This window comes from Pecten maximus, chromosome 8 (assembly GCF_902652985.1).
Source record: "Pecten maximus chromosome 8, xPecMax1.1, whole genome shotgun sequence".
Classification (NCBI taxonomy): Eukaryota; Metazoa; Mollusca; class Bivalvia; order Pectinida; family Pectinidae; genus Pecten; species Pecten maximus.
The window spans coordinates 44580646-44652734 of NC_047022.1; the positions used below are offsets into that span (position 1 = coordinate 44580646).

The 72089-nt window shown below is 36.7% G+C and overlaps 1 protein-coding gene across 1 annotated transcript; it reads left to right on the forward strand.

Moving 5' to 3' along the window:
* Positions 1-11028: 11028 nt before the first annotated feature.
* Positions 11029-49728, forward strand: LOC117333637. The gene is made up of 2 exons (XM_033893037.1): positions 11029-11219; positions 46971-49728. The coding sequence occupies exon 2, from the start codon at positions 47067-47069 to the stop codon at positions 48615-48617; it is 1551 nt and encodes a 516-aa protein (XP_033748928.1). The 5' UTR covers positions 11029-11219; positions 46971-47066; the 3' UTR covers positions 48618-49728.
* Positions 49729-72089: the final 22361 nt, after the last annotated feature.

The following is a 72089-nucleotide window of genomic DNA, read 5'->3' on the forward strand; positions in this document are numbered from 1 at the left end:
ATGTACCATCAATGTGTGGTACCATCAATGTGTGGTACCATCAATGTGTGGCACCATCAATGTGTGTACCATCAATGTATGTACTATCAATGTGTACCATCAATGTGTGTACTATCAATGTGTACCATCAATGTGTGTACCATCAATGTATGTACCATCAATGTGTGTACCATCAATGTGTGTACCATCAATGTGTGTACCATCAATGTGTGTACCATCAATGTGTGTACCATCAATGTATGTACCATCAATATGTGTTCCATCAATGTGTGTACCATCAATGTGTGTACTATCAATGTGTACCATCAATGTGTGTACCATCAATGTGAGGTACCATCAATTTATGTACCATCAATGTGTGTACCATCAATGTGTGTACCATCAATGTGTGGTACCATCAATGTATGTACCATCAATGTGTGTACCATCAATGTGTGGTTCCATCAATGTGTACATCAATGTGTGAACCATCAATGTGTGGTACCATCAATGTGTGTACCATCAATGTGTGTACCATCAATGTGTGTACCATCAATGTGTGTATCATCTTTGTGTGTACCATCAATGTGAGGTACCATCAATATGTGTACCATCAATGTGTGGTACCATCAATGTGTGTACCATCAATATGTGTACCATCAATGTGTGTATCATCTTTGTGTGTACCATCAATGTGAGGTACCATCAATATGTGTACCATCAATGTGAGGTACCATCAATATGTGTACCATCAATGTGTGGTACCATCAATGTGTGTACCATCAATATGTGTACCATCAATGTGTGTACCATCAATATGTGTACCATCAATGTATGTACCATCAATGTATGTACCATCAATGTATGTACCATCAATGTGTGTACCATCAATGTGTGTACCATCAATGTATGTACCATCAATGTGTGTACCATCAATGTGTGTACCATCAATGTGTGTACCATCAATATGTGTACCATCAATGTGTGTACCATCAATGTGTGTACCATCAATGTGAGGTACCATCAATATGTGTACCATCAATGTGAGGTACCATCAATATGTGTACCATCAATGTGTGGTACCATCAATGTGTGTACCATCAATATGTGTACCATCAATGTGTGTACCATCAATATGTGTACCATCAATGTATGTACCATCAATGTATGTACCATCAATGTATGTACCATCAATGTGTGTACCATCAATGTGTGTACCATCAATGTATGTACCATCAATGTGTGTACCATCAATGTGTGTACCATCAATGTGTGTACCATCAATATGTGTACCATCAATGTGTGTACCATCAATGTGTGTACCATCAATGTGTGTACCATCAATGTGTGTATCATCTTTGTGTGTACCATCAATGTGAGGTACCATCAATATGTGTACCATCAATGTGAGGTACCATCAATATGTGTACCATCAATGTGTGGTACCATCAATGTGTGTACCATCAATATGTGTACCATCAATGTGTGTACCATCAATATGTGTACCATCAATATGTGTACCATCAATGTGTGTACCATCAATGTGAGGTACCATCAATATGTGTACCATCAATGTATGTACCATAAATGTGTGTACCATCAATGTGTGTACCATCAATGTGTGTACCATCAATGTGTGTACCATCAATGTGTGGTACCATCAATGTGTGTACCATCAATGTGTGTACCGTCAATGTGTGTACCATCAATGTGTGTACCATCAATGTGTGGTACCATCAATGTGTGTACCATCAATGTGTGTACCATCAATGTGTGGTACCATCAATATGTGTACCATCAATGTGTGTACCATCAATGTATGTACCATCAATGTGTGTACCATCAATGTGTGTACCATCAATGTGTGTACCATCAATGTGTGTAACATCAATGTGTGTACCATCAATGTGTGTACCATCAATGTGTTCACCATCAATGTGTGTACCATCAATGTGTGTACCATCAATGTGTGTACCATCAATGTGTGTACCATCAATGTGTGGTACCATCAATGTGTGTACCATCAATGTGTGTAACATCAATGTATGTACCATCAATGTATGTACCATCAATGTATGTACCATCAATGTGTGTACCATCAATGTGTGTACCATCAATGTATGTACCATCAATGTGTGTACCATCAATGTGTGTACCATCAATCTGTGTACCATCAATGTGTGGTACCATCAATGTGTGGTACCATCAATGTGTGTACCATCAATGTGTGTACCATCAATGTGTGGTACCATCAATATGTGTACCATCAATGTGTGTACCATCAATGTGTGTACCATCAATGTATGTACCATCAATGTGTGGTACCATCAATGTGTGTACCATCAATGTGTGTACCATCAATGTGTGTACCATCAATGTGTGTACCATCAATGTGTGTACCATCAATGTATGTACCATCAATGTGTGTACCATCAATGTGTGTACCATCAATGTGTGGTACCATCAATGTGTGTACCATCAATGTATGTACCATCAATGTATGTACCATCAATGTATGTACCATCAATGTGTGTACCATCAATATGTGTACCATCAATGTGTGTACCATCAATGTGAGATACCATCAATGTATGTACCATCAATGTGTGTACCATCAATGTGTGTACCATCAATGTATGTACCATCAATGTGTGTACCATCAGTGTGTGTAACATCAATGTATGTACCATCAATGTATGTAACAACAATATGTGTACCATCAGTGTATGTACCATCAATGTATGTACCATCAATGTATGTACCATCAATGTGTGTACCATCAATATGTGTACCATCAATGTGTGTACCATCAATGTGAGATACCATCAATGTATGTACCATCAATGTGTGTACCATCAATGTGTGTAACATCAATGTATGTACCATCAATGTATGTAACAACAATATGTGTACCATCAGTGTATGTACCATCAATGTATGTACCATCAATGTATGTACCATCAATGTGTGTACCATCAATGTGTGTACCATCAATGTGTGTACCATCAATGTGAGATACCATCAATGTATGTACCATCAATGTGTGTACCATCAATGTGTGTACCATCAATGTATGTACCATCAATGTGTGTACCATCAGTGTGTACCATCAATGTGTGTACCATCAATGTGTGTACCATCAATGTATGTACCATCAATGTGTGTACCATCAATGTGTGTACCATCAATGTGTGTACCATCAATGTGTGTAACATCAATGTGTGTACCATCAATGTGTGTACCATCAATGTGTTCACCATCAATGTGTGTACCATCAATGTGTGTACCATCAATGTGTGTACCATCAATGTGTGTACCATCAATGTGTGGTACCATCAATGTGTGTACCATCAATGTGTGTAACATCAATGTATGTACCATCAATGTGTGTACCATCAATGTGTGGTACCATCAATGTGTGGTACCATCAATGTATGTACCATCAATGTATGTACCATCAATATGTGTACCATCAATGTGTACCATCAATGTGTGTACCATCAATGTGTACCATCAATGTGTGTACCATCAATGTATGTACCATCAATGTGTGTACCATCAATGTGTGTACCATCAATGTGTGTACCATCAATGTATGTACCATCAATGTGTGGTACCATCAATGTATGTACCATCAATGTGTGGTACCATCAATGTGTGTACCATCAATGTGTACCATCAATGTGTGTACCATCAATGTGTACCATCAATGTGTGGTACCATCAATGTATGTACCATCAATGTATGTACCATCAATGTATGTACCATCAATGTGTACCATCAATGTGTGTACCATCAATGTGTGTACCATCAATGTGTGTACCATCAATGTGTACCATCAATGTGTGGTACCATCAATGTGTGTACCATCAATGTGTGTACCATCAATGTGTGTACCATCAATGTATGTAACATCAATGTATGGTACCATCAATGTGTGTACCATCAATGTGTGGTACCATCAATGTGTGTACCATCAATGTGTGTACCATCAATGTGTGTACCATCAATGTGTGTACTATCAATGTGTGTACCATCAATGTATGTACCATCAATGTGTGTACCATCAATGTGTGTACCATCAATGTGTGTACCATCAATGTGTGTACCATCAATGTGTGTACTATCAATGTGTGTACCATCAATGTATGTACCATCAATGTGTGTACCATCAATGTGTGTACCATCAATGTGTGTACCATCAATGTGTGTACCATCAATGTGAGGTACCATCAATGTGAGGTACCATCAATGTGTGTACCATCAATGTGTACCATCAATGTGTGTGTCATCAATGTGTGGTACCATCAATGTGTGTACCATCAATGTGTGTACCATCAATGTGTGTACCATCAATGTGTGTACCATCAATGTGTGTAACATCAATGTGTGTACCATCAATGTGTGTAACATCAATGTATGTACCATCAATGTGTGTACCATCAATGTGTGTACCATCAATGTGTGTACCATCAATGTGTGTACCATCAATGTGTGTAACATCAATGTGTGTACCATCAATGTGAGGTACCATCAATGTGAGGTACCATCAATGTGTGTACCATCAATGTGTACCATCAATGTGTGTGTCATCAATGTGTGGTACCATCAATGTGTGTACCATCAATGTGTGTACCATCAATGTGTGTACCATCAATGTGTGTACCATCAATGTGTGTACCATCAATGTGTGTAACATCAATGTGTGTACCATCAATGTGTGTAACATCAATGTATGTACCATCAATGTGTGTACCATCAATGTGTGTACCATCAATGTGTGTACCATCAATGTGTGTACCATCAATGTGTGTCATCAATGTGTGGTACCATCAATGTGTGTACCATCAATGTGTGTACCATCAATGTGTGTACCATCAATGTGTGTAACATCAATGTGTGTACCATCAATGTGTGTAACATCAATGTATGTACCATCAATGTGTGTACCATCAATGTGTGTACCATCAATGTGTGTACCATCAATGTGTGTACCATCAATGTGTGGTACCATCAATGTGTGTACCATCAATGTGTGTACCATCAATGTGTACCATCAATGTGTGTACCATCAATGTGTGGTACCATCAATGTGTGTACCATCAATGTGAGGTACCATCAATGTGTGTACCATCAATGTGTGTACCATCAATGTGTGGTACCATCAATGTTTGGTACCATCAATGTGTGTACCATCAATGTGTGTACCATCAATGTGTATACCATCAATGTGTGTACCATCAATGTGTGTACCATCAATGTGAGGTAACATCAATGTGTGGTACCATCAATGTGTATACCATCAATGTATGTACCATCAATGTGAGGTACCATCAATGTGTGTACCATCAATGTGTGTACCATCTTTGTGTGTACCATCAATGTGTGTACCATCAATGTGTGTACCATCAATTTGTGGTACCATCAATGTGTGTACTATCAATGTGTGGTACCATCAATGTGTGTACTATCAATGTGTGGTACCATCAATGTGTGTACCATCAATGTGTGTACCATCAATGTGAGGTACCATCAATGTGTGTACCATCAATGTGTGTACCATCAATGTGTGGCACCATCAATGTGTGTACCATCAATGTGTGTACCATTAATGTTTGTACCAACAATGTGTGTACCATCAATGTGTGGTACCATCAATGTGTGTACTATCAATGTGTGGTACCATCAATGTGTGTACCATCAATGTATGTACCATCAATGTGTGTACCATCAATGTGTGGTACCATCAATGTGTGTACCATCAATGTGAGGTACCATCAATGTGTGTACCATCAATGTATGTAACATCAATGTGTGTACCATCAATGTATGTACCATCAATGTATGTACCATCAATGTGTGTACCATCAATGTGTGTACCATCAATGTGTGTACCATCAATTTGTGGTACCATCAATGTGTGTACCATCAATGTATGTACCATCAATGTGTGTACCATCAATTTGTGGTACCATCAATGTATGTACCATCAATGTGTGTACCATCAATGTGTGTACCATCAATTTGTGGTACCATCAATGTGTGTACCATCAATGTGTGTACCATCAATGTGTGTACCATCAATTTGTGGTACCATCAATTTGTGGTACCATCAATGTGTGTACCATCAATGTATGTACCATCAATGTGTGTACCATCAATTTGTGGTACCATCAATGTGTGTACCATCAATGTATGTACCATCAATGTGTGTACCATCAATGTGTGTACCATCAATATGTGTACCATCAATGTGTGGTACCATCAATGTGAGATACCATCAATGTGTGTACCATCAATGTGTGGTACCATCAATGTGTGTACCATCAATGTGTGTACCATCAATGTGGTAACATCAATGTGTGTACCATCAATGTGTGTACCATCAATGTGTGTACCATCAATGTATGTACCATCAATGTGTGTACCATCAATGTGTGTACCATCAATGTGTGTACCATCAATGTGTGTACCATCAATGTATGTACCATCAATGTGTGTACCATCAATGTGTGTACCATCAATGTGTGTACCATCAATGTGTGTACCATCAATGTATGTACCATCAATGTGTGTACCATCAATGTGTGTACCATCAATGTGTGTACCATCAATGTATGTACCATCAATGTGTACCATCAATGTGTGTACCATCAATGTGTGTACCATCAATGTATGTACCATCAATGTGTGTACCATCAATGTATGTACCATCAATGTGTGTACCATCAATGTGTGTACCATCAATGTGTGTACCATCAATGTGTGTACCATCAATGTGTACCATCAATGTGTGGTACCATCAATGTGTGGTACCATCAATGTATGTACCATCAATGTGTGGCACCATCAATGTGTGTACCATCAATGTGTGTACCATCAATGTGTACCATCAATGTGAGGTACCATCAATGTGTGTACCATCAATGTGTGTACCACCAATGTGTGGTACCATCAATGTATGTACCATCAATGTGTGTACCATCAATGTGTGTACCATCAATGTGTGGTACCATCAATGTGTGTACCATCAATGTGTGGTACCATCAATGTGTGTACCATCAATGTGTGTACCATCAATGTGTACCATCAATGTGTGGTACCATCAATGTATGTACCATCAATGTGTGTACCATCAATGTGTGTACCATCAATGTGTGTACCATCAATGTGTGTACCATCAATGTATGTACCATCAATGTGTGTACCATCAATGTGTGTACCATCAATGTATGTACCATCAATGTGTGGTACCATCAATGTGTGTACCATCAATGTATGTACCATCAATGTGTGTACCATCAATGTGTGTACCATCAATGTGTGTAACATCAATGTGTGTACCATCAATGTGTGGTACCATCAATGTGTGTACCATCAATATGTGGTACCATCAATGTGTGTACCATCAATGTGTGTACCATCAATGTGTGTACCATTAATGTATGTACCATCAATGTGTGTACCATCAATGTGTGTACCATCAATGTGAGGTACCATCAATGTATGTACCATCAATGTGTGTACCATCAATGTGTGGTACCATCAATGTGTGTACCATCAATGTGTGTACCATCAATGTGTGTACCATCAATGTGTGTACCATCAATGTGTGGTACCATCAATGTGTGTACCATCAATGTGTGTACCATCAATGTGTGGTACCATCAATGTGTGGTACCATCTATGTGTGTACCATCAATGTGTGTACCATCAATGTGTGTACCATCAATGTATGTACCATCAATGTGTGTACCATCAATGTGTGGTACCATCAATATGTGTACCATCAATGTGTGGTAACATCAGTGTGTGTACCATCAATGTGTACCATCAATGTGTGTACCATCAATGTGTGGTACCATCAATGTGTATACCATCAATGTGTGGTACCATCAATGTGTGTACCATCAATGTGTGTACCATCAATGTGTGTACCATAAATGTGTGTACCATCAATGTGTGTACTATCAATGTGTGGTACCATCTATGTGTGTACCATCAATGTGTGTACTATCAATCTGTGTACCATCAATGTGTGTACCATCAATGTGTGGTACCATCAATGTGTATACCATCAATGTGTGGTACCATCAATGTGTGTACCATCAATGTGTGTAACATCAATGTGTGTACCATCAATGTGTGTACCATCAATGTGTGGTACCATCAATGTGTGTACCATCAATGTGTGTACCATCAATGTGTGTACCATCAATGTGTACCATCAATGTGTGGTACCATCAATGTATGTACCATCAATGTGTGTACAATCAATGTGTGGTACCATCAATGTGTGGTACCATCAATGTGAGGTACCATCAATGTGTGGTACCATCAATGTGTGTACCATCAATGTGTGGTACCATCAATGTGTGTACCATCAATATGTGTACCATCAATGTGTGTACCATCAATGTGTGGTACCATCAATGTGTGTACCATCAATATGTGTACCATCAATGTGTGTACCATCAATATGTGTACCATCAATATGTGTACCATCTATGTGTTTACCATCAATGTATGTACCATCAATGTGTGTACCATCAATGTGTGTACCATCAATGTATGTACCATCAATGTGTGTACTATCAATGTGTGGTACCATCAATGTGTGTACTATCAATGTGAGGTACCATCAATGTGTGTACCATCAATGTGTGTACCATCAATGTGTGTACCATCAATGTGTGTACCATCAATGTGTGTACCATCAATGTGTGGTTTCATCAATGTGTGGTACCATCAATGTGTGTACCATCAATGTGTGGTAACATCAATATGTGTACCATCAATGTGTGTACCATCAATGTGTGTACCATCAATGTGTGGTACCATCAATGTGTGTACCATCAATGTGTGTACCATCAATGTGTGTACCATCAATGTGTGTACCATCAATGTGTGTACCATCAATGTGTGTACCATCAATGTGTGTACCATCAATGTGTGGTACCATCAATGTGTGTACCATCAATGTATGTACCATCAATGTGTGTACCATCAATGTATGTACCATCAATGTATGTACCATCAATGAATGTGCAATTTTAGGCAAACATATATGTGATGATTTATTGATATATCTATGAATTCTATTTGAAAATGAGCAGATTGAGATTATCATTCCGCGTGTGACGTGTCCAGCTGGAGAGTGATTATCAATGTCACCTGATAAATATTACCATCATAATGACGTAAATGTGTTTAGCATATTAAATTGATGATATGTGAGGTTTGTACGTGAAGGTATGCGTGGTTCATATTAGGTATCGTAACAGGATATGATTAGGAAAATTATACAGATCCGCTCTCACGTTATTTATAGATCTCTAATACATCTACCTGTATCTATGTCTGGTGGTGACCTGTATCTATGTCTGGTGGTGACCTGTATCTATGTCTGGTGGTGACCTATATCTATGTCTGGTGGTGACCTGTATCTATGTCTGGTGGTGACCTGTATCTATGTCTGGTGGTGACCTGTATCTATGTCTGGTGGTGACCTGTGTCTGGTGGTGACCTGTATCTATGTCTGGTGGTGACCTGTTTCTGGTGGTGACCTATATCTATGTCTAGTGGTGACCTGTATCTATGTCTGGTGGTGACCTGTATCTATGTCTGGTGGTGACCTGTATCTATGTCTGGTTGTGACCTGTATCTATATCTGGTGGTGACCTGTGTCTGGTGGTGACCTGTATCTATATCTGGTGGTGACCTGTGTCTGGTGGTGACCTGTATCTATGTCTGGTGGTGACCTGTATCTATGTCTGGTGGTGACCTATATCTATGTCTGGTGGTGACCTGTATCTATGTCTGGTGGTGACCTGTGTCTGGTGGTGATCTATATCTAAATCTGGTGGTGACCTGTATCTATGTCTAGTGGTGACCTGTATCTATGTCTGGTGGTGACCTGTATCTATATCTGGTGGTGACCTGTGTCTGGTGGTGACCTGTATCTATGTCTGGTGGTGACCTGTGTCTGGTGGTGACCTGTATCTATGTCTGGTGGTGACCTATATCTATGTCTGGTGGTGACCTCTATCTATGTCTGGTGGTGACCTATATCTGGTGGTGACCTGTGTCTGGTGGTGACCTGTGTCTGGTGGTGACCTGTATCTATGTCTGGTGGTGACCTGTATCTATGTCTGGTGGTGACCTCTATCTATGTCTGATGGTGACCTCTATCTATGTCTGGTGGTGACCTATATCTGGTGGTGACCTGTGTCTGGTGGTGACCTGTATCTATGTCTGGTGGTGACCTGTTTCTGGTGGTGACCTATATCTATGTCTAGTGGTGACCTGTATCTATGTCTGGTGGTGACCTGTATCTATGTCTGGTGGTGACCTGTATCTATGTCTGGTTGTGACCTGTATCTATATCTGGTGGTGACCTGTGTCTGGTGGTGACCTGTATCTATATCTGGTGGTGACCTGTGTCTGGTGGTGACCTGTATCTATGTCTGTCTGGTGGTGACCTGTGTCTGGTGGTGACCTGTATCTACGTCTGGTGGTGACCTGTATCTATGTCTGGTGGTGACCTGTATCTATGTCTGGTGGTGACCTGTATCTATATCTGGTGGTGACCTGTGTCTGGTGGTGACCTGTATCTATGTCTGGTGGTGACCTGTATCTATGTCTGGTGGTGACCTGTATCTATGTCAGGTGGTGACCTGTATCTATTTCTGGTGGTGACCTATATCTATATCTGGTGGTGACCTGTGTCTGGTGGTGACCTGTATCTACGTCTGGTGGTGACCTGTATCTATGTCTGGTGGTGACCTTATCTGGCGTTGACCTGTATAGTCTATAAATAGTCTTTATCATTAAAAACATTGTTAATTTCCCCGTTTCAATATCAAACTGGTTTTAAGAGAGTTATGTAAATCTACGGTGAGTCAACAACTCAGTGTTTCCGTCCAAGTGTATCCAAGTGTATCCAAGTGTATCCAAGTGTATCCAGGTGTTTATCCTGTCTGTGATTAGGCCTGTATTTTTAGAGGTAGATGTTTACTGAAGCATATCGTTGTTTGTTAACTGTTACAGGTATCTCGTGTACCGGACGAGTTGTAGCTGACAGGTGTTCTCCAGGTACAGAATCACAGAGTTGTAGCTGACAGGTGTTCTACAGGTACAGAATCACAGAGTTGTAGCTGACAGGTGTTCTCCAGGTACAGAATCACAGAGTTGTAGCTGACAGGTGTTCTCCAGGTACAGAATCACAGTTACGGTTTCTAGTAAGTATCCAGCAGTTTGTATCCATATTGTTATAAGTTCATTTTTAATCGTCTGAAAAAAAATTGATTGAAGTGATGTTGTCCTGTTTTTTGCTACATCAACTGACTATTCACATGTAGTTTATTATTAGATTTATTAATGGTTTAAGGGACATCAACACGATTCTCCTGGGTGGGTAGAGCAGTCTAAGATTTTGATATGTATCGTGACACACAATTCTTACCGAAGATTTATTGCGCTCGTGCATGTTGGCATATAATAAACAATGATTTATTCTTGTACAACTTACGTTTATAGACCTTTTAACAGGTTTGTTTCTTCATCTGTACAATCAGTGACGTCATTTGTTTACGATCTTACACATAGATGTAGATATATGTCTGGTGGTTGAGGTCTTAAACATTTAAATTATGATCAAGTACATCTAAATGAATAAAAATGTTGTACTGTTTTTAAAAAAAGCGCCAATCAAAACTACAACAAACAATCCCGGTTTTTGTGAATTATTTATTTTTATTCCAAGGAAAAATCAATCGATAAACATTGAGAAAGAAATTTCCAAATGTTTTTATTTTCAATGAGTAAAAACTTACTATTACATGCCGGTGAGACATTATAGATATTAAAGACCTCGGAGGATAAGTCCATACACAACTAACAGCCTCAGTGTTATGATAGGCGTATGTATATTGTTGGTATCTTTTTGGAATATGGTTGGTATATTGTTGGTATATGGTTGGTATATTGTTGGTTATTGTTGGTATATTGTTGGTATATTGTTGGTATATTGTTGGTATATTGTTGGTATATGGTTGGTATAGTGTTGGTATATGGTTGGTATATTGTTGGTATATTGTTGGTATATGGTTGGTATATTGTTAGTATATGGTTGGTATATGGTTGGTATATTGGTATATGGTTGGTATATGGTTGGTATATGGTCGGTATATTGTTGGTATATGGTTGGTATATTGTTGGTATAGTGTTGGTATATTGTTGGTATATTGTTGGTATATGGTTGGTATATGGTTGGTATATGGTTGGTATATGGTTGGTATATGGTGGGTATATTGTTGGTATATGGTTGGTATATTGTTGGTATATGGTTGGTATATTGTTGGTATATTGTTGGTATATTGTTGGTATATGGTTGGTATATTGTTGGTATATTGTTGGTATATGGTTGGTATATGGTTGGTATATTGTTGGTATATTGTTGGTATATTGTTGGTATATTGTTGGTATTAATTGAAAATGGCTCGTGAGATATGTATATATTTGATAACAGGGGAATATTTCATGTAAATTAAATTTGATGTTTGTTGAGATGTAAAACAGTTGTATCTGTGTATGGTGTATCTATGTATGGTGTATCTATGTATTGTGTATTTATGTATGGTGTATCTATGTATGGTATATCTATGTATGGTGTATCATGGTGTATCTATGTATGGTGTATCTATGTATGGTGTATCTATGTATGATGTATCTATGTATGGTATATCTAAGTATGGTGTATCTATGTATTTTGTATTTATGTATGGTGTATCTATGTATGGTATATCTATGTATAGTGTATCATGGTGTATCTATGTATGGTGTATCTATGTATGGTGTATCTATGTATGGTGTATCATGGTGTATCTATGTATGGTGTATCTATGTATGATGTATCTATGTATGGTGTATCTATGTATCGTGTATCATGGTGTATCTATGTATGGTGTATCTATGTATGGTGTATCATGGTGTATCTATGTATGGTGTATCATGGTGTATCTATGTATGGTGTATCTATGTATGGTGTATCTATGTATGGTGTATCATGGTGTATCTATGTATGGTGTATCTATGTATGGTGTATCTATGTATGGTGTATCATGGTGTATCTATGTATGGTGTATCTATGTATGGTGTATCTATGTATGGTGTATCATGGTGTATCTATGTATGGTGTATCTATGTATGGTGCATCTAATTACCGTGTGTCATGGTGTATCTACAGTATGTATGGTGTATCTAGGTATCGTGTATCTATGTATTGTGTATCTATGTATGGTGTATCTATGTATGTTGTATCTATGTATGGTGTATCTATGTATGGTGTATCTATGTATGATGTATCTATGTATGGTGTATCTATGTATGGTGTATCTATGTATGGTGTATATATGTATGGTGTATATATGTATGGTGTATCATGGTGTATCTATGTATGGTGTATCTATGTATGGTGTATCTATGTATGATGTATCTATGTATGGTGTATCTATGTATGATGTATCATGGTGTATCTATGTATGGTATATCTAAGTATGGTGTATCTATGCATTTTGTATTTATGTATGGTGTATCTATGTATTGTGTATCTATGGGTGTATCTATGTATGGTGTATCTATGTATGGTGTATCTATGTATGGTGTATTTAAGTATGTTGTATCATGGTGTATCTATGTATGGTGTATCATGGTGTATCTATGTATGGTGTATCATGGTGTATCTATGTATGGTGTATCTAATTACCGTGTATCATGGCGTATCTACAGTATGTATGGTGTATCTAGGTATCGTGTATCTATGTATTGTGTATCTATGTATGGTGTATCTATGTATGGTGTATCTATGTATGGTGTATCTATGTATGGTGTATCATGGTGTATCTATGTATTGTGTATCTATGTATGGTGTATCTATGTATGGTGTATCTATGTATGGTGTATCATGGTGTATCTATGTATGGTGTATCATGGTGTATCTATGTATAGTGTATCATGGTGTATCTATGTATGGTGTATCTATGTATGGTGTATCTATGTATGGTGTATCTATGTATGGTGTATCATGGTGTATCTATGTATGGTGTATCATGGTGTATCTATGTATAGTGTATCATGGTGTATCTATGTATGGTGTATCATTGTGTATCTATGTATGGTGTATCTATGTATGATGTATCTATGTATGGTGTATCTATGTATGGTGTATCTATGTATGGTGTATCTATGTATGGTGTATCTATGTATGATGTATCTATGTATGGTGTATCTATGTATGATGTATCTATGTATGGTGTATCTATGTATGGTGTATCTAATTACCGTGTATCATGGTGTATCTATGTATGGTGTATCTATGTATGGTGTATCTATGTATGGTGTATCTATGTATGGTGTATCTATGTATGGTGTATCTATGTATGGTGTATCTAATTACCGTGTATCATGGTGTATCTATATATGGTGCATCATGGTGTTTCTATGTATGGTGTATCTATATATGGTGTATGTATGTATGGTGTATCTATGTATGGTGTATCTATGCATGGTGTATCGTGGTGTATCTATGTATGGTTTATCTATGTATGGTGTATCGTGGTGTATCTATGTATGGTGTATCTATGCATGGTGTATCATGGTGTATCTATGTATGGTGTATCTATGTATGGTGTATCATGGTGTATCTATATATGGTGTATCTATGTATGGTGTATCTATGTATGGTGTATCTATGTATGGTGTATCTATGTATGGTGTTTCTATGTATGGTGTATCATGGTGCATCTATGTATGGTGTATCTATGTATGGTGTATCTAATTACCGTGTATCATGGTGTATCTATGTATGGTGTATCATTGTGTATCTATGTATGGTGTATCTATGTATGGTGTATCTATGCATTTTGTATTTATGTATGGTGTATCTATGTATTGTGTATCTATGGGTGTATCTATGTATGGTGTATCTATGTATGGTGTATCTATGTATGGTGTATTTAAGTATGTTGTATCATGGTGTATCTATGTATGGTGTATCATGGTGTATCTATGTATGGTGTATCATGGTGTATATATGTATGGTGTATCTAATTACCGTGTATCATGGCGTATCTACAGTATGTATGGTGTATCTAGGTATCGTGTATCTATGTATTGTGTATCTATGTATGGTGTATCTATGTATGGTGTATCTATGTATGGTGTATCTATGTATGGTGTATCTATGTATGGTGTATCATGGTGTATCTATGTATAGTGTATCATGGTGTATCTATGTATGGTGTATCATTGTGTATCTATGTATGGTGTATCTATGTATGATGTATCTATGTATGGTGTATCTATGTATGGTGTATCTATGTATGGTGTATCTATGTATGGTGTATCTATGTATGATGTATCTATGTATGGTGTATCTATGTATGATGTATCTATGTATGGTGTATCTATGTATGGTGTATCTAATTACCGTGTATCATGGTGTATCTATGTATGGTGTATCTATGTATGGTGTATCTATGTATGGTGTATCTATGTATGGTGTATCTATGTATGGTGTATCTATGTATGGTGTATCTATGTATGGTGTATCTATGTATGGTGTATCTAATTACCGTGTATCATGGTGTATCTATATATGGTGCATCATGGTGTTTCTATGTATGGTGTATCTATATATGGTGTATGTATGTATGGTGTATCTATGTATGGTGTATCTATGCATGGTGTATCGTGGTGTATCTATGTATGGTTTATCTATGTATGGTGTATCGTGGTGTATCTATGTATGGTGTATCTATGCATGGTGTATCATGGTGTATCTATGTATGGTGTATCTATGTATGGTGTATCATGGTGTATCTATATATGGTGTATCTATGTATGGTGTATCTATGTATGGTGTATCTATGTATGGTGTATCTATGTATGGTGTATCTATGTATGGTGTATCTATGTATGGTGTATCTATGTATGGTGTATCTATGTATGGTGTATCTATGTATGGTGTATCTATGCATGGTGTATCATGGTGTATCTATGTATGGTGTATCTATGTATGGTGTATCATGGTGTATCTATATATGGTGTATCTATATATGGTGTATCTATGTATGGTGTATCTATGTATGGTGTATCTATGTATGGTGTTTCTATGTATGGTGTATCATGGTGCATCTATGTATGGTGTATCTATGTATGGTGTATCTAATTACCGTGTATCATGGTGTATCTATGTATGGTGTATCATTGTGTATCTATGTATGGTGTATCTATGTATGATGTATCTATGTATGGTGTATCTATGTATGGTGTATCTATGTATGGTGTATCTATGTATGGTGTATCTATGTATGGTGTATCATGGTGTATCTATGTATGGTGTATCATGGTGTATCTATGTATGGTGTATCATGGTGTATCTATGTATGGTGTATCTATGTATGATGTATCTATGTATGGTGTATCTATGTATGGTGTATCTAATTACCGTGTATCATGGTGTATCTATGTATGGTGTATCTATGTATGGTGTATCTATGTATGGTGTATCTATGCATGGTGTATCATGGTGTATCTATGTATGGTGTATCTATGTATGGTGTATCATGGTGTATCTATATATGGTGTATCTATGTATGGTGTATCTATGTATGGTGTATCTATGTATGGTGTATCTATGTATGGTGTTTCTATGTATGGTGTATCATGGTGCATCTATGTATGGTGTATCTATGTATGATGTATCTATGTATGGTGTATCTATGTATGGTGTATCATGGTGTATCTATGTATGGTGTATCTAATTACCGTGTATCATGGTGTATCTATGTATGGTGTATCATTGTGTATCTATGTATGGTGTATCTATGTATGGTGTATCTATGTATGGTGTATCTATGTATGGTGTATCTATGCATGGTGTATCATGGTGTATCTATGTATGGTGTATCTATGTATGGTGTATCATGGTGTATCTATATATGGTGTATCTATGTATGGTGTATCTATGTATGGTGTATCTATGTATGGTGTATCTATGTATGGTGTTTCTATGTATGGTGTATCATGGTGCATCTATGTATGGTGTATCTATGTATGGTGTATCTATGTATGGTGTATCATGGTGCATCTATGTATGGTGTATCTATGTATGGTGTATCTATGTATGGTGTTTCTATGTATGGTGTATCTATGTATGGTGTATCTATGTATGGTGTATCTATGTATGGTGTATCTATGTATGGTGTATCATGGTGCATCTATGTATGGTGTATCTATGTATGGTGTATCTAATTACCGTGTATCATGGTGTATCTATGTATGGTGTATCTATGTATGGTGTATCTATGTATGGTGTTTCTATGTATGGTGTATCATGGTGCATCTATGTATGGTGTATCTATGTATGGTGTATCTAATTACCGTGTATCATGGTGTATCTATGTATGGTGTATCATTGTGTATCTATGTATGGTGTATCTATGTATGATGTATCTATGTATGGTGTATCTATGTATGGTGTATCTATGTATGGTGTATCTATGTATGGTGTATCTAATTACCGTGTATCATGGTGTATCTATGTATGGTGTATCATTGTGTATCTATGTATGGTGTATCTATGTATGGTGTATCTATGTATGGTGTATCTATGTATGGTGTATCTATGTATGGTGTATCCATGTATGGTGCATCTATGTATGGTGTATCTATGTATGGTGTATCTAATTACCGTGTATCATGGTGTATCTACAGTATGTATGGTGTATCTATGTATGGTGTATCTATGTATGGTGTATCTATGTATGGTGTATCTATGTATGGTGTATCTATGTATGGTGTATCTAATTACCGTGTATCATGGTGTATCTACAGTATGTATGGTGTATCTATGTATGGTGTATCATGGTGTATCTATGTATGATGTATCTATGTATGGTGTATCTATGTATCATGGTGTATCTATGTATGGTGTATCATGGTGTATCTATGTATGGTGTATCATGGTGTATCTATGTATGGTGTATCTATGTATGATGTATCTATGTATGGTGTTTCTATGTATGGTGTATCTATGTATGATGTATCTATGTATGGTGTATCTATGTATGGTGTATCATGGTGTATCTATGTATGGTGTATCTAATTACCGTGTATCATGGTGTATCTACAGTATGTATGGTGTATCTATGTATGATGTATCTATGTATGGTGTATCTATGTATGGTGTATCATGGTGTATCTATGTATGGTGTATCTAATTACCGTGTATCATGGTGTATCTACAGTATGTATGGTGTATCATGGTATATCTATGTATGTTGTATCTATGTACGGTGTATATATGTATGGTGTATCTATGTATGATGTACCATGGTGTATCTACAGTATGCATGGTGTATCTATGTATGGTGTATCTATGTTTGGTGTATCTAAGTATGGTGTATCATGGTGTATCTACAGTATGTATGGTGTATCTAATTACCGTGTATCATGGTGTATCTACAGTATGTATGGTGTATCTAGGTATCGTGTATATTTGTACCGTGTATCTGTACATCCAGCCAGTGTGTGACATCACGAACATCGTGTCACTGATACTGTTTAGGATGGTTTGAGCTGGTTCTTTGGACCGTATACTAGGTTTGAGTAGTAATTATATTTTTTTGAGGAGAATTGGCCGGGTTTACTTACGTGATAGCAAACAATATTTCAGAAGGAAACTTTTTTTTGTAAAGAAATGTTTAAAAACAAACACAGATGGCCTACATAGATAGATCTGCCTGTAGGAGTAAAGTACATCCGACGAGGCAGTGAACCCAACTTACCTCACAAAGCTTACCTTCATTTTTAGGAGAAAAAAAGTCATTAGTCAAACAAATATATATATTTTTGCATATTTTGATAACATTTTAGTCTAGGTCTAAAAACATTTTTATTTGAAACATTCATTAGTTTATATGAATTTCAGTACATCAGTGTTAAACTGCCAATGACTTGATTGGAGCCCACTGAAAACTAGTACCTGATGTGTATATCGTCTCGTTAGGTGTCCCTTTAACGACGTCCTGTATCCATCCAACTTAGGTTGAGGAGAAAACTTGGCGCAAACTCTATTTATGTCGAATTCCTAGTCATTGCTGTCAACTTTTCATGATAAAAAACTGAGAAGTCACAAAAGAATTAAAGTTAAATTATCTTTTTGTAAGACACAAAAAGGCGCTCGTTGCTGATTTCGTTGAGCAGCTTAAAGAAAAAAAAATCAAATATATATATATAATAAAATGAAATAAGAAAAATTATTATATCAGGTATAAGGCGGCAAATAGGTCTACATGCAGAATTTAACGTTTTCTTATCCATTATTATCAGCGAAAACACAATGAAAACATATTCATTAGCACTTTATATCAATTATTCAATGTAAGGGAACTTTTTGGTTGGCCTACGTTTTCTCTTAGAAGGCCTATATATTGCCTTGGTAGGCCTATATATTGCCTTGGTAGGCCTATGTATTGTCTTGGTAGGCCTATATATTGTCTTGGTAGACCTATGTCTTGTCTTGGTAGGCCTATTTATTGCCTTGGTAGGTCTATGTTTTGTCTTGGTAGGCCTATATATTGCCTTTGTAGGCCTATGTATTGTCTTGGTAGGCCTATGTGTTGTCTTGGTAGACCTATGTGTTGTATTGGTAGGTCTATGTATTGTCTTGGTAGGCCTATGTTTTCTCTTGGTAGACCTATGTATTGTCTTGGTAGGTCTATGTATTGTCTTGGTAAACATATGTATTCTCTTGGTAGGCCTATGTATTGCCTTGGTAGACCTATGTCTTGGTAGGCCTATGTATTGTCTTGGTAAGCCTATGTATTGTCTTGGTAGGCCTATATATTGCCTTGGTAGGCCTATGCATTGTCTTGGTAAGCCTATCTGTTGTCTTGGTAGGCCTATATATTGTCTTGGTAGGCCTATGTATTGTCTTGGTAGGCCTATGTCTTGTCTTGGTAGGCCTATGTATTGCCTTGGTAGACCTATGTCTTGGTAGGCCTATGTATTGTCTTGGTAAGCCTATGTATTGTCTTGGTAGGCCTATATATTGCCTTGGTAGGCCTATGCATTGTCTTGGTAAGCCTATCTGTTGTCTTGGTAGGCCTATATATTGTCTTGGTAGGCCTATATATTGTCTTGGTAGGCCTATGTATTGTCTTGGTAGGCCTATGTCTTGTCTTGGTAGGCCTATGTCTTGTCTTGGTAGACCTATGTCTTGGTAGGCCTATATATTGTCTTGGTAGGACTATTTCTTGTCTTGGTAGGCCTATGTCTTGGTAGGCCTATGTATTGTCTTGGTAGACCTATGTATTGTCTTGGTAGGACTATTTCTTGTCTTGGTAGGCCTATGTCTTGGTAGGCCTATGTATTGTCTTGGTAGGCCTATATATTGTCTTGGTAGGACTATTTCTTGTCTTGGTAGGCCTATGTCTTGGTAGGCCTATGTATTGTCTTGGTAGGCCTATGTATTGTCTTGGTAGACCTATGCATTTCTTGGTAGGCCTATGTATTGTCTTGGTAGACCTATGCATTGTCTTGGTAGACCTATGTATTGTCTTGGTAGACCTATGCATTGTCTTGGTAGGCCTATGTATTGTCTTGGTAGACCTATGCATTGTCTTGGTAGGCCTATGCATTGTCTTGGTAGGCCTATGTATTGTCTTGGTAGACCTATGCATTGTCTTGGTAGGCCTATGTATTGTAAATGAAAGGAGTCTGTGTGTTGAGACATATGTAACAAACGTCACGTTCAGTTGAGGCCACACAAGCAAACAAGATGACTTGTTAGTGTAAAGGTAAAAGAGAAAACTTCTAGTTTTTAAAAACCTGTTTTATATTCTCCATGTAATTTTTCTGTTTTCTCGCTCTACAATAGATACCAACTATTTACAGAAAGCCATTTTAACTGGAGACACGATAGTTGATGTTGGTGATAGGGATAAACAAACTGTTCTTGTCGACAAAAATTCCAAAGTCAACAATTGTATGTGTGCTGACGTAACAGGGTATCTGGTACCTCGATAGGGTAAACTCAGGTCACGTGTCACTAAATTGTCGGCCATGATTCCTACGCGAGGTCAGCCCCGGTCAGATGATAATCGCCCAAGCATTTAAGCATTGTGACCATGGAGTAACTTTTATAACTATGGCGGGTATCATATTGGCAGGGCACTGCAACTGGAGAGGAATCCTTGTAATGTCTGGCCATACGGGGTATATCTGTCAGCTTAGTATGTCAACGCAATGAGACGCCATTGTAACGGACAGCTTGGCTTTATAATGATAAACTAATATAGATCAGTACACCTACTGGTCTAGTATAGACTGGTTTATAAATATGTTCCTATTCCGTTACTTCTGAAATCTTTATGGAATTGTATCTGAGGTTTTCACCCTAACCATACCGACATACTTGGCGGGCGTGTTCGAGAATAAGATAAGTTTCTCTGCAATATGATCTAGACTCGATCTGCCGATAATGTCATGACAGTTAAACGTATTACTGGTTTCCATTTTTCAATTACCTGTGCTCGTCTATCGATACTTTAAAGGTTTTGCAACGACCGTTTTATTTCTCAGACAAATCTTCTCACAATATATCAACCGGCGAAAATACCAAATATTTCAGCAACATCCGCTAAGTCACGAAAACAAAAGTTAGCATCGGTCGTTATAATGTTACGAGTAACCTTATGCTAATGTTGTCACCCCGGCGTCCGCTGGGGTAATTTTTTGAAAGCTTGTAAGTCCAAAAGTATACACCTCATGTCCTTCTAATTTGGTTTATACATTCATTAGAGGTCTAGAAGTGATGTTATGGCAAAATCATGCAGAAAAAAAGTGATTTTTTCGCATTTTACCATTTTGTGGACTTAATTTTGATGGCACCAAAACTCACTTTAAAGTTTTTGGGGTAAGTCAAAAAGTATACACCTATCACACTTCTAATTTCGTTTATACCATTCATTAAAGATCAAGGAGTTATGTTATGGCAAAATCATGCAGAAAAAAAAAATTGTGATTTCTTTTGGCATTTAACCATTTAGTGGACTTACTTTTTTTGACACAAAAACCCACTTTAAAAATTTTGGGGGTTAGTTTTGGAAAGCTTGTAAGTCCAATCCCTTTTTATTTGGTTTATACATCCATAAGAGGTCTAGGAGCGATATTATGTGACATACAATTTCAAAATGACATGCTTATACATACATAAAAAATGAATGCATAGTGTGATTGCTAAAAGTCATCAGCATTTATCGTTAGATCAAATGTGAAGAAGTACTAATGTCCTTCATGAATATTCTGTCAAATGAATCTATAGCCATAACGCCATTGGACAGTTTCGGTAGATCGTGGTCCTACCTGGTCAGATAACCTCTAATATCGGTAGGTCGTGGTCCTACCTGGTCAGATAACCTCTAATATTGATAGGTCGTGGTCCTACCTGGTCAGATAACCTCTAATATCGATAGGTCGTGGTCCTACCTGGTCAGACAACCTCTAATATCGATAGGTCGTGGTCCTACCTGGTCAGACAACCTCTTATATCTATAGGTCGTGGTCCTGCCTGGTAAGATAACCTCTAATATCGATAGGACGTGGTCCTACCTGGTCAGACAACCTCTAATATCGATAGGTCGTGGGCCTACCTGGTCAGATAACCTCTAATATCGATAGGCCGTGGTCCTAACTGGTCAGATAACCTCTAATATCGATAGGTCGTGGTCCTACCTGGTCAGACAACCTCTAATATTGGTAGGTCGTGGTCATACCTGGTCAGATAACCTCTAATATCAATAGGTCGTGATCCTACCTGGTCAGACAACCTCTAATATCGATAGGTCGTGGTCCTACCTGGTCAGATAACCTCTAATATCGGTAGGTCGTGGTCCTACCTGGTCAGATAACCTCTAATATTGATAGGTCGTGGTCCTACCTGGTCAGATAACCTCTAATATCGATAGGTCGTGGTCCTACCTGGTCAGACAACCTCTAATATCGATAGGTCGTGGTCCTACCTGGTCAGACAACCTCTTATATCTATAGGTCGTGGTCCTGCCTGGTAAGATAACCTCTAATATCGATAGGACGTGGTCCTACCTGGTCAGACAACCTCTAATATCGATAGGTCGTGGGCCTACCTGGTCAGATAACCTCTAATATCGATAGGCCGTGGTCCTAACTGGTCAGATAACCTCTAATATCGATAGGTCGTGGTCCTACCTGGTCAGACAACCTCTAATATTGGTAGGTCGTGGTCATACCTGGTCAGATAACCTCTAATATCAATAGGTCGTGATCCTACCTGGTCAGACAACCTCTAATATCGATAGGTCGTGGTCCTACCTGGTCAGATAACCTCTAATATCGATAGGTCGTGGTCTTACCTGGTCAGACAACCTCTAATATCGATAGGTCGTGGTCCTGCCTGGTCAGACAACCTCTAATATCGATAGGTCGTGGTCCTACCTGGTCAGATAACCCCTAATATCGATAGGTCGTGGTCCTACCTGGTCAGACAACCTCTAATATCGATAGGTCGTGGTCCTACCTGGTCAGATAACCTCTAATATCGATAGGCCGTGGTCCTACCTGGTCAGATAACCTCTAATATCGATAGGTCGTGGTCCTACCTGGTCAGACAACCTCTAATATCGATAGGTCGTGGTCCTACCTGGTCAGACAACCTCTTATATCGATAGGTCGTGGTCCTACCTGGTCAGACAATCTCTAATATCGATAGGTCGTGGTCCTACCTGGTCAGATAACCTCTAATATCGATAGGTCCTGGTCCTACCTGGTCAGACAACCTCTAATATCGGTAGGTCGTGGTCCTACCTGGTCAGATAAACCCTAATATCGATAGGTCGTGGTCCTACCTGGTCAGACAACCTCTAATATCGATAGGTCGTGGTCCTACCTGGTCAGATAACCTCTAATATCGATAGGTCGTGGTCCTAACTGGTCAGATAACCTCTAATATCGATAGGTCGTGGTCCTACCTGGTCAGACAACCTCTTATATCGATAGGTCGTGGTCCTACCTGGTCAGATAATCTCTAATATCGATAGGTCGTGGTCCTACCTGGTCAGACAACCTCTAATATCGATAGGTCGTGGTCCTACCTGGTCAGACAACCTCTAATATCGATAGGTCGTGGTCCTACCTGGTCAGACAACCTCTAATATCGATAGGTCGTGGTCCTACCTGGTCAGACAACCTCTAATATCGATAGGTCGTGGTCCTACCTGGTCAGACAACCTCTAATATCGATAGGTCGTGGTCCTACCTGGTCAGATAACCTCTAATATCGATAGGTCGTGGTCCTACCTGGTCAGATAACCTCTAATATCGATAGGTCGTGGTCCTACCTGGTGAAATAACCTCTAATATCGATAGGTCGTGGTCCTACCTGGTCAGACAACCTCTAACATTGGTAGGTCGTGGTCCTACCTGGTCAGATAACCTCTAATATCGATAGGTCGTAGTCCTACCTGGTCAGATAACCTCTAATATCGATAGGTCGTGGTCCTACCTGGTCAGACAACCTCTAATATTGTTACATTGTAGGTCGTGGTCATACCTGGTCAGACAACCTCTAATATCGATAGGTCGTAGTCCTACCTGGTCAGACAACCTCTAATATCGATAGGTCGTGGTCCTACCTGGTCAGACAACCTCTAATATCGATAGGTCGTGATCCTACCTGGTCAGACAACCTCTAATATCGATAGGTCGTGGTCATACCTGGTCAGACAACCTTTAATATCGGTAGGTCGTGGTCCTACCTGGTCAGATAACCCCTAATATCGATAGGTCGTGGTCCTACCTGGTCAGACAACCTCTAATATCGATAGGTCGTGGTCCTACCTGGTCAGATAACCTCTAATATCGATAGGTCGTGGTCCTACCTGGTCAGATAACCTCTAATATCGATAGGTCGTGGTCCTACCTGGTCAGACAACCTCTAACATTGGTAGGTCGTGGTCCTACCTGGTCAGATAACCTCTAATATCGATAGGTCGTAGTCCTACCTGGTCAGATAACCTCTATATCGATAGGTCGTGGTCCTACCTGGTCAGACAACCTCTAATATTGTTACATTGTAGGTCGTGGTCATACCTGGTCAGACAACCTCTAATATCGATAGGTCGTAGTCCTACCTGGTCAGACAACCTCTAATATCGATAGGTCGTGGTCCTACCTGGTCAGACAACCTCTAATATCGATAGGTCGTGATCCTACCTGGTCAGACAACCTCTAATATCGATAGGTCGTGGTCATACCTGGTCAGACAACCTTTAATATCGGTAGGTCGTGGTCCTACCTGGTCAGATAACCCCTAATATCGATAGGTCGTGGTCCTACCTGATCAGACAACCTCTAATATCGATAGGTCGTGGTCCTACCTGGTCAGATAACCTCTAATATCGATAGGTCGTGGTCCTAACTGGTCAGATAACCTCTAATATCGATAGGTCGTGGTCCTACCTGGTCAGACAACCTTTTATATCGATAGGTCGTGGTCCTACCTGGACAGATAACCTCTAATATCGATAGGTCGTGGTCCTACCTGGTCAGACAACCTCTAATATCGATAGGTCGTGGTCCTACCTGGTCAGACAACCTCTAATATCGATAGGTCGTGGTCCTACCTGGTCAGACAACCACTAATATCGATAGGTCGTGGTCCTACCTGGTCAGACAACCTCTAATATCGATAGGTCGTGGTCCTTCCTGGTCAGATAACCTCTAATATCGATAGGTCGTGGTCCTACCTGGTCAGATAACCTCTAATATCGATAGGTCGTGGTCCTACCTGGTCAGACAACCTCTAATATCGGTAGGTCGTGGTCCTACCTGGTCAGATAACCTCTAATATCGATAGGTCGTGGTCCTACCTGGTCAGATAACCTCTAATATCGATAGGTCGTGGTCCTACCTGGTCAGATAACCTCTAATATCGATAGGTCGTGGTCGTACCTGGTCAGATAACCTCTAATATCAATAGGTCGTGGTCCTACCTGGTCAGACAACCTCTAATATCGATCTGGTCAGACAACCTCTAATATCGATAGGTCGTGGTCCTACCTGGTCAGACAAACCTCTAATATCGATAGGTCGTGGTCCTACCTGGTCAGATAACCTCTCATATCGATAGGTCGTGGTCCTACCTGGTCAGACAACCTCTTATATCGGTAGGTCGTGGTCCTACCTGGTCAGATAACCCCTAATATCGGTAGGTCGTGGTCCTACCTGGTCAGATAACCCCTAATATCGATAGGTCGTGGTCCTACCTGGTCAGATAACCTCTAATATCTATAGGTCGTGGTCCTACCTGGTCAGATAACCCCTAATATCCAAAGGTCGTGGTCCTACCTGGTCAGATAACCTCTAATATCGATAGGTCGTGGTCCTACCTGGTCAGACAACCTCTAATATCGATAGGTCGTGGTCCTACCTGGTCAGATAACCTCTAATATCGATAGGTCGTGGTCCTACCTGGTCAGATAACCTCTAATATCGATAGGTCGTGGTCCTACCTGGTCAGATAACCTCTAATATCGATAGGTCGTGGTCCTACCTGGTCAGACAACCTTTAATATCGATGATCGTGGTCCTACCTGATCAGACAACCTCTAATATCGATAGGTCGTGGTCCTACCTGGTCAGACAACCTCTAATATCGATAGGTCGTGGTCCTACCTGGTCAGACAACCTCTAATATCGATAGGTCGTGGTCCTACCTGGTCCGATAACCTCTAATATCGATAGGTCGTGGTCCTACCTGGTCAGACAACCTCTAATATCGATAGGTCGTGGTCCTACCTGGTCAGACAAACCTCTAATATCGATAGGTCGTGGTCCTACCTGGTCAGGCAACCTCTAATATCGATAGGTCGTGGTCCTACCTGGTTAGATAACCTCTCATATCGGTAGGTCGTGGTCCTACCTGGTCAGATAACCTCTAATATCGATACGTCGTGGTCCTACCTGGTCAGACAACCTCTAATATCGATAGGTCGTGGTCCTACCTGGTCAGATAACCTCTAATATCGATAGGTCGTGGTCCTACCTGGTCAGATAACCTCTAATATCGATAGGTCGTGGTCCTACCTGGTCAGACAACCTCTAATATCGATCTGGTCAGACAACCTCTAATATCGATAGGTCGTGGTCCTACCTGGTCAGACAAACCTCTAATATCGAAAGGTCGTGGTCCTACCTGGTCAGATAACCTCTCATATCGATAGGTCGTGGTCCTACCTGGTCAGACAACCTCTTATATCGGTAGGTCGTGGTCCTACCTGGTCAGATAACCCCTAATATCGGTAGGTCGTGGTCCTACCTGGTCAGATAACCCCTAATATCGATAGGTCGTGGTCCTACCTGGTCAGATAACCTCTAATATCGATAGGTCGTGGTCCTACCTGGTCAGATAACCCCTAATATCCAAAGGTCGTGGTCCTACCTGGTCAGATAACCTCTAATATCGATAGGTCGTGGTCCTACCTGGTCAGACAACCTCTAATATCGATAGGTCGTGGTCCTACCTGGTCAGATAACCTCTAATATCGATAGGTCGTGGTCCTACCTGGTCAGATAACCTCTAATATCGATAGGTCGTGGTCCTACCTGGTCAGACAACCTCTAATATCGATAGGTCGTGGTCCTACCTGGTCAGACAACCTCTAATATCGATAGGTCGTGGTCCTACCTGGTCAGATAACCTCTAATATCGATAGGTCGTGGTCCTACCTGGTCAGACAACCTCTAATATCGATAGGTCGTGGTCCTACCTGGTCAGACAACCTCTAATATCGATAGGTCGTGGTCCTACCTGGTCAGACAACCTCTAATATCGATAGGTCGTGGTCCTACCTGGTCAGACAACCTCTAATATCGATAGGTCGTGGTCCTACCTGGTCAGACAACCTCTAATATCGATAGGTCGTGGTCCTACCTGGTCAGACAACCTCTAATATCGATAGGTCGTGGTCCTACCTGGTCAGACAACCTCTAATATCGATAGGTCGTGGTCCTACCTGGTCAGACAACCTCTAATATCGATAGGTCGTGGTCCTACCTGGTCAGACAACCTCTAATATCGATAGGTCGTGGTCCTACCTGGTCAGATAACCTCTAATATCGATAGGTCGTGGTCCTACCTGGTCAGATAACCTCTAATATCGATAGGTCGTGGTCCAACTGGTCAAATAACCTCTAATATCGATAGGTCGTGGTCCTACCTGGTCAGACAACCTGTAACATTGGTAGGTCGTGGTCCTACCTGGTCAGATAACCTCTAATATCGATAGGTCGTAGTCCTACCTGGTCAGACAACCTCTAATATCGATAGGTCGTGGTCCTGCCTGGTCAGACAACCTCTAATATCGATAGGTCGTGGTCCTACCTGGTCAGACAACCTCTAATATCGATAGGTCGTGGACCTACCTGGTCAGACAACCTCTAATATCGACAGGTCGTGGTCCTACCTGGCGCCATCATATAGACATTCTCACCGATTTGTTAGGCCTTGATCTTACATGTACCTGGTATGCTGACTTCATTTACGTCTGAAATACATCTGTTATTTGTCACGTGTATGAGAGCTAGAAATATTATTTCTAAAACTTATGCGTCATGGCCAATTTTGCACATTTATAGAAGCTTTTAACTAAATACGTATTGACTGCGACAACGATTTTTGTAGGGAATGCTAAAAATTTGATGTACAAAATGAGTTGACCTTGTCGACTTATTTTCGGACCATTCCCTTGGGTAATGCTATGCTCTCCTCCCCTCCAACTGAACAAGCCTTTGATGTTGATGACCTGGGGAATCATTCATCCATACGATTGTACATTAAGTTTATATTACCGGCAATAAAAACCAGGGTAGTTGTATCCTAGCTTCTGTTGGCTGTACTCTCATTTCTATTTCTCAGGCTGTATACTTCTCTCAGTGGCGGTGTTGTTGACTTGGTCAGTCATCTGTGACGTCATTCATTCAAGTGTGTAAGTTCTTCTCTTATTTTCTACTATACATATGATAAGTCGTTTATATGACGTCATTCAACTGTGCAATGTTTCTTTCGTCCGTATGATCCGCCATTGTGACGTCACTCAGCCATGTAAAATCGTTGCTGTTCTTGTCTTCCAGTACCTTTGGTGATACCCGCTGAAATGTGCTGACACAGAATTGATACCTGTCACACACGTAAACAATTCAGCAGGGGGCAGTCCTGAAACGTACAAGGCGTTTAGTCCTAACAGTGCAGTGACCTGTTTGTTGAACTTTTTACAAAGCGTTCTCTCTGGGAAGGTTCAATTTGAATATCTACATTTAGTTTATACTAATTTGTATATCATTTGTCATTTACATTTAAAACTGAGTGCATCACGTTATCATTTATGTGTATAATTTTGAGTACATCATTTCAATATTTATACTACACCGAGTGCATCACTTTATTTGATACGTTTAAACATGGTATAAAGCTTTATTATAATGTAGCACCACCAAGGACATCACTTGATTTGTATACCAAATACCGAGTTCATCACTCAATTTATTGTATTCAATAGCGATAATCTGGAACATTTTTTTTCAGGTTTGTAAATTAATTATGAAAGAAGTTATATGACACAATTGGTTAACTTGTGTCATATTACTTCTATCATATAGTCAATACCGAGTTCATCACTTCATCTATTTTATTCAATACCGAGTGCATCACTTAATTGTTAAATTTATATACTGAGTACATCAATTAATTATTAATTCTAACAAGATTCGTTTGCAACGCGTGTTTTGATTGGTTACGGACCATGTTCTAATCTGCGATAGATCCATGATCTATCGTGTTAAGCCACGCCTCGTTTCTAATCAAACAATATGGCGTCAAGTTCGACTCGTAGCGAAATTCAACACTCTGCACCATTGACCCATGAGATTGGAATCGAAAGTGAAGAAATCGAAAAGAATGAATGAACTGAATGAATTTAACAAAAATCGTTAACATCATTCTTACCGTCATTTATTGATTAAAACGTTCATTTCGTCCGTGTGTAGGCATCTAGCAAAGTAAAATCCGAAATGAAATGGAACAAGTGCACACAACTTCACATAACGGTTGAGTCTGTAGAAACACATCAACACTGACTTTGTCAAAACGCACATGTCGTTATGCATACTGCGTAAATCCAAATACGTCGTTTGATCTTCGGTAACAGGACTTTTACAACAATCCAAATACACCGCTTCGTCAACATACAGATCGAACTCTCGCCAGTATGGGCGTGGCCAATTGACTGACTTTGAAAGCTTCTTTCTGATTGGTCAATCCGTCACAGTATGACACGTCACTAGCGGAGGTCACAGAGTACTTGTAGCGTACTTGTAGCGATGTAAAACAATGTTTCTAAATATATGCGATAGTAAATGTGTTAGAATGGGGATAGTATAGTACGTTGTTTTTCGTGGCTATACTGGCGATTAGAACATGAAATTTGGTTTAAACTCTCGACCTATCGGTCTCGAGTTCAAACCAAATTTCATGTTCTAATCGGTCGAGAGTTTAAACCAAATTTTATGTTCTAATCGCCAGTATAGCCCCTCAAAACAACTTACTATCCCCTAAATGTATTACATTCAATCCCGAGTACATCAATTAATTTATCATAGTCAATGCCGAGTACATTAATCAATTCATTAAATTCAATACCAGGTATATTACTATTCTATGTAAAAGTTTATTAAACATGTAACATGTATTTGCCAAGTCGCACTTCCACAACAATCCGTTTAGGTGTTTCATAAATCTCCAAAAAAAAAAAAAAAAATGATAATAATGATAATGTATTTAGTTACGTAATGATATTCTCAGATATATTTAGGTTTTAGTCAGCAAATATCGGTATCAATATTAACATCCGGGTTCTGATTATGTTCGATAACTTTCAAGAATAATCGTTCATGACAACTAGGGCCATCTTCTACCCCTATTGTAAACTTACGTGATCAGTCATGTGTTCTCACAGAGAAATTTATTTTAAGACTTCAGAGCGATTTTTCAAGGGTTTAATTAAATTTTTTACAAGTTCTGATAAAATCAAAGTAATGTATGCACGTGTCATTGAACACGATATTTCAATTCCATCACTGACTTCAAAATGTCCTCAATTAAATGCCTTCATGTTACACAGGGTTCCGAACCTTATTTGGATCAAACATTCTCCACTAATGTAAATTCTTCCTTTTTAAAATATTTCATCTGTTGATAATGTTATGTAGATATTTAAACAGAGTATGATTAATGGGTTTTCTATGGTGAATTTGGCCTCACAAAAACGTCAGTACTTCTATACAAAGGAAGGCCATTACCAAGGACCATACATACAGGTAAACTATTACAAAGTACCATACATACAGGTAAACTATCACAAAGTACCATACATACAGGTAAACTATCACAAAGTACCATACATACAGGTAACTATCACAAAGTACCATACATACAGGTAACTATCACAAAGTACCATACATACAGGTAAACTATTACAAAGTACCATACATACAGGTAAACTAACTATCACAAAGTACTATACATACAGGTAAACTATCACAAAGTACCATACACACAGGTAAACTATCACAAAGTACCATACATACAGGTAAACTATCACAAAGTAATATACATACAGGTAACTATCACAAAGTACCATACATACAGGTAACTATCACAAAGTACCATACACACAGGTAACTATCACAAAGTACCATACATACAGGTAACTATCACAAAGTACCATACACACAGGTAAACTATCACAAAGTACAATACATACAGGTAAACTATTACAAAGTACCATACACATAGGTAACTATCACAAAGTACCATACATACAGGTAACTATCACAAAGTACCATACATACAGGTAAACTATCACAAAGTAATATACATACAGGTAAACTATCACAAAGTACCATACATATAGGTAACTATCACAAAGTACCATACATACAGGTAACTATCACAAAGTACCATACATACAGGTAAACTATCACAAAGTAATATACATACAGGTAAACTATCACAAAGTACCATACATACAGGTAACTATCACAAAGTACCATACATACAGGTAACTATCACAAAGTACCATACATACAGGTAACTATCACAAAGTATCATACACACAGGTAACTATCACAAAGTATCATACACACAGGTAACTATCACAAAGTACCATACACACAGGTAAACTATCACAAAGTATCATACACACAGGTAACTATCACAAAGTACCATACATACAGGTAAACTATTACAAAGTACCATACACATAGGTAACTATCACAAAGTACAATACACACAGGTAACTATCACAAAGTACCATACATACAGGTAAACTATCACAAAGTACCATACATACAGGTAAACTATCACAAAGTACCATACACACAGGTAAACTATCACAAAGTACCATACATACAGGTAACTATCACAAAGTACCATACATACAGGTAACTATCAAAAAGTACCATACATACAGGTAACTATCACAAAGTACCATACATACAGGTAACAATCACAAAGTACCATACATACAGGTAAACTATCACAAAGTACCATACATACAGGTAACTATCACAAAGTACCATACATACAGGTAACAATCACAAAGTACCATACATACAGGTAACTATCACAAAGTACCATACACACAGGTAAACTATCACAAAGTACCATACATACAGGTAACCAATATATACAACAATACGAAGAAAACATTAAGTGCAACCATATTTGCAGAAAAGTATTATTAAATATATCTATACTTACAGAAAAGCCATAAGATAAAACCATAGAGGCTGAAATACAATCTACAAGATATATACTTCAACTCGCAGATTACGAACAATTGACATCAAATCTGTAGAATTTTATTGCGACGTCAACACTATATAAAAATTGAATGCATGGAGACCTTTATGACATTGTACAGTGACATCTATGGTATTCAACCAGAGGATAGTCCAATCAAATAGGGAATGTTGTACAATAGTCAATACATCTCCTATCTATTGGTGTGAGCTATTTCCGGGCCAGACTCGCTTACTGTGTAATAGCGTTGTGGATCAATAGTAATATTCAATACCATGTCTGATCTACACACAAATATAAACGACATTACTGTGGCCTTCCTGTCATGGTTTACGGACGTTTTTATTTCAGACAGACAGACAGTCAGTCAGTGCATCTCATAATAACACCTCTAGTTATACAGAGGACATCAGTTTACAGTATCTTATAGACCTAGAGAATTCTGTATGTTACATCAGTTTACAGTATATCTTATAGACCTAGAGAATTCTGTATGTTACATCAGTTTACAGTATCTTATAGACCAAGAGAATTCTGTATGTTACATTAGGTTACAGTATCTTATAGACCTAGAGAATTCTGTACGTTACATCAGTTTACAGTTTCTTATAGACCTAGAGAATTCTGTATGTTACATCAGTTTACAGTATATCTTATAGACCAAGAGAATTCTGTATGTTACATCAGTTTACAGTAAATCTTATAGACCTAGAGAATTATGTATGTTACATCAGTTTACAGTATATCTTATAGACCTAGAGAATTCTGTATGTTACATTAGGTTACAGTATCTTATAGACCTAGAGAATTCTGTATGTTACATCAGTTTACAGTATATCTTATAGACCTAGAGAATTCTGTATGTTACATTAGGTTACAGTATCTTATAGACCTAGAGAATTCTGTATGTTACATCAGTTTACAGTATCTTATAGACCTAGAGAATTCTGTATGTTACATCAGTTTACAGTGTATCTTATAGACCTAGAGAATTCTGTATGTTACATCAGTTTACAGTATCTTATAGACCTAGAGAATTCTGTATGTTACATCAGTTTACAGTATCTTATAGACCTAGAGAATTCTGTATGTTACATCAGTTTACAGTATCTTATAGACCTAGAGAATTCTGTATGTTACATCAGTTTACAGTATATCTTATAGACCTAGAGAATTCTGTATGTTACATCAGTTTACAGTATATCTTATAGACCTAGAGAATTCTGTATGTTACATCAGTTTACAGTATATCTTATAGACCTAGAGAATTCTGTATGTTACATCAGTTTACAGTATCTTATAGACCTAGAGAATTCTGTATGTTACATCAGTTTACAGTATCTTATAGACCTAGAGAATTCTGTATGTTACATCAGTTTACAGTATCTTATAGACCTAGAGAATTCTGTATGTTACATCAGTTTACAGTATCTTATAGACCTAGAGAATTCTGTATGTTACATCAGTTACAGTATCTTATAGACCTAGAGAATTCTGTATGTTACATCAGTTTACAGTATCTTATAGACCTAGAGAATTCTGTATGTTACATCAGTTTACAGTATCTTATAGACCTAGAGAATTCTGTATGTTACATCAGTTTACAGTATCTTATAGACCTAGAGAATTCTGTATGTTACATCAGTTTACAGTATATCTTATAGACCTAGAGAATTCTGTATGTTACATCAGTTTACAGTATCTTATAGACCTAGAGAATTCTGTATGTTACATCAGTTTACAGTATCTTATAGACCTAGAGAATTCTGTATGTTACATCAGTTTACAGTATCTTATAGACCTAGAGAATTCTGTATGTTACATCAGTTTACAGTATCTTATAGACCTAGAGAATTCTGTATGTTACATCAGTTTACAGTATCTTATAGACCTAGAGAATTCTGTATGTTACATCAGTTTACAGTATATCTTATAGACCTAGAGAATTCTGTATGTTACATCAGTTTACAGTATCTTATAGACCTAGAGAATTCTGTATGTTACATCAGTTTACAGTATCTTATAGACCTAGAGAATTCTGTATGTTACATCAGTTTACAGTATCTTATAGACCTAGAGAATTCTGTATGTTACATCAGTTTACAGTATCTTATAGACCTAGAGAATTCTGTATGTTACATCAGTTTACAGTATCTTATAGACCTAGAGAATTCTGTATGTTACATCAGTTTACAGTATCTTATAGACCTAGAGAATTCTGTATGTTACATCAGTTTACAGTATCTTATAGACCTAGAGAATTCTGTATGTTACATCAGTTTACAGTATATCTTATAGACCTAGAGAATTCTGTATGTTACATCAGTTTACAGTATCTTATAGACCTAGAGAATTCTGTATGTTACATCAGTTTACAGTATCTTATAGACCTAGAGAATTCTGTATGTTACATCAGTTTACAGTATCTTATAGACCTAGAGAATTCTGTATGTTACATCAGTTTACAGTATCTTATAGACCTAGAGAATTCTGTATGTCACATCAGTTTACCATATCTTATAGACCTAGAGAATTCTGTATGTTACATCAGTTTACAGTATCTTATAGACCTAGAGAATTCTGTATGTTACATCAGTTTACAGTATCTTATAGACCTAGAGAATTCTGTATGTTACATCAGTTTACAGTATCTTATAGACCTAGAGAATTCTGTATGTTACATCAGTTTACAGTGTATCTTATAGACCTAGAGAATTCTGTATGTTACATCAGTTTACAGTATCTTATAGACCTAGAGAATTCTGTATGTTACATCAGTTTACAGTATCTTATAGACCTAGAGAATTCTGTATGTTACATCAGTTTACAGTATCTTATAGACCTAGAGAATTCTGTATGTTACATCAGTTTACAGTATCTTATAGACCTAGAGAATTCTGTATGTTACATCAGTTTACAGTATCTTATAGACCTAGAGAATTCTGTATGTTACATCAGTTTACAGTATCTTATAGACCTAGAGAATTCTGTATGTTACATCAGTTTACAGTATCTTATAGACCTAGAGAATTCTGTATGTTACATCAGTTTACAGTATCTTATAGACCTAGAGAATTCTGTATGTTACATCAGTTTACAGTATCTTATAGACCTAGAGAATTCTGTATGTTACATCAGTTTACAGTATCTTATAGACCTAGAGAATTCTGTATGTTACATCAGTTTACAGTATCTTATAGACCTAGAGAATTCTGTATGTTACATCAGTTTACAGTATATCTTATAGACCTAGAGAATTCTGTATGTTACATCAGTTTACAGTATCTTATAGACCTAGAGAATTCTGTATGTCACATCAGTTTACAGTATCTTATAGACCTAGAGAATTCTGTATGTTACATCAGTTTACAGTATCTTATAGACCTAGAGAATTCTGTATGTTACATCAGTTTACAGTATATCTTATAGACCTAGAGAATTCTGTATGTTACATCAGTTTACAGTATCTTATAGACCTAGAGAATTCTGTATGTTACATCAGTTTACAGTATCTTATAGACCTAGAGAATTCTGTATGTTACATCAGTTTACAGTATATCTTATAGACCTAGAGAATTCTGTATGTTACATCAGTTTACAGTATCTTATAGACCTAGAGAATTCTGTATGTCACATCAGTTTACAGTATCTTATAGACCTAGAGAATTCTGTATGTTACATCAGTTTACAGTATATCTTATAGACCTAGAGAATTCTGTATGTTACATCAGTTTACAGTATATCTTATAGACCTAGAGAATTCTGTATGTTACATCAGTTTACAGTATCTTACTACCTAGAGAATTCTGTATGTTATATCAGTTTACAGTATATCTTATAGACCTAGAGATTTCTGTATGTTACATCAGTTTACAGTATATCTTATAGACCTAGAGAATTCTGTATGTTACATCAGTTTACAGTATCTTATAGACCTAGAGAATTCTGTATGTTACATCAGTTTACAGTATATCTTATAGACCTAGAGAATTCTGTATGTTACATCAGTTTACAGTATCTTACTGCCTAGAGAATTCTGTATGTTACATCAGTTTACAGTATCTTATAGACCTAGAGAATTCTGTATGTTACATCAGTTTACAGTATCTTATAGACCTAGAGAATTCTGTATGTTACATCAGTTTACAGTATATCTTATACAACCAAGTCTTATCATCAACCGGAACACGTGCACTTCCTTCTGATCAATGTAAGAGGTTCTCATATAATTACTGTGTACATAGCCCCATATACAATATGAGGTACGGACAAAAGCCCCCCCCCCCCCCCCCCCCCCCCCCCCCCCCGATCAGTAACAATATGTTCATTATGGTGAACTTTCCTGAAATTTAAAAAAAAAAAAAAATTATGATGTTTAACCACAGATATATAATGCTCATACAATATTTATACAGTACATGTATAATATTTGTGCTTAAATCGAATGTGATAAAAAAAAAAAAAATTCTTAGCATTGCATGAATAAACGTCCCGAGGGAGTGAGATATAACTGGGGAACTCCCACGATACAAGGAAATGGAAAGCAATATTGAATTTTGAAATCATAGTTAGGGAACTTCCCCTAAGTTGTGTCATGCTTTTCTGTGGACAGAGAATGTCTTTCATAAATAATTGTCTTGGGATGTGGAATATTGATGATACTGGGTCAGTATACTATTTACGGTTTAGATTCGAGACTCGGGACTGGTACCAGTTGATATACAGATGTATCAGGTTTCGCAATATTTATAAAATAAATAACGTTTATGTTTTCAACCACTTATATTATCACCTGGGGTCGTCAATTTTCTTACGTTAACACACCGCGTGGCAGGTTTCCCTGTCATAAGTATTGAATATTAATTTGTTTTATTTCACAGAGTTTAAACCTTCATAAACATACATATGTACCTGACCGTAAGAGATTTACGACTGTTGTGTCTGTATTATATATGTATATTATCACGTTAAATTACAGACGGTGTCTCACGAAGTAAGCTTTGTGGATGTAAATAGCATGTTCCTTGTAAAAGGCGAACCTTAAATTAAATCTTCAAAAACACAACAGTCAGTAAATAAACAATGGAGTTGTTTGGCAGGTGCATGCCAGTATGTCTCACCTGTACAGGTAAAAACGATAAAACACAGGCAAGCTGTGTGAATGTACTTGCATATGTACAAACAATATTTAACCATCAGACAATCAGAGTAATTAAGTCTACGCCTTCAGCTAAACGACGTCGCATAGATTGACGATAACTCACACAATCTCCTATACAAACATGTTGAGAATCTCACCTCGGTAAGGTGAATTGAGTGTTTGGAAGTCTAAAATGAAAAGCTATGATTTCGGTGTGCCTATTGAGTAGACCTATGTGGTACGTATTGAGTAACTGTGTCGAGTCAATAAAACTATCCTCGGTATTGTTACACTGAGGACAATGTCAGCTTTGTTGGCCCAATAGACGGGGTAATATTTGTGTGTATCTGGTACGCTCCATAAAAGTTTTACACTTGTATTGAAAATGTCTTTACGACATAAGCTCAACTGTTATATATTATGACAATAAAAGATACATTTTTTCTCAAAGAGCGTCCAATTCTGGACACGACTGTGAGATGAAGTGTAGCGACGTACTTTCTGTGTCCTGTGAGCGAGACACTATATAGACAAGGGAAGATATGTCATTGTAACGTGTAAGATCTGTCATTGTAACGTGTAAGATCTGACATTGTAATTCGTCAGATCTGTCATTGTAATGTGTAAGATCTGTCATTGTAATGTGTAAGATCTGTCATTGTAATGTGTAAGATCTACCATTGTAATGTGTAAGATCTGTCATTGTAACGTGTAAGATCTGTCATTGTAACGTGTACGATCTGTCATTGTAACGTGTAAGATCTGTCATTGTAACGTGTAAGATCTGTCATTGTAATGTGTAAGATCTGTCATTATAATGTGTAGGATCGGCCATTGTAATGTGTAAGATCTGCCATTGTAATGTGTAAGATCTGTCATTATAATGTGTAAGATCTGTCATTGTAACGTGTAAGATCTGTCATTGTAATGTGTAAGATCTGTCATTGTAATGTGTAAGATCTGTCATTGTAATGTGTAAGATCTACCATTGTAATGTGTAAGATCTACCATTGTAATGTGTAAGATCTGTCATTGTTATGTGTAAGATCTGTCATTGTTATGTGTAAGATCTGTCATTGTAACGTGTAAGATCTGTCATTGTTATGTGTAAGATCTGTCATTGTAATGTGTAAGATCTGTCATTGTAACGTGTAAGATCTGTCATTGTAATGTGTAAGATCTGTCATTATAATGTGTAGGATCGCCCATTGTAATGTGTAAGATCTGCCATTGTAATGTGTAAGATCTGTCATTATAATGTGTAAGATATTTCATTGTAATGAGTAAGATCTGTCATTATAATGTGTAGGATCGGCCATTGTAATGTGTAAGATATTTCATTGTAACGTGTAAGATCTGTCATTATAATGTGTAAGATCTGTCATTGTAACGTGTAAGATCTGTCATTGTAACGTGTAAGATCTGTCATTGTAACGTGTAAGATCTGTCATTGTAATGTGTAAGATCTGTCATTATAATGTGTAGGATCGGCCATTGTAATGTGTAAGATCTGCCATTGTAATGTGTAAGATCTGTCATTATAATGTGTAAGATCTGTCATTATAACGTGTAAGATCTGTCATTGTAATGTGTAAGATCTGCCATTGTAACGTGTAAGATCTGTCATTGTAATGTGTAAGATCTGTCATTATAATGTGTAAGATCTGTCATTGTAACGTGTAAGATCTGTCATTGTAATGTGTAAGATCTGTCATTGTAATGTGTAAGATCTGTCATTGTAATGTGTAAGATCTGTCATTGTAATGTGCAAGATCTGTCATTGTAATGTGTAAGATCTACCATTGTAATGTGTAAGATCTACCATTGTAATGTGTAAGATCTGTCATTGTTATGTGTAAGATCTGTCATTGTAACGTGTAAGATCTGTCATTGTTATGTGTAAGATCTGTCATTGTAATGTGTAAGATCTGTCATTGTAACGTGTAAGATCTACCATTGTAACGTGTAAGATCTGTCATTGTAATGTGTAAGATCTACCATTGTAACGTGTAAGATCTGTCATTGTAATGTGTAAGATCTGTCATTGTAATGTGTAAGATCTGTCATTGTAACGTGTAAGATCTGTCATTGTAATGTGTAAGATCTGTCATTGTAACGTGTAAGATCTACCATTGTAATGTGTAAGATCTGTCATTGTAATGTGTAAGATCTGTCATTGTAACGTGTAAGATCTACCATTGTAATGTGTAAGATCTGTCATTGTAATGTGTAAGATCTGTCATTGTAATGAGTAAGATCTACCATTGTAATGTGTAAGATCTGTCATTGTAACGTGTAAGATCTGTCATTGTAATGTGTAAGATCTACCATTGTAACGTGTAAGATCTGTCATTGTAACGTGTAAGATCTACCATTGTAACGTGTAAGATCTGTCATTGTAATGTGTAAGATCTGTCATTGTAATGTGTAAGATCTGTCATTGTAATGTGTAAGATCTACCATTGTAATGTGTAAGATCTACCATTGTAATGTGTAAGATCTGTCATTGTTATGTGTAAGATCTGTCATTGTTATGTGTAAGATCTGTCATTGTAACGTGTAAGATCTGTCATTGTTATGTGTAAGATCTGTCATTGTAATGTGTAAGATCTGTCATTGTAACGTGTAAGATCTGTCATTGTAATGTGTAAGATCTGTCATTATAATGTGTAGGATCGCCCATTGTAATGTGTAAGATCTGCCATTGTAATGTGTAAGATCTGTCATTATAATGTGTAAGATATTTCATTGTAATGAGTAAGATCTGTCATTATAATGTGTAGGATCGGCCATTGTAATGTGTAAGATATTTCATTGTAACGTGTAAGATCTGTCATTATAATGTGTAAGATCTGTCATTGTAACGTGTAAGATCTGTCATTGTAACGTGTAAGATCTATCACTGTAACGTGTAAGATCTGTCATTGTAATGTGTAAGATCTGTCATTATAATGTGTAGGATCGGCCATTGTAATGTGTAAGATCTGCCATTGTAATGTGTAAGATCTGTCATTATAATGTGTAAGATCTGTCATTGTAATGTGTAAGATCTGCCATTGTAACGTGTAAGATCTGTCATTGTAATGTGTAAGATCTGTCATTATAATGTGTAAGATCTGTCATTGTAACGTGTAAGATCTGTCATTGTAATGTGTAAGATCTGTCATTGTAATGTGTAAGATCTGTCATTGTAATGTGTAAGATCTGTCATTGTAATGTGCAAGATCTGTCATTGTAATGTGTAAGATCTACCATTGTAATGTGTAAGATCTACCATTGTAATGTGTAAGATCTGTCATTGTTATGTGTAAGATCTGTCATTGTAACGTGTAAGATCTGTCATTGTTATGTGTAAGATCTGTCATTGTAATGTGTAAGATCTGTCATTGTAACGTGTAAGATCTACCATTGTAACGTGTAAGATCTGTCATTGTAATGTGTAAGATCTACCATTGTAACGTGTAAGATCTGTCATTGTAATGTGTAAGATCTGTCATTGTAATGTGTAAGATCTGTCATTGTAACGTGTAAGATCTGTCATTGTAATGTGTAAGATCTGTCATTGTAACGTGTAAGATCTACCATTGTAATGTGTAAGATCTGTCATTGTAATGTGTAAGATCTGTCATTGTAACGTGTAAGATCTACCATTGTAATGTGTAAGATCTGTCATTGTAATGTGTAAGATCTGTCATTGTAATGAGTAAGATCTACCATTGTAATGTGTAAGATCTGTCATTGTAACGTGTAAGATCTGTCATTGTAATGTGTAAGATCTACCATTGTAACGTGTAAGATCTGTCATTGTAACGTGTAAGATCTACCATTGTAACGTGTAAGATCTGTCATTGTAACGTGTAAGATCTGTCATTGTAATGTGTAAGATCTACCATTGTAACGTGTAAGATCTGTCATTGTAACGTGTAAGATCTGTCATTGTAATGTGTAAGATCTACCATTGTAACATGTAAGATCTACCATTGTAACGTGTAAGATCTGTCATTGTAATGTGTAAGATATGTCATTGTAACGTGTAAGATCTGACATTGTTACGTGTAAGATCTGACATTGTAATGCGTAAGATTTACCATTAAGATCTACCATTGTAAAGTGTAAGATCCGTATCTATTCTTTTGTTTACTACAACTCGCTTTGTGTCTCTCGTTACCTATAGCAACACACGTTAATCAACATCGTCACGCCTACAGGTGACACTTGTAATATGGCCGGGTTTCTTTTCGATATCATTTTCTGTGAAGTTTGTGGTCTTTGAAATTCTGGCAGTTCCGAAGTTCTTTATGACGTGAATGTACATTAACGTAACTATGATGTATATGTCTATAACGTGTTTGGCTGCTAATAGCTAAACGTTATAATTTGGTCTTTAGGTAAAAACAATATCTCTAACCTTTGAAATATCTATTTCCGACAAATTCAAAAAGCGTTAGGATTGACCTTTGTAATTAAGTCCAGCAATCATTTTTTTTCTAAACCATTCATCATTCACACATATACGTCACTCTTTCATTTGTTTATACTACAACATCAGACTACAATGTAGGACTACAACATCAGACTACAATGTAGGATTACAACATCAGACTACAATGTAGGAGTACAACATCAGACTACAATGTAGGACTACAACATCAGACTACAATGTAGGACTACAACATCACACTACAATGTAGGACTACAACATCAGACTACAATGTAGGACTACAACATCACACTACAATGTAGGACTACAACATCAGATAACAATGTAGGATTACAACATCAGACTACAATGTAGGACTATAACATCAGACTACAATGTAGGACTACAACATCAGACTACAATGTAGGACTACAACATCAGACTACAATGTAGGACTACAACATCAGACTACAATGTAGGACTACAACATCAGACTACAATGTAGGACTACAACATCAGACTACAATGTAGGAATACAACATCAGACTACAATGTAGGAGTACAACATCAGACTACAATGTAGGACTACAACATCAGACTACAATGTAGGAATACAACATCACACTACAATGTAGGAGTACAACATCAGACTACAATGTAGGACTATAACATCAGACTACAATGTAGGACTACAACATCAGATTACAATGTAGGACTACAACATCAGACTACAATGTAGGACTACAACATCAGATTACAATGTAGGACTACAACATCAGACTACAATGTAGGACTACAACATCAGACTACAATGTAGGACTATAACATCAGACTACAATGTAGGACTACAACATCAGACTACAATGTAGGACTACAACATCACACTACAATGTAGGACTACAACATCACACTACAATGTAGGACTACAACATCACACTACAATGTAGGACTACAACATCAGACTACAATGTAGGACTACAACATCAGACTACAATGTAGGACTACAACATAGGACTACAATGTAGGACTACAACATAGGACTACAATGTAGGACTACAACATAGGACTACAATGTAGGACTACAACATCAGACTACAATGTAGGACTACAACATCAGACTACAATGTAGGACTACAACATCAGACTACAATATAGGACTACAACATCACACTACAATGTAGGACTACAACATTAGACTACAATGTAGGACTATAACATCAGACTACAATGTAGGACTACAACATCAGGCTACAATGTAGGACTACAACATCAGACTACAATGTAGGACTACAACATCAGATAACAATGTAGGACTACAACATCAGACTACAATGTAGGACTACAACATCAGACTACAATGTAGGACTACAACATCAGACTAGGACTTACGATTGAGTACTACAATGCAGATCCCTAAACCTTTTATTTACCAATGTTAACAAAAACATCTGCACGTTTCATTGTTGTTATTGGGTTGTACAGGGAAATACCACGAGTTCAATGTCTGGTTATAAAACATTATATATGTTTTGTAATCGCTTCTAATCGGTTTGTCGGGTTTAAAGTCGTTTGTATTGATGGAAAGTAAAGTTGTACCTGTGTAACAGGTGAGCCACAATCACCCACGGCCACTTAACTGTCACTCATATCTTCTAAAGCTCTACGACGGGATTGATATCAGTCTTGTCCATAGACTTATAGGATACGAAACAGACAACAAATATATGATTTGGTGTTTTGTTTTTGTTGTATAGTGTCCTATCAACATCTGTTGTCATTTAAGGACGGCCTCCTCTGTGTATTGTTTAACGTCCTATCAACACCTATGGTCATTTAAGGACGGCCTCCTCTGTGTATTGTTTAACATCCTATCAACATCTGTTGTCATTTAAGGACGGCCTCCCCTGTGTATTGTTTAACATCCTATCAACATCTGTTGTCATTTAAGGACGGCCTCCCATGTGTATTGTTTAACGTCCTATCAACACCTATGGTCATTTAAGGACGGCCTCCCCTGTGTATTGTTTAACATCCTATCAACATCTGTTGTCATTTAAGGACGGCCTCCCCTGTGTATTGTTTAACGTCCTATCAACATCTATGGTCATTTAAGGACGGCTTCCCCTGTGTATTGTTTAATGTCCTATCAACACTTATGGTCATTTAAGGACGGCTTCCCCTGTGTATTGTTTAATGTCCTATCAACAGCTGTGGTCATTTAAGGACGGCCTCCCCTGTGTATTTTTTAATGTCCTATCAACACTTATGGTCATTTAAGGACGGCCTCCCCTGTGTATTGTTTAATGTCCTATCAACACTTATGGTCATTTAAGGACGGCCTCCCATGTGTATTGTTTAACGTCCTATCAACACTTATGGTCATTTAAGGACGGCCTCCCCTTGTGTATTGTTTAATGTCCCATCAACAGCTATGGTCATTTGAGGACGGTCTCCCCTGTGTATTGTTTAACGTCCTATCAACATCTTTGGCCATTTGAGGACGGTTTCCCTTGCGATGCAGGCCTATAGCGTATGTGTTTTGGTAGACTGGGTATGTTTTTGTTTGTCTCCTTATAATAGGGCAAATTTAATGTCGACTTTAAAGTTATCCAGCAGGACACCTCGCCCTGTCACATTATACCGACAACGGATAAACCAGTCGTCCAATTCTTCAAATGTTGAACGTTAAGCAGGAGGAGCAATTACCATTTTAGAGATTCTGGTGTGTATCGGCCAGAGTACAGAGCCCAAAGCATTCCACACATGGGCGAACGCTCAACTAAAGGCCAAATGTGTGGCAGTGTCAAGGGCGACATTAGCCACGGAAGGGGGAGATTTGTTTAGAAAGGACAAAAGATAAGATTCAAAATTCAGTCGTTATCTAACGATCATGCAATGGAGGCAGTAGGTACATGTATGAGGACAACTCCCTACTACTTGTAGGACATTAATTAGCTAGGAACTTCGCGTATACATTCCCCTCTGTTGATTTGGTTTTGGTTTTTAATTATTTTGTTTTTGGTGTTGTATAATTTGTTTTTGGTTTTTAATAATTTGTTTTTAATGTTATATGATTTGCTTTTGGCTTTGTATGAATTGTTTCTGGTGTTGTATGATTTGTTTCTGGTGTTGTATGATTTGGTTGTGGTGTTATATGATTTGGTTGTGGTGTTGTATGATTTGGTTGTGGTGTTGAATGACTTGTTTTTGGTGTTGAATGACTTGTTTTTGGTGTTAATATGATTTGGGTTTGGTGTTGTTTGATTTGTTTTTAGTTTTTTTTTTTTATCAGATGAATTATGGGCAAATGTCACTGCTACTTTTACTCGTCGCCAAGACATCATTTTATTGGGCTATTTATCTGAATTAGCTCATGGATTTTTATAAATGGTAACATATCGGCTATGATAAGGCCAATACATGTGTTTGACATGTCTCCTTGAGCTCGTTATTGTAGCGATAATTTAGACAGACACGAACGTATAAATTGAAGACTTACGTACATGGTTGAGGTTTGAATATTAATTATCCATGCTTTCCTTTCTGTTCCGCTCCACGGAGTTTCACGTGTGTTCAGTAAAACAGTTCACTTAACACGCTAATCAAAATAACAAACATTGTTAACGTGGGTATAACGAGTGTCTGAGTTTATACACCCAGCAGCGTCACACCACAGCGTCACACCACAGTGAAAGTGTAAAATATACATCCCTGTCAGCTTGATGTGTCGCCCTAATACCGGTTATTGTTATCGTATTAACACAGGGACACGTAACTACCTTTACATTTGCTTTGGTATTGACGATATTCATATTTACTCATTTTGTCAACCTGTCGAACAAAAATGACAAATAGCATATATCCATGGAAACGAGAATTAAACGGGTCTGGTATAGTATATACGTTAATGTAAACAACATGACTTTATTAAGTTATATCATGTTTAAGATAAACTGTATAATTAAGCAATACCATCATCGCGACACCTGGTAAAAAGGTATGCTACCATATGTTAATTTTAATTGAATTACACGAGACAATTATTGCTCCACCTGAAAACCATGCTATCTCGCTTAAGGGTCGAGAATACCACCATATATAATAGATGTTAAAGTTGGACTTGTGTAAGAGCCGTGTATTTACAGACTTGTAGGCCAGATAAAACAGTAGGTAGACACCTATGTGAAGACTAGGTGATGACAGGTTGGATCGTCACGGAGTCGTGATTTTGTCATTTTAAACTAAGATTTGATGGATCGTAGATAGGTATAAACTAAAAACACCGATGCGTGGTGGAGACCGGTGTATAAGTGTTCCCCGCGCGGTACCCCTGTACAGTAAAACCGGGGTAGCCTGCCAGTGTATTGAAAACCGGTTTTGACTGTATACTCTCTGTGTAGGCGCTGAAGTGTTATAGCTCTCTACCGACTGTGGGACGACAAACATGTAATTGGTCTCTGCTCTCTTCCACACAGGTTCCCTGGCTCATGGTTCTGGACTCTGTGATCATCTGGAGTTGATTCGCCGGGACAACTGTACACACAAACGAGAAGGCATTTCCAGACTTCAACATGGAGAAGAAAGTATACCAACTCGGCACTTGGCACGATGATACCATTCTTGATAATGTGATAAATGAAATGGCCAAGCAGGTCAGGGCAGGAAAAGGGACAAAGGTCAGATTAACCGTATCTAAACATGGAGTGACAGTGATGAAATCCGCGGCTTTGACAGGTAAACAGATGACTGACTACCTTCCTATTGAAAACGTCTATTTCATTACCGTAAACAAGTACCATCCTTCGTGCCTGTTAGTGATAGGTAAGGACCACCCCACTAAGTACCAAATCCTCGCCTTCAGGTGTGCTAACGGTCTGGACGCTGGCATGTTCGTCAAATATTTCAAGGATATAAAACGTCAGTCCAATCCAGGTGAGGGATATAACGTTGAAACGAAAAAGACGGAAGGAGAGAACTGGACTCTTCGCTCTAAAACCCAAAACAATAACAATCGTCAGTTAAGTGCTGTTGTAGACATGCACACAGAGCGAGCCAAGGTGAATGGGGATGTCCATATTCACGTGAATGGTGACAGTCATCAAGAGAACGGTGTGGCTAGAACATACATCAATCCAATCGCAGACGACAACCCCCCATCACTGACAACTGAGCGAAAAACGCATGCGCATATGACCACTTCCGACAAAGTAGTCATACATCAGCAGCAAGTTGTACACCATCGCCACCTGTCAGACAATGTGTCAGAAGCTTCAGAAACGTCACTCCGGGACGAGCTCGACGTCCTCTCACACGAACTGAGGGAAATCAAATTCATGCTCGAGAAATCCACTGGAATCACTCCCGAGGAATATCAAAGATCTGTTGTTGTTACTCCAGGGAGGAAGGACAATTCAGTGTCTGAAGAGGTAGTGGTGACTAGGACGATTGAACAGCCAGACGCAAATGTGGTTGTGAGGAGGGAGGAAACCGTTACCGAGACTATACACCATTCTCACACTAACGGGGAGGTGAGACACCATATCAACAGAAAAGTCGAGCGCGCAGCATCTCCCAAGATGGAGGGGGAGGTCAGGGTGACAGTTCCGGACTACCGATCATCTACGGACTCCAGTAGAAAGATTTACTCCACTACCGAGACCCCTCGGATACAGCACGAGGAACAAGGAGACGGTGTAAACTATAAGTCTTGGGGAGGGGACAGACGTTCCGTGGTTAGACCCCATGGTAACTGGAGAGATGAAGTGGTCTTGAGGCAAAGGGTTCATGGCCGCACGCGACCTCGATCGGCTATCCATAGCTCATCAAGTTATGCCAGTGTATCCGGTAGTGTCCGATCTGCACGTGCGCCAAGTGCATACGTGTTAACAGAGTATAACCGTCATCCGGGAAGCCAGACCCTCCCAACCAATCGCGGGGGCAGTTACAAGCGCTTGCACGTGGCAACCACTGTCCAGAGACCCATCGAGCGCGTGTATGGACGTCACTCCACGTACGGAGGCAAACCGGTCATTGTGGAACGTCAAGCGGTCGTGGATTATAACCAGAACAATTTGGAAAAATCTCACAACAACACACATGACTCGGTCATTATTAGGACATGAAGACAGGTATGTGAACCAAACATGTGATAAACAATGACGTTTTATGTTGATTGAACCAAGGACTTCGTAATCTATCGTCATACTGTGGATTATAGCTGAAATCTGTGAATATATTGTTCTCAGTGTAATGATTTAACACAAACTCATAATACTTATGGCATCAGCTGTCAGCGGTATCATCAACGCTTAATTTGCATACAAAGCAGTGAGATGAATACAAACTAAGGGAATGATGGATGATGGATGGTTTTATGTATACCACACGTCATCTCCATGTGTGTAAATCTCGTGCCTTCGCCGAGGAATGTGCTTTACGTACTGATATTAAAATGTGTGGATTATACCTTTGCACCGGATATGACGTCATAATGTCAAAATGATCTTAACGACTACGTTATTAATGTTTGAAATCCCCATGAGATGGTGTCGTATGTTTCCCAAAGTGTACGAGCAATAATGAATAGAGACAGTGATATTAGGACTGGCTGGGTGTTACTGGACAGTGATATTAGGACTGGCTGGGTGTTACTAACTGGGAAGATAGATTTCATGTTAAACAGTTTATATCAGATATACTCAATAATAAATCACTTATATATCATAATATATAGAATTATATATGTATCCGGGACGAGTATAGATGTCGCCTATTTTTGGATGTGAGGTTACACACAGGGACCCAGTCGTGTATAACACGCATTAGAACGATAAAGGATTTCATGACTGAGCCGCGTGTTCATTGTGGTATTAGGACAATCTGTGTATACGTCATCACATCTTACCGTGTTACGCTCTGATAATTTGTGACAACACATCAGTGATCGGCTTACTTGAACAATGGACTACATATTTGCATCTAATTCTTAAGCATTTATTATGTTTCGCCATTTCTTTTGGAATGTTATATAATGCGAAATCAAAACGGTCGAAACGTATTTATTTTATTTAATGTATGCAATTACAAATTAAATTACAAATGAAAAGTAAACATTAATGCAACCCAAATGACAGAAGTAGAGATATGTGTAGGCAGACAACGAAACAGTGTTCAGAACATAAACTTACAACTATATTGTCCTCGTTATCAAATAAAGGGAGACTAAAATGCCAATACATGTTTCGTGGACAGTTTTGTAACGCAAGTCCCATATTTACATTTACTGAAACAATGTAAACCTTCTAAGGTGAGCTGGGAGGTATCGGACCAGAATTTGGAGTGATGCCGTCATCACAATTGACATCACAATCTGGTTTCCTCTACTTTATTAAAGTACATGTAATAAGACATATATGTCCAAGTTAAATCAAAGACAGACATTTTTAAGTTGATAAATCAGAGTTACAATTTGCAAAAATGATAAAAAAGCATACTAACATCTGTATTATTTATACCAATAATTGATCAATAATTAGAGGATACACCTAGTGTTTTATACATCGGTCTGATCATTGTTATATAAGAAATATCCATGGTGTGTATTGAAGGGATTGATTTTCTACCTTTACAATACAATTAAAGCCTCTCTAGGTTTTGTTTGTAGATATCAAACTTCATAAGCTTAACTTCACAATCTCTAACGGATTTATCGTCATTTAATTCATTTAATAAACATCTAAAAATAGAACGTGAACGAACCCTGCACGTGATGAGTGACATCCCCGGATGATAAACACGACAGCACGTGTTCGTTTATCAAATGCGGAGAAATTTCCCGGTCAGTTCCTGTTGGCTTTTCACGTTTAACTCATCATTAATTATTGTCGAACAGACTCACATTGACTGTAAGTCGTAGGTAATACTGCGATATATTCTTCAAATCAAACCAGTTTACACATGCGTGGATGACATCTTTTCCGCGGCTCATTTACATATCGGTATAGAGACTGGAGCACCGTATTAGAGATTTTCTATAATCTGGATAGTTACCCAGTTTTACAGTAATTGAAATGAAAAACTACGGTATTGATGATCATCATTAAGGTAAAGAATCTATCATTTTACACATTTTTGAAATTTTGGAGAAATTATGTCTTATGAAAACATAGAGAGGCTTTAAATCCAGTGGATTACACTTTTAAGTTCTTATCTTAATCTAAAAAAAAATCTGGATAAATAGCACTTTAGTAATGATGTCGTACATCCTTACATCAGGAGGCTAAATACTGCCAAAATAACATATAGATAAGTATGACATTCAATTATCAAACAACAATAATATTTTTAGATTTGTTTGACTTTTGGCTGTTCTTTGTTGACATTGGTAACATGCGTTTTGCTGTTCTTTGTTGACATTGATAACATGCGATTTGCTGTTCTTTGTTGACATTGATAACATGCGTTTTGCTGTTCTTTGTTGACATTGATAACATGCGTTTTGCTGTTCTTTGTTGACATTGATAACCTGCGATTTCCTGTTCTTTGTTGACATTGATAACATGCGATTTGCTGTTCTTTGTTGACATTGATAACATGCGTTTTGCTGTTCTTTGTTGACATTGATAACATGCGTTTTGCTGTTCTTTGTTGACATTGATATCATGCGATTTCCTGTTCTTTGTTGACACTGATAACATGCGTTTTGCTGTTCTTTGTTGACATTGATAACATGCGTTTTGCTGTTCTTTGTTGACATTGATAACATGCGTTTTGCTGTTCTTTGTTGACATTGATAACATGCGTCCTTGAAGCTGCTACTCGCTATTCCTTTGTGTGAAGCTTTTATAACTGAATATCACGGCGTTAATGTCGCCTATCGAACGTCAATTACATGTTTACGAGTGGTAGAGTCTGTGTATGATGGATACCTTGGAATAAACACACCTTTGATAAGGTAGAGACGGAAACCTTTACATTTACATACATATTTGTTAATCAATAGGTTCCACTTCGAGTACGTGGCACCGCCACACATGTAAGCATTTCCTCCGTGAATTAAATAATAATTGATTTCATTCCCACAGCACACATAGCCAGATTCTTCATGGAACCATTAACCATTAACCGACAAGACAGAATATATAGCAATCGAATATTTAAAAAGAATGTTCATGTTTGTAAATCAAAGGCGCCGTCAGCACACTAACGTGTCGGGTATCTCAAACTTACTTTTACTGTTCTCTTATCAAACCAATTTCGTTTTTAATGAAAATGATTAATTGGCAGTAATTATAAACAAACACGTTTAAATGCCTGTGATATTGTATTCCTTTACAGTTACGAGACGTGTATCAAAGCACCAGTTCTTGTGTAACGTTACAAGGTTGTTATTGAGAACTATGTAACGTTACAAGGTTGTTATTGAGAACGTTGTGTACAGGAATTGTATACATACTCTTGCCATCTAACTGTTCTGTTCATTTGCTTTAAATCATTTTCGATACCATCCACGAGTCCCAATTATAAAGAATGTTCCTTTCACCATATAGTTTTAGTAATCAGTAAATTGGTACTATCATTGTTGTCAATAACGAGAAAACGCCTCTAAGCTTTTCCATTTGACTTGAGTTCTGGCGTCCTTGATTCCACCTTCAAATTGAGATGGAGACACGAAGCGATACATAACTGCTGGGGACTTCATCCTAATGTCTTTATAATTACCACGTACCTTTAAATTGTTACTTTATGTCGTGAACTACTTACAAAACAACAACAACAAAATAACCCCCAAAGGTCAGTGCGTTAAAAGCACCGTGACCCGATCCCGTTCACTGGTCAAATAAACTCTTGACATAGATGTATTTCCCGCATTGTTAATAAGACTGCTAGGGACGTGAATGATCCATTTCAAATGTTTTTGAAGAAGAAAAAAATGTGTGAATGGAGAATTCTAAAGGTTGCACACGTGACCTATGATGATGAATGTATTGGACAAAACATTTAAGTTTGAATGAAGACTGTCTTTCATACCACACACACTTCTCTCTGGCGTTAAAGGGAATCGGGCTGCCCCGTGTCCGGTTTTCTAAAGCTTTAGTTTCTTGTGTTACCTGTCGTTCTTTATAACATCAAAAAAAAATTTCGGAGTATTTAAACATAAAAATACTCTTGTGTTGCTCCAGTTAAAGTTTTAATCTGAATGCATGGACAAGCTCATGTCCCTCAGTATAACAGTCATCAATTTATCAATACATTACATCTATTTAAAGTAGTTAATCTAAGCAGACTATTTAGTTTGGCCGTACAGGACGACATGACATAAATACCCGGGCGTATAAAACAGTACCAGACACAATAGTGTACACCCCATGTACAGTAGGTGATATTGTATTGAATGTTACCTTAAGTTAAACCACTAATTGATACTGATTTTTAATTCCGGAGAAATGACTACAGACCTAGCGAGTAGGTTGGTTCTGTTTACTATGTAAAAGTAATACAGAAATCGGCCACGTGTATTTAACAGAAATCCTAGAGTGATATTTAATGTATATCAAACAGAACTCTACTGAACTGTATAGAATAAGAATATTATACGTCACCCCAAAATATGTTTACATAAAAACTTTGTGTGGATTATTTAAATAATTACAATTCGTATCATGTTACCGATATTCGACAAAAGAAAAAGTTTAAGTGGGTTTGATATCTGCTAAAGGATAGTATTGTCTGCAGACACATACTCTGAGGTCATGTGAAGGTCAACCTACCAAACCTTTGGAGTTATAGAGATAAGTAAACTCCTATTTACCAGCGGACATGTAACAGTTATGATATAGGTTTAACGTCCGACACATCAACACTGTAACATTTAAACAGAAATTTACCATAAGTATCATTAAAGGTCGGCCCCCACGTATCCACACTCAATTTGTTGTTCGTTAAAGGTTTTAGTAAGGATTTCCATATTTCCTGGATTGCCTAAGTTATGAGCTATGTGTTAATACCTGATTGGTAAAATAACTCGCAGTATATGTAATCAAACGAAAAGACTTTATAGGATGTAATAGGTACCCGCCATACATACCCTTCCTCTGTGTGTCAGTTCGAGAAAAACAACATATTTAGAAATAAACAGACAATCACCTGACAAAATAAGACCCCATAATGCACCAGTCAAATCACATAAATGATGGCTAGGCACGTGCACCGTAACTCCCTAATTGTATATTTATACACGACGTTTCAGACCAACAAAAGTTTTTTTTTATAAATCTGCCCCAAAGGCATCATAACGATGGGTACAGCAATAGGACAATTGGAGATTATATTTTCCTTCACACTATAAGGGGTTGTTGTAACATCAAGCATAGCACAATCCTTTTAAATGTACAAGACGTATTGCCAACAGAAGTATTACAGTTGAAATAGACAATAGCCTGCCACTATTTATATGTAGTTAGTTATGAGATAGACTGTAAAATAATATGATGTTTACATTTAAATATGTCGATTCCAAAACATCGAGATAATACCGCCGTTCATACTGTACAAAACAAAACAACTAACTCAACATTGATCAACCGAGGTCAGAACAAAATACAAAATGTATAGATTAGTAAAGACGTCAGTGATCAATACAAGAAACACAGAACCAGGCGTTAGAGTAGGTAGGCACTATAAAGTTCCTCTTAATCGACAACACTTGTCATGTAGGTCAACGTCATCGTAAAGTTCCTCTTCATCGGCAATCATTGTCATGTAGGTCAAGATCATCGTAAGTTTCCTCTTCATCGACAGTATTTGTCATGTAGGTCAACGTCATCGTAAAGTTCCTCTTCATCGGCAATCATTGTCATGTAGGTCAAGATCATCGTAAGTTTCCTCTTCATCGACAGTATTTGTCATGTAGGTCAACGTCATCGTAAGGTCCCTCTTCATCGACAATCCTTGTCATTTAGGTCAAGATCATCGTAAGTTTCCTCTTTATCGACAATCATTGTCATGTAGGTCAACGTCATCGTAAGGTTCCTCTTCATCGACAATCCTTGTCATTTAGGTCAAGATCATCGTAAGGTTCCTCTTCGTCGACAGTACTTGTCATGTAGGTCAAGGTCATCGTTAGGTTCCTCTTCATCGACAATCCTTGTCATGTAGGTCAAGGTCATCGTAAGGTTCCTCTTCATCGACAATCCTTGTCATGTAGGTCAATGTCATCGTTAGGTTCCTCTTTATAGACAATCCTTGTCATGTAGGTCAAGGCCATCGTTAGGTTCCTCTTTATCGACAATCCTTGTCATGTAGGTCAATGTCACCGTTAGGTTCCTCTTCATCGACAATCCTTGTCATGTAGGTCAAGGTCATCGTTAGGTTCCTCTTCATCGATAATCCTTGTCATGTAGGTCAAGGTCATCGTTAGGTTCCTCTTCATCGATAATCCTTGTCATGTAGGTCAAGGTCATCGTTAGGTTCCTCTTCATCGACAATACTTGTCATGTAGGTCAAGGTCATCGTTAGGTTCCTCTTCATCGACAATACTTGTCATGTAGGTCAAGGTCATCGTTAGGTTCCTCTTTATCGACATTCCTTGTCATGTAGGTCAAGGTCATCGTTATGTTCCTCTTTATCGACAATCCTTGTCATGTAGGTCAAGGTCACCGTTAGGTTCCTCTTCATCGACAATTCTTGTCATGTAGGTCAAGGTCATCGTTAGGTTCCTCTTCATCGATAATCCTTGTCATGTAGGTCAAGGTCATCGTTAGGTGCCTCTTCATCGGCAATCATTGTTATGTAGATCTAGGCCAAATCCTGGTAAACTCAAGTTCACAAGTATTGAACGATCTGGTGTCCGTGGAAACACTGATCAACACTCTGTCTTCACATTGCTCTAGGAGGTACTTCCCGGACAAATCATAAAACACCCCTATGGTCTTCAACAAACTGCTTTTTGCATGTGTAATATACAGTTAAAGGTATAACAGTGCAGTGAATGTAAATTTGCGCGTCATTCTTCTTCTAATCAGCTTATTTTCAAAAAAACTGTTAGGACAAAACTCTATCTCAATATTTCAACGTGTAACATGATGTAATAAAGAGTGTAAATCTGTTACAACACAACAACACGTGATGTAATAAAGAGTGTAAATCTGTTATAACACAACAACACAGGATGTAATAAAGAGTGCAAATCTGTTATAACACAACAACACAGGATGTAATAAAGAGTGTAAATCTGTTATAACACAACAACACGTGATGTAATAAAGAGTGTAAATCTGTTATAACACAACAACACAGGATGTAATAAAGAGTGCAAATCTGTTATAACACAACAACACAGGATGTAATAAAGAGTGTAAATCTGTTATAACACAACAACACGTGATGTAATAAAGAGTGTAAATCTGTTATAACACAACAACACGTGATGTAATAAAGAGTGTAAATCTGTTACAACACAACAACACGTGATGTAATAAAGAGCGTAAATCTGTTATAACACAACAACACGTGATGTAATAAAGAGTGTAAATCTGTTATAACACAACAACACAGGATGTAATAAAGAGTGCAAATCTGTTATAACACAACAGCACAGGATGTAATAAAGAGTGTAAATCTGTTATAACACAACAACACGTGATGTAATAAAGAGTGTAAATCTGTTATAACACAACAACACGTGATGTAATAAAGAGTGTAAATCTGTTACAACACAACAACACGTGATGTAATAAAGAGCGTAAATCTGTTATAACACAACAACACGTGATGTAATAAAGAGTGTAAATCTGCTATAACACAACATCACGTGATGTAATAAAGAGTGTAAATCTGTTATAACACAACATCACGTGATGTAATAAAGAGTGTAAATATGTTATAACACAACAACACGTGATGTAATAAAGAGTGTAAATCTGTTACAACACAACAACACGTGATGTAATAAAGAGTGTAAATATATTATAACACAACAACATGTGATGTTATAAAGAGTGTAAATATGTTATAACACAACACGTGATGTAATAAAGAGTGTAAATCTGTTATAACACAACACGTGATGTAATAAAGAGTGTAAATATGTTATAACACAACAACACTGGTTGTAATAAAGAGTGTAAATATGTTATAACACAACAACACAGGATGTAATAAAGAGTGTAAATATGTTATAACACAACAACACGTGATGTAATGAAGAGTGTAAATATGTTATAACACAACACAGGATGTAATAAAGAGTGTAAATATGTTATAACACAACACCACGTGATGTAATAAAGAGTGTAAATCTGTTACAACACAACAACACGTGATGTAATAAAGAGTGTAAATCTGTTACAACACAACAACACGTGATGTAATAAAGAGTGTAAATCTGTTATAACACAACAACATGTGATGTAATAAAGAGTGTAAATATGTTATAACACAACAACACAGGATGTAATAAAGAGTGTAAATCTGTCACAACACAACACGTGATGTAATAAACAGTGTAAATCTGTTATAACACAACAAAACGTGATGTAATAAAGAGTGTAAATCTGTTATAACACAACAACATGTGATGTAATAAAGAGTGTAAATATGTTATAACACAACAACATGTGATGTAATAAAGAGTGTAAATCTGTTATAACACAACAACACAGGATGTAATAAAGAGTGTAAATATGTTATAAAAAAAACACGTGATGTAATAAAGAGTGTAAATATGTTAAAACACAACATCACGTGATGTAATAAAGAGTGTAAATCTGTTATAACACAACAAAACGTGATGTAATAAAAGTGTTGTAAATCTGTTATAACACAACACGTGATGTAATAAAGAGTGTAAATCTGTTATAATACAACAACACGTGATGTAATAAAGAGTGTAAATCTGTTATAACACAACAACATGTGATGTAATAAAGAGTGTAAATATGTTATAACACAACAACACGTGATGTAATAAAGAGTGTAAATCTGTTATAACACAACAACACATGATGTAATAAAGAGTGTAAATCTGTTATAACACAACAACACGTGATGTAATAAAGAGTGTAAATATGTTATAAAAAAAACACGTGATGTAATAAAGAGTGTAAATCTGTTATAACACAACAACACAGGATGTAATAAAGAGTGTAAATATGTTATAACACAACAACACAGGATGTAATAAAGAGTGTAAATCTGTTATAACACAACAACACGTGATGTAATAAAGAGTGTAAATCTGTTATAACACAACAACACGTGATGTAATGAAGAGTGTAAATATGTTATAACACAACAACATGTGATGTAATAAAGAGTGTAAATCTGTTACAACACAACACAGGATGTAATAGGGAGTGTAAATATGTTATAACACAACAACACGTGATGTAATAAAGAGTGTAAATCTGTTACAACACAACACGGGATGTAATAAAGAGTGTAAATATGTTATAACACAACAACACAGGATGTAATAAAGAGTGTAAATCTGTTATAATACAACAACACGTGATGTAATAAAGAGTGTAAATATGTTATAACACAACAACACGTGATGTAATAAAGAGTGCAAATCTGTTATAACACAACAACACGTGATGTAATAAAGAGTGTAAATATGTTATAACACAACAACACGTGATGTAATAAAGAGTGTAAATCTGTTATAACACAACAACACGTGATGTAATAAAGAGTGTAAATCTGTTATAACACAACAACACTTGATGTAATAAAGAGAGTAAATCTGTTATAACACAACATCACGTGATATAATAAAGAGTGTAAATATGTTATAACACAACAACACGTGATGTAATAAAGAGTATAAATCTGTTACAACACAACAACACGTGATGTAATGAAGAGTGTAAATCTGTTACAACACAACACTGGATGTAATAAAGAGTGTAAATATGTTATAACACAACAACACGTGATGTAATAAAGAGTGTAAATCTGTTATAACACAACAACACAGGATGTAATAAAGAGTATAAATCTGTTATAACAAAACAAAACGTGATGTAATAAATAGTATAAATCTGTTACAATACAACAACACGTGATGTAATGAAGAGTGTAAATCTGTTACAACACAACACAGGATGTAATAAAGAGTGTAAATATGTTATAACACAACAACACGTGATGTAATAAAGAGTGTAAATCTGTTACAACACAACACAGGATGTAATAAAGAGTGTAAATCTGTTATAACACAACAACACGTGATGTAATAAAGAGTGTAAATATGTTATAACACAACAACACGTGATGTAATAAAGAGTGTAAATCTGTTACAACACAACACAGGATGTGATAAAGAGTGTAAATATGTTATAACACAACAACACAGGATGTAATAAACAGTGTAAATCTGTTATAATACAACAACACGTGATGTAATAAAGAGTGTAAATCTGTTATAACACAACAACACAGGATGTAATAAAGAGTGTAAATCTGTTATAACACAACAACACGTGATGTAATAAAGAGTGTAAATATGTTATAACACAACAACACAGGATGTAATAAAGAGTGTAAATCTGTTATAATACAACAACACGTGATGTAATAAAGAGTGTAAATCTGTTATAACACAACAACACGTGATGTAATAAAGAGTGTAAGTATGTTATAACACAACAACACGTGATGTAATGAAGAGTGTAAATCTGTTATAACACAACACAGGATGTAATAAAGAGTGTAAATATGTTATGACACAACACAGGATGTAATAAAGAGTACAAATATGTTATAACACAACAACACGTGATGTAATAAAGAGTGTAAATCTGTTACAACACACCAACACGTGATGTAATAAAGAGTGTAAATCTGTTATAACACAACAACACGTGATGTAATAAAGAGTGTAAATATGTTATAACACAACAACACGTGATGTAATAAAGAGTGTAAATCTGTTATAACACAACAACACGTGATGTAATAAAGAGTGTAAATATGTTATAACACAACAACACGTGATGTAATAAAGAGTGTAAGTATGTTATAACACAACAACACGTGATGTAATAAAGAGTGTAAGTATGTTATAACACAACAACACGTGATGTAATAAAGAGTGTAAATCTGTTATAACACAACAACACGTGATGTAATAAAGAGTGTAAATCTGTTATAACACAACAACACAGGATGTAATAAAGAGTGTAAATCTGTTATAACACAACACGTGATGTAATAAAGAGTGTAAATCTGTTACAACCCAACAACACGTGATGTAATAAAGAGTATAAATATGTTATAACACAACAACACGTGATGTAATAAAGAGTATAAATATGTTATAACACAACAACACGTGATGTAATAAAGAGAGTAAATCTGTTACAACACAGCAACACATACTGTAAAGTGTGTAGATGTACCTATAAACTTAATACTGTGTGTAACGTGTATTATTTTTTTTTTTATTTGTTATTCATATTTTTTGTACACATATGCTCTGCAGTAGTGTTAAAGTATCCTGTATTGTTCAAACGTTTCCGTAATCAATTGTGAACACTTTATTTCAGGTGTCGTAGACCTCCCGTACTGTGTGCACCTATCTACTTCGTTCGGGTAGCTAAGGTAAACATTTCACGCTCTTCCTTAATTCAGATAGACAGGACATACATAAAAATGGGGAAAAACAACGTCTGAATGGTGAATTTGAGAAGGTACCCAGTTATCCATTTTCGTTTCGATAAAAGACAATTCAGGCAACTAACTTTTCCGTCAGGTGTTGGCAGCACTCTGTGACATTTAAATAGATTTTTTAATGATCAGACCGCAACTTCTACTTTTTGTCCATTAAGTCCACCTGATTGCCTGCTCCATTCCGCTGTTTACCGTGGTCTTGTATAATCTTTACCCAAAAAAGCCATAACAGTGTGTGTAAAGCTTGAGCGGACTTTTATTAAACTCATTTTGTAGAGAACGTCCATTGTTGTTATGGCTATTATGTAAATGTTTTGTTTACATCTGTAGCAGTATTTGAACAATTGTGCCGTTCATCAAAGATGTAGTCTAACTTGTTTCGTCAGCTCGGAAGGAAGTACACTGGGCACTTATAATCAAGTAATGACATATCTGTGGTGAAAGTAACCATGTCTCACCGGCTGACAGATAACTCAACGGAAAACATATTGATCTGGCAGCTTCTGTCAATGCATGTCGACACTATAACAAATATCCTTGTTTGTTGACGGTATAACGTGATTGTTCCTTGTTTGTGGACGGTATCACGTGATTGTTCCTTGTTTGTTGACGGTATAACTTTAATGTTCCTTATTTGTTGACGATATAACGTAATTATTTCTTGTTTGTTGACGGTATAACGTAATTGTTCCTTGTTTGTTGACGGTATAACGTAATTGTTCCTTGTTTGTTGACGGTATAACGTAATTGTTCCTTGTTTGTTGACGATATAACGTAATTGTTCCTGTTTGTTGACGGTATAACGTAATTGTTCCTTGTTTGTTGACGGTTTAACGTAATCGTTCCTTGTTTGTTGACGGTTTAACGTAATTGTTCCTTGTTTGATGACGGTATAACGTCATTGTTCCTTGTTTGTTGACGGTATCACGTAATTGTTCCTTGTTTGTTGACGGTATAACGTGTTTGTTCCTTGTTTGCTGACGGTATAACGTAATTGTTCCTTGTTTGTTGACAGTATAACGTGATTGTTCCTTGTTTGTTGACGGTATAACATAGTTTGTCCTTGTTTGTTGACGGTATAACGTAATTGTTCCTTGTTTGTTGACGGTATAACGTAATTGTTCCTTGTTTGTTGACGGTATAACGTAATTGTTCCTTGTTAGTTGACGGTATAACGTGATTGTTCCTTGTTTGTTGACGGTATAACATAGTTTGTCCTTGTTTGTTGACGGTATAACGTAATTGTTCCTTGTTTGTTGACGGTATAACGTAATTGTTCCTTGTTTGTTGACGGTATAACGTAATTGTTCCTTGTTAGTTGACGGTATAACGTAATTGTTTCTTGTTTGTTGACGATATAACGTAATTGTTCCTTGTTTGTTGACGGTATAACGTAATTGTTCCTTGTTTGTTGACGGTATAACGTAATTGTTCCTTGTTAGTTGACGGTATAACGTGATTGTTCCTTGTTTGTTGACGGTATAACATAGTTTGTCCTTGTTTGTTGACGGTATAACGTAATTGTTCCTTGTTTGTTGACGGTATAACGTAATTGTTCCTTGTTAGTTGACGGTATAACGTAATTGTTTCTTGTTTGTTGACGATATAACGTAATTGTTCCTTGTTTGTTGACGGTATAACGTAATTGTTCCTTGTTTGTGGACGGTATAACGTAATTGTTCCTTGTTTGTGGACGGTATAACGTAATTGTTCCTTGTTTGTTCACGGTATAACGTAATTGTTCCTTGTTTGTTGACGGTATAACGTAATTGTTCCTTGTTTGTGGACGGTATAACGTAATTGTTCCTTGTTTGTTGGCGGTATTACGTAATTGTTCCTTGTTTGTTCACGGTATCACGTAATTGTTCCTTGTTTGTTGACGGTATAACGTAATTGTTCCGTGTTTGTTGACGGTATCACGTAATTGTTCCTTGTTTGTTGACGGTATAACGTAATTGTTCCTTGTTTGTTGACGGTTTAACGTAATTGTTCCTTGTTTGATGACGGTATAACTTAATTGTTCCTTGTTTGTGGACGGTATCACGTGATTGTTCCTTGTTTGTGGACGGTATAACGTAATTGTTCCTTGTTTGTTGACGGTATCAGGTAATTGTTCCGTGTTTGTTGACGGTATAACGTAATTGTTCCTTGTTTGTTGACGGTATAACGTAATTGTTCCTTGTTTGTGGACGGTATAATGTAATTGTTCCTTGTTTGTTGACGGTATAACGTAAATGTTCCGTGTTTGTTGACGGTATAACGTAATTGTTCCTTGTTTGTTGACGGTATAACGTAATTGTTCCTTGTTTGTTGACGATGTAACGTAATTATTCCTTGTTTGTTGACGGTATAACGTAATTGTTCCTTGTTTGTTGACGGTATAACGTAATTGTTCCTTGTTTGTTGACGGTATAACGTAATTGCTCCTTGTTTGTTGACGATATAACGTAATTGTTCCTTGTTTGTTGACGGTATAACGTAATTGTTCCTTGTTTGTTGACGGTTTAACGTAATTGTTCCTTGTTTGTTGACGGTTTAACGTAATTGTTCCTTGTTTGATGACGGTATAACGCCATTGCTCCTTGTTTGTTGACGGTATCACGTAATTGTTCCTTGTTTGTTGACGGTATAACGTGTTTGTTCCTTGTTTGTTGACGGTATAACGTAATTGTTCCTTGATTGTTGACGGTATAACGTAATTGTTCCTTGTTTGTTGACGGTATAACGTGTTTGTTCCTTGTTTGTTGACGGTTTAACGTAATTGTTCCTTGTTTGTTGACGGTATAACGTAATTGTTCCTTGATTGTTGACGGTATAACGTAATTGTTCCTTGTTTGTGGACGGTATAACGTAATTGTTCCTTGTTTGTTGACGGTATAACGTAATTGTTCCTTGTTTGTGGACGGTATAACGTAATTGTTCCTTGTTTGTTGACCGTATAACGTAATTGCTCCTTGTTTGTGGACGGTATAACGTAATTGTTCCTTGTTTGTTGACGGTATAACGTAATTGTTCCTTGTCTGTGGACGGTATAACGTGTTTGTTCCTTGTTTGTTGACGGTTTAACGTAATTGTTCCTTGTTTGTTGACGGTTTAACGTAATTGTTCCTTGTTTGTTGACGGTATAACGTAATTGTTCCTTGTTTGTGGACGGTATAACGTGATTGTTCCTTGTTTGTTGACGGTATCACGTAATTGTTCCTTGTTTGTTGACGGTATAACGTAATTGTTCCTTGTTTGTTGACGGTATGACGTAATTGTTCCTTGTTAGTTGACGGTATAACGTAATTGGTTCTTGTTTGTTGACGGTATAACGTAATTGTTCCTTGTTTGTTGACGGTATAACGTAATTGTTCCTTGTTTGTGGACGGTATAACGTAATTGTTCCTTGTTTGTGGACGATATAACGTAATTGTTCCTTGTTTGTTGACGGTATAACGTAATTGCTCCTTGTTTGTTGACGGTATAACGTAATTGTTCCTTGTTTGTTGGCGGTATTACGTAATTGTTCCTTGTTTGTTGACGGTATAACATAATTGTTCCGTGTTTGTTGACGGTATAACGTAATTGTTCCTTGTTTGTTGACGGTATAATGTAATTGTTCCTTGTTTGTTCACGGTATCACGTAATTGTTCCTTGTTTGTTGACGGTATGACGTAATTGTTCAGTGTTTGTTGACGGTATAACGTCATTGTTCCTTGTTTATTGACGGTATAACGTAATTGTTCTTTGTTTGTTGACGGTATAACGTAATTGTTCCTTGTTTGTTGACGGTATAACGTAATTGTTCCTTGTTTGTTGACGGTTTAACCTAATTGTTCCTTGTTTGATGGCGGTATAACTTAATTGTTCCTTGTTTGTTCACGTTATCACGTAATTGTTCCTTCTTTGTTGACGGTATAACGTAAATGTTCCGTGTTTGTTGACGGTATAACGTAATTGTTCCTTGTTTGTTGACGGTATAACGTAATTGTTCCTTGTTTGTTGACGGTATAACGTAATTGTTCCTTGTTTGTTGACGGTATAACGTAATTGTTCCTTGTTTGTTGGCGGTATTACGTAATTGTTCCTTGTTTGTTGACGGTATAACATAATTGTTCCGTGTTTGTTGACGGTATAACGTAATTGTTCCTTGTTTGTTGACGGTATAACGTAATTGTTCCTTGTTTGTTCACGGTATCACGTAATTGTTCCTTGTTTGTTGACGGTATGATGTAATTGTTCAGTGTTTGTTGACGGTATAACGTGATTGTTCCTTGTTTGTTGACGGTATAACGTGATTGTTCCTTGTTTATTGACGGTATAACGTAATTGTTCAGTGTTTGTGGACGGTATAACGTAATTGTTCCTTGTTTGTTGACGGTTTAACCTAATTGTTCCTTGTTTGTTGACGGTATAACGTGATTGTTCCTTGTTTGTTGACGGTATAACGTAATTTTTCCTTGTTTGTGGACGGTATAACGTAATTGTTCCTTGTTTGATGACGGTATAATGTAATTGTTCCTTGTTTGTTGACGGTATAACGTAATTGTTCCTTGTTTGTGGACGGTATAACGTAATTGTTCCTTGTTTGTTGACGGTATAACGTAATTGTTCCTTGTTTGTTGACGGTTTAACCTAATTGTTCCTTGTTTGATGGCGGTATAACTTAATTGTTCCTTGTTTGTTCACGGTATCACGTAATTGTTCCTTCTTTGTTGACGGTATAACGTAAATGTTCCGTGTTTGTGGACGGTGTAACTTTATTGTTTCGTGTTTGTTGACGATATAACGTAATTGTTCCTTGTTTGTGGACGGTATAACTTTATTGTTCCTTGTTTGTTGAAGGTATAACTTTATTGTTCCGTGTTTGTTGACGGTATATCATAGTTTGTCCTTGTTTGTCGACGGTATAACGTAATTGTTCCTTGTTTGTGGACGGTATAATGTAATTGTTCCTTGTCTGTGGACGGTATAACGTAATTGTTCCTTGTTTGTTGACGCTATAACGTAATTATTCCTTGTTTGTTGACGGTATAACGTAATTGTTCCTTGTTTGTTGACGGTATAACGTAATTATTCCTTGTTTGTTGACGGTATAACGTGTTTGTTCCTTGTTTGTTGACGGTATAACGTAATTGTTCCTTGTCTGTGGACGGTATAACGTAATTATTCCTTGTTTGTTGACGGTATAACGTAATTGTTCCTTGTTTGTTGACGGTATTACGTAATTGTTCCTTGTTTGTTGACGGTATAACGTAATTGTTCCTTGTTTGTTGACGGTATAACGTAATTATTCCTTGTTTGTTGACGGTATAACGTAATTGTTCCTTGTTTGTTGACGCTATAACGTAATTATTCCTTGTCTGTGGACGGTATAATGTAATTGTTCCTTGTTTGTTGACGGTATAACGTAACTGTTCCTTGTTTGTTGACGGTATAACGTAATTGTTCCTTGTTTGTTGACGGTATAACGTAATTGTTCCGTGTTTGTTGACGGTATAACGTAATTGTTCCTTGTTTGTTGACGGTATAACGTAATTGTTCCTTGTTTGTTGACGGTATAATGTAATTGTTCCTTGTTTGTTGACGGTATAACGTAATTGTTCCTTGTTTGTGGACGGTATAACGTAATTGTTCCTTGTTTGTGGACGGTATAACGTAATTGTTCCGTGTTTGTTGACGGTATAACGTAATTGTTCCTTGTTTGTTGACGGTATAACGTAATTGTTCCTTGTTTGTTGACGGTATAACGTAATTGTTCCTTGTTTGTTGACGGTATAACGTAATTGTTCCGTGTTTGTTGACGGTATAACGTAATTGTTCCTTGTTTGTTGACGGTATAACGTAATTGTTCCTTGTTTGTTGACGGTATAACGTAATTGTTCCTTGTTTGTTGACGGTATAACGTAATTGTTCCTTGTTTGTGGACGGTATAACGTAATTGTTCCTTGTTTGTTGACGTTATAACGTAATTGTTCCTTGTTTGTGGACGCTATGACATAGTTTGTCCTTGTTTATTGACGGTATGACACATTCCGAGCTTTTCTCGGACCTTTTGACATATATGATTGTTGTTTTTGCTGTGACAGTTGTCGTCATTCCTACCCTTATTTTGATACTTTGTCATATGTCGTCTTTCTGAGTTACTTTGTGTTGAAGCTTAGATTGTCCCGTATTTATAGCAGATTTTGTCAGTGGTGTTCATCCTATTTAGCTTTGTCTCTAGGCTATGATTATACGTTCGTGTTGATTCTGAGATTTGAGTGAATTGAGCCGTGTACAACTCGCCCCTAGATAACCGCGGGATTAGTATTAAATCCCCTGTTACAGTGAAATCCTGATCGTGTTGGTCTCACAACATGGAGGACAGGGTAGATGAGTATAATGTGTTTTAACTCGCTCCAGAGGCGTGTGTACCGGCAGTGTTGCATCAATATTGTGTAATATGATACATTTCTTTAATTGCAAATATCGTATTATTAAGCCTTTCAATAGGTGTAAATCAAGGTAAAATGTTTGCTCTCTCTCACAAGTTCATTGTTGACCATGTGACTTGGTCTAACACATTGGTTTACAGGTAAAATTCTTCGAAGTATTTGTACACATGTTGTCCTTCCACAGTGTATTGTCAACTCAAATAGGACGATAGGAGACTTCTAAATATTTCCTTTGAACATGAGCTGTGTCCTGATTGATCAGTATAGAATGAATACAATCGTTATGTTATCTATAATTCTGGGTTAACAACAATCGTTATGTTATCTATAATTCTAGGTTAACAACAATCATTATGTTATCTATAATTCTGGGTTAACAACAATCGTTATGTTATCTATAATTCTAATTTAACAACAATCATTGTGTTATCTATAATTCTGGGTTAACAACAGTCGTTATGTTATCTATAATTCTGGGTTAACAACAATCGTTATGTTATCTATAATTCTAGGTTAACAACAATCATTATGTTATCTTTAATTCTAGGTTAACAACAATCATTGTGTTATCTTTAATTCTGGGTTAACAACAATCGTTATGTTATCTATAATTCTGGGTTAACAACAATCGTTATGTTATCTATAATTCTAGGTTAACAACAATCATTATGTTATCTTTAATTCTGGGTTAACAACAATCGTTATGTTATCTATAATTATGGGTTAACAACAATCGTTATGTTATCTATAATTCTAGGTTAACAACAATCATTGTGTTATCTTTAATTCTGGGTTAACAACAATCATTGTGTTATCTATAATTCTAGGTTAACAACAATCGTTATGTTATCTATAATTCTGGGTTAACAACAATCATTGTGTTATCTATAATTCTGGGTTAACAACAATCGTTATGTTATCTATAATTCTAATTTAACAACAATCGTTATGTTATCTATAATTCTGGGTTAATAACAATCGTTATGTTATCTATAATTCTGGGTTAACAACAATCGTTATGTTATCTATAATTCTGGGTTAACAACAATCATTGTGTTATCTATAATTCTAATTTAACAACAATCATTGTGTTATCTATAATTCTGGGTTAACAACAATCGTTATGTTATCTATAATTATGGGTTAACAACAATCGTTATGTTATCTATAATTCTAATTTAACAACAATCGTTATGTTATCTATAATTCTGGGTTAATAACAATCGTTATGTTATCTATAATTCTGGGTTAACAACAATCGTTATGTTATCTATAATTCTGGGTTAACAACAATCATTGTGTTATCTATAATTCTAATTTAACAACAATCATTGTGTTATCTATAATTCTGGGTTAACAACAATCGTTATGTTATCTATAATTATGGGTTAACAACAATCGTTATGTTATCTATAATTCTGGGTTAACAACAATCATTATGTTATCTATAATTCTGGGTTAACAACAATCATTGTGTTATCTATAATTCTGGGTTAACAACAATCGTTATGTTATCTATAATTCTGGGTTAACAACAATCATTGTGTTATCTATAATTCTGGGTTAACAACAATCGTTATGTTATCAATAATTCTAATTTAACAACAATCGTTATGTTATCTATAATTCTGGGTTAACAACAATCATTATGTTATCTATAATTCTGGGTTAACAACAATCATTGTGTTATCTATAATTCTAGTTTAACAACAATCATTGTGTTATCTATAATTCTGGGTTAACAACAATCATTGTGTTATCTATAATTCTGGGTTAACAACAATCGTTATGTTATCTATAATTCTGGGTTAACAACAATCATTGTGTTATCTATAATTCTAATTTAACAACAATCATTATGTTATCTATAATTCTAATTTAACAACAATCGTTATGTTATCTATAATTATGGGTTAACAACAATCGTTATGTTATCTATAATTCTGGGTTAACAACAATCGTTATGTTATCTATAATTCTGGGTTAACAACAATCGTTATGTTATCTATAATTCTAATTTAACAACAATCATTGTGTTATCTATAATTCTGGGTTAACAACAATCGTTATGTTATCTATAATTATGGGTTAACAACAATCGTTATGTTATCTATAATTATGGGTTAACAACAATCGTTATGTTATTTATAATTCTAATTTAACAACAATCGTTATGTTATCTATAATTATGGGTTAACAACAATCGTTATGTTATCTATAATTCTAATTTAACAACAATCATTGTGTTATCTATAATTCTGGGTTAACAACAATCGTTATGTTATCTATAATTATGGGTTAACAACCATCGTTATGTTATCTATAATTCTAGTTTAACAACAATCATTATGTTATCTATAATTCTGGGTTAACAACAGTCGTTATGTTATCTATAATTCTGGGTTAACAACAATCGTTATGTTATCTATAATTCTGGGTTAACAACAATCGTTATGTTATCTATAATTCTGGGTTAACAACAATCGTTATGTTATCTATAATTCTGGGTTAACAACAATCGTTATGTTATCTATAATTCTAATTTAACAACAATCATTGTGTTATCTATAATTCTAGTTTAACAACAATCATTGTGTTATCTATAATTCTGGGTTAACAACCATCGTTATGTTATCTATAATTCTAGTTTAACAACAATCGTTATGTTATCTATAATTATGGGTTAACAACAATCGTTATGTTATCTATAATTCTGGGTTAACAACAATCGTTATGTTATCTATAATTCTGGGTTAACAACAATCGTTATGTTATCTATAATTCTAGTTTAACAACAATCGTTATGTTATCTATAATTCTGGGTTAACAACAATCGTTATGTTATCTATAATTCTGGGTTAACAACAATCGTTATGTTATCTATAATTCTAATTTAACAACAATCGTTATGTTATCTATAATTCTAGTTTAACAACAATCGTTATGTTATCTATAATTCTGGGTTAACAACAATCATTGTGTTATCTATAATTCTGGGTTAACAACAATCGTTATGTTATCTATAATTCTAATTTAACAACAATCATTGTGTTATCTATAATTCTGGGTTAACAACAATCATTATGTTATCTATAATTCTAGTTTAACAACAATCGTTATGTTATCTATAATTCTGGGTTAACAACAATCGTTATGTTATCTATAATTCTGGGTTAACAACAATCGTTATGTTATCTATAATTATGGGTTAACAACAATCGTTATGTTATCTATAATTATGGGTTAACAACAATCGTTATGTTATCTATAATTATGGGTTAACCACAATCGTTATGTTATCTATAATTCTGGGTTAACAACAATCGTTATGTTATCTATAATTCTGAGTTAACAACAATCGTTATGTTATCTATAATTCTGGGTTAACAATCGTTATGTTATCTATAATTATGGGTTAACAACAATCGTTATGTTATCTATAATTATGGGTTAACAACAATCGTTATGTTATCTATAATTCTGGGTTAACAACAGTCATTATGTTATCTATAATTCTAGGTTAACAACAATCATTGTGTTATCTATAATTCTAGTTTTACAACAATAATGTACAATATGTGTTTAAAAGAAAGAAAAAAGGCAGTTTTCTGGCTATGTTAAGAGTTTTTAATAGGGCCTAATAAGAACACTTTTGGTGATTGATATGCCTTTCTGTAAGCCGTATTTGTGTGAAATTATTCTCTTCACAACCGCCATTTGCATTTCAAGGTCAAAAGAGTCAAATCCGGTCAAATGTCCTTATTATGAGATATTCAGTTGTGAACAAAACGACATGGTTATTTAGTACAATATGTGTGATCAACATTATACCCCACTGAAACATGTATTTCCGCATGTCTTACAAAATTAGCAAACACCTCAGCAAAGTACATGTCAACAACAACACCTATAGTGTGCTATGATACATACTACCAATTGGCCAAGTTAATTCTTTTGAAATTCACCAGAGTAAAGGCCTATAAGAATAACTGGAGTTGGATTACCCTATAAACGCAGCTGGTGTTCAAGGGAAATACGAAACAGTTTATGGCACCACCAGTGCCCCTAGATTGATAGTTAACCATCATGTATATTGACAATTGATTAAGTTACTTGTGTTAAAGTCTACCAGGGTAGTAATTTATAGGATTGTTAGATATCACTAGATTTGCTGTTTGATTATCCTTAGGTTCGCATGGACAATGACGTAAGGTTCAAGGTCACAATTAACAGGACTGGCGACATTATGACAGGGTGACAGTGCTGTTTGTCTATTTTGATTTAAAGGAAATATACTTACGTCATGAATACCACAATTTCCTTTTTTTAAATAGTTAATAGACAACACATGACATTCGTTTTAAAGCAATGTGCAAATGCATGCGGAGATCAAACAAAAACATACCAGTCAGACAAGACATTGCGAGTTATCTGAGACAATCTTAAAGTGGTATTCATGAAGCATGAAATTTATTTTGTCACTGCAAATCCATTCGTTCGTGAAAATGAAAAAAATATCCAGACTGAAAAATACATGTGAAATCAATAGTGTCTTACTTGACTCAGCCACTGAAACACGATAGGCATGTTAAACAGCTTGTCATCTGGTCTAGTCGTTAGAATGTAGCTATATCCGTATCATACATCCGTCGTGTCCTTCTAAAACTCATCAGTGATGTTAGGGACACCATACAACTGTTATAATGTTCGTCAATGATGTTAGGGACACCATACAACTGTTATAATGTATCGTCAGTGATGTTAGGGACACCATACAACTGTTTTAATGTATCGTCAATGATGTTAGGGACACCATACAACTGTTATAAGGTATAGTCAGTGATGTTAGGGACACCGTACAACTGTTATAATGTATCGTCAGTGATGTTAGGGACACCATACAACTGTTATAATGTATCGTCAGTGATGTTAGGGACACCATACAACTGTTATAATGTATCGTCAGTGATGTTAGGGACACCATACAACTGTTATAATGTATCGTCAGTGATGTTAGGGACACCATACAACTGTTATAAGGTATCGTCAGTGATGTTAGGGACACCATACAACTGTTATAATGTATCGTCAGTGATGTTAGGGACACCATACAACTGTTATAATGTATCGTCAATGATGTTAGGGACACCATACAACTGTTATAAGGTATCGTCAGTGATGTTAGGGACACCATACAACTGTTATAAGGTATCGTCAATGATGTTAGGGACACCATACAACTGTTATAAGGTATCGTCAGTGATGTTAGGGACACCATACAACTGTTATAAGGTATCGTCAGTGATGTTAGGGACACCATACAACTGTTTTAAAATATAGTCAGTGATGTTAGGGACACCGTACAACTGTTTTAATGTATCGTCAATGATGTTAGGGACACCATACAACTGTTATAATGTATCGTCAATGATGTTAGGGACACCATATAACTGTTATAAGGTATCGTCAGTGATGTTAGGGACACCATACAACTGTTATAAG

What these genes read in the sequence shown, in the direction of transcription:
- LOC117333637 (XM_033893037.1), top strand. Translation starts at nt 47,067, where the DNA reads ATGGAGAAGAAAGTATACCAACTCGGCACTTGGCACGATGATACCATT.